General features: G+C 46.8%; 1 long non-coding RNA gene across 4 annotated transcripts; it reads left to right on the top strand.

The window, feature by feature from the left end:
• The first annotated feature begins 32303 nt into the window (after positions 1 to 32303).
• Positions 32304 to 70401, top strand: LOC144155237 (uncharacterized). 4 transcript variants are annotated; one of them, XR_013319542.1, is made up of 10 exons: positions 32304 to 32610; positions 34407 to 34491; positions 35686 to 35802; positions 40253 to 40371; positions 42082 to 42195; positions 42818 to 42917; positions 45563 to 45765; positions 47822 to 47969; positions 56330 to 56424; positions 68463 to 70401. It is a non-coding gene; the product is annotated as an uncharacterized LOC144155237 (long non-coding RNA). The 4 variants fall into 4 exon arrangements; XR_013319539.1 differs by lacking the exon at positions 47822 to 47969; XR_013319540.1 differs by lacking the exons at positions 42082 to 42195; positions 47822 to 47969.
• Positions 70402 to 72089: the final 1688 nt, after the last annotated feature.

Raw genomic sequence — 72089 nt, 5'->3', positions numbered from 1 at the left:
ATTGTAGTGGGGCCTCTAGTTCCGTTTGATCGTATCACTTTAATGCTGGCGGGCAGTTAGCAGATTGTTAACAATGTTTTAACTGCTGGCCTCTACTGCGTCACTGCAGTCGCCGTGTAGCGCTAAATTTAAGTTTCCCGATATTTCGTGCGGTTTTGTTAAAATACGTCTTTCGTGGCTGGAATAGATCTGAGTGAGTTACGGTAAACTGATTCTCAATGTTCTCAAGGCTTGACTGTGTCGGTCAATCAATCGTTCAAAAAAAAAAAAACTGCGCGTGCGCACGCAAGAAACTATACCCTTGATGATACAATTTTAACGCTATTAGCGAGAACTGTAGAACTGACGGTCACGGATATCGCCACGATACCAAACACGACTTTCAAGCAGACCCATAACGTGCTGCGGATCCATATTACAAGACAGCCATGCTAATTAGGCCATTGGTTATTCCACGTTCGTCAACACCATAGGCATTTGTCGTGCAAAGTGTTGACTGCCCGGAGTACTTGGAAACTGATTTTTTTTTTTTTTCGCTTTTTAGGGCAGCGCTGTTACCACTAGTCGCTGCGCTCTGATATGTGGTTTATAATAAATTCTCTTTATGTGTGTCTAGTTGTTGGTTCAGCTCGGCGAAGAGCGTCGTAGCGGCCGAACTCGGATCAGTGGGTGTTCACAAAGCACGTCAAGTTTAACCTTGCATGGCGTTCGGCCAATTGCGCGTGTTCCGCGGTTGACCGAGCTATACCCACATTCTATGGATGGAGGCGTTCGCGCTCTGCTCTGCCCGTGTTGCTTCACGTATTTCCACGTGTACCAACCGGCGTTTGAAATCTTATATACATATCCATCAAAAGGCATTGCAAATGCGTTTGTTTACTACTTCTACAATTCTCAGCACAAATAAAATAACAGTAAAATGCGCTCTTAAAAATTGTGTTGAAATTTGTCAAAATAAAGGAACCAATACACGGTATACGAAGGTTGTCCTATTTAAGCCTACCATTGTCGCTTAGTGATGGCCTGGTAAGAGGGACGGACAAAATTCATAACACATTTTCTCATACACTCACGTGGTGATTACATTCACGATATATATATATTCACGTGGTGATGGATTGACCATACCTATTACCCGCCGCGGTGGCTCAGTGGCTAAGGCGTTGCGCTACTGAGCACGAGGTCGCGGGTTCGATTCCCGGCCGCGGCGGCCGCTTTTCTGATGGAGGCGAAAAGCAAAAACGCCCGTGTGTACGAGATTTCGGCGCACGATAAAGATCCCCAGGTGGTCAAAATTAATCCGGAGCCCTCCACTACGGCGCGCCTCATCGCCTGCGTTGCGTCGGCGCGTTAAACCCCGCAATCAATCAAATCAATCAATCATCAATCATCGACCATACCTATTGAAATGCTAAAATCAGATTCGCACTATTATTGGGGTTGCAACGTGTTACGTGCCCCCCACTACCGATGATTCAGACTTTAGAGAATGAGTTTGGTCGGAATGAGGTTGTGCAAGTCGGCCACTATAGAATAAAGTCGCCTTCAATTAGCTGTTGTGCCTGAGTTAACCGTAAAGTTCAACCTCTCAGTCTTCTCCAATCCGTTGACAGAGGATACAGAGAAAAGGAGAGTGCGTGGCTGCAGTGGGAGACGCCGAATGGAAGCGGGGCTCGCTTCTGCCGACGCGCTCATGGCACGCCGTCTCGACGGGCCCCATGACTCCCGTTTGCTTTTCTGCGCGTTGTAGCATGGAGTGTACAGCCAGTGCATAGCGGCAAAAGGGGAAGTAAGGGGAACGCCAGCGACAAAATGGCGATACTGGTGGACAACAAAAGGGGCCAGAGGCAGCCATTGCGCTGCTAAAGCGAGCAAACGTGACAACGGAGACAATTAGAGCGCAAAGCACGGGTACGAGGGGCGCTCGAGTGTTGCTGGCGTATGAAGCCGGAGCAGGGCGTGCGCATCGGTCATCGTTCCTATCCGCGAGGGATAGGGGCGAGACGCTCACGCATTTTTATATATACTGCCACCAGTGGATCTTTCCTTAATTTTTTTCGTTATGCTTTGCACACACACAAAAAAATTGGCTTCAATCCACGCTGTGAAGGTGGTTGGAAAGCAAACCTTTAAACGACACCCACGACATTGCCCATGCGACGTCACTTGAATTCACACACGTGGCTCTACAAAGAGTGAAATCATAGATTCTGTCAGCCGTTACCTGGAATTCGCGGGGCGGCGTCCCGAACGCAGCAGCGTCGGCCACGGTCGGGCTACAGCGGCGGACGCCACCGCTGTAGCCCGGCCGTGAATCGGGAGAGAGAAAACGGAGTGGAGCGTCTTTCGAAGGGTGAGACAGCGGAACCTAGTCATCCTGATGGGCTAGCTTGGGACTACACCACCGCGCGACACAAGCGCAGACACCAAAACAAATCGGCACGTGAGCTTAGTGATTCCCATTTATACAGATTTAAACTAGTTAGTTTCGTAAGTTCGAGAATTGCGAGGAAGCTGAGGGAACTTTTACAATCGCTATTTATCAGAACCAGTTGCTTCTTTCGCCTTTTGTAATACCTGTTAAAACACAACCGAATTGGTATTCACCAATTTAGAAACCGGAGTCCCATTCGTGGCAAGCAGTGCACAAAAAGGTAGCGTTTCTCTAGCAGCCAGATGTCTGTCTGTGGTCTCTACATTTTGTTTTCCCGTCCTGCAAATCAATCCGTAACGTATCTTTACCGTACGACCACTTAATTCAGTCGGGTCCGGGTTACCCAGGAGGTGCTGTCGAACAAGATAATTAAGCCGTGCGAAGGAAACGCGCAATGGATGAGAAGCTGCGCCAAAACAGGCCTAAAACAGCCGTCGCTAAAGCAGACGACAAAGCCAACGGAACGGTCCCTCCGACGTCCCCGCCGGAGTGAGCAGGCTCCGGCGCGCGGGGAACGCCGGGTTATAGCACCCATTCGCCGCGCCATCTACACTGTCCTCCGTGAGTTAAAAACGCTCTCCCTCTCCTCAGCCGCGTTGGGAGTTTCTTGTTAGCTGGTAGAGGTAGAAATCTCAGCTTTAAAAGGTCCGCCGAGATGGACAGTCCGGTGAGGGGCTGACATAGAGGATTTAATATATCAATTAACAGCTTGGACCCGCTGTAGTTAGTCACTACATGAATCGACAGGATACTGGATATAAGTAACGTGCTCTTGAAGAAAAAAAATCAACCCCGCACAAGTTCATGAAAAACAAGGACCGACGCACCAAAGGCTCTTCACACCGATGTGCGCGATAATTAAGCCGTCCGTCTCGGCGGCGTTTTTTTATGTAGCACGCTCAGCAAAACCACAGCGCCATTTCACCCGACAGCTCGCCACGAAATTTGGATCGTTCTTTTGGGCGGGAAAGGAAGAAACAGTGTTGCGAGCGCTGCTGAGGCTGCCCAAATCAATGGGTGGTTTTAGTCTGCCTTGCTTGCAAACCATGTGTAGCGTGCTGGCGGTACGCGCAGTGATCGACCTTGTAGAGTCGGACGAGTACCCAGGTAAGGCGCTGCTAAAGTACTTTCTGGGAACTTTCCGCGCAATATTTTATGACGTACACATCGCCGGTCCTTCTGCTGAGCTGCAGCCACAGCCATTTTATGCGTACGTCATAAAAACATTGCGAAATCTCCAGTCTTCCTCCAAGCCCAAGTTTCAGGGAAAATACGGCAGGCAAAGTGTGCGAAAAATTGGCAATAACCCAATCAGACAATCAACAGGTAGGAAGATCACGCGGTGTCCGTTGGCATCAGCTTACTTCGGCGGCACTTCCGGCTGATGTTCGGGATTTCGAATGGTTACGTGGCCGGGAAGTTCTCCCGACGTGTGACCGCCTGTCGAGATTCGACGTTTTGCGTTCCGCACGGTGTTCGCACTGCGGCCACACTGAAACGTTAGAACATGCCTTGTTTCACTGTCGTATATAGCGGCAACGTTTTGGACTGTATTAAGCAGGTTGTTCGGACTAACCCTTCGAATGAACACACGTTCAAATGATGTGTTGGTCAACTTTCTGATGTGTGTTGGTGCTTTTCTTTTGTGGAGAAATCGTGGTGCCACATGTCTTCGAGCCCGGCCGCAACGGGTGATGTTCCCACTGCTGTGGCGTGTCCGGTCGATTCTGATGAGTCATTTGGAGTACGAGTTAGCCGCTATAGAAGATGAAGCCTTTCTTTTGCGTTGGTCTACGCGCTTTATAGTGGTCAGGCGCAACATCCTCAGCGTTTTGCTAGTGTCGTACTGAGTTCAGTATAGTTTATGAACTCTTTCTTTGAACGCTGGTGAACTTTGTGTGACTTGATGTGTCGTAGCTTGTTGCCCACCCCAAACATTTTTGTGCAGTGTGTAGAATGACCATGGTACATGAAAACTGTTTGCATAATTTTCCGTTCTTACGGCAGCGCTGTTATCAATAATCGCTGCACCCTGATATGTGGGTTATAATAAATTTTCTTTACCCCCTCCCCGACACAAGGTTCAGTGAGCGGAGTTCACGCGTGGAAATCAACGTTAAAGTCACGACAGTTCCTACAGGACTATCTAGGACTATATGTTCGGCCAAACCAGGAGCCGGACACTTCGGCTAGTTTTGGTATCGCAAAATAAAGTGCCGCCATGGCGCTGGTAGCCAAGCGAAAATTCAGCAACTTTTGCATATGTGGCTTTATCTTTTCAATATACACAGCAATAAAGTAAAGTGATTCCATTATGTGTATAAATAAAATGTGTTATTGGCTGTTTCCTTTTTTGGCACCCTATTTATTTATTTAGTCGCATCATCCGTTGCGCCGTTGCGCTTATTTCTTCTGCTGCCATCCTGTCCGTCTGCTCCTGCCGCTTTCACTGTGAGCACGTGTAGAAGTTTTGTAGTATGCCTTGAAGGTGAAAATTTTAGTGTCTGCGAGTACGAACGTGCTCTAAATGCCAGAGAAACTGAGAAAATGACACAACGCGTGCTTCGATGCTGTGCGGTGCGACAACTCGGGAAGGAATGGCACATTATTTCCGCTTCCCAGCGGACGGCAGGTCAGCACACTTTTTATTCAGTCAAAGCTATGAAGAAGCAAGCGCTATCCTTATCAAAAAATCTGCCAGGAGAACCGCAAAATCTTCTTCTGTTGCTTTACAGGAAATTTCTTTTTGTTGGGTACAACGCATTTGTCAGTAACGTTGTAAGCACGTGAAGCTACTTGTAGACAGTTTCTCGTGAGCCGATTGATGCCAGCGGACACGCAGGCGGAAATTTCGCTTCGGTATCGGTTTGGTGAGCGGTTTCTCTTGTTTTCATTCCACCAGAGAAAAGCTTGGAAATTTCGTTCGCCTAATGTGCTCGAATCCTTCTTCGACGAACTGGTTTGGCTTTAGAGCGTTTCGACGATCAGTTTCTTATAGTGACACTACCACATTCGAATGCTAATTAACACGAAAGTGGCCCCCAAAATCACTTAATTGGCAGATGACCGCTTGCATTCCGTGTTACGAGAAGTTGGAGTTTCCTGCGCGACGGCCGAGCTGAGCTTCGCTTGTCCACCTGCGGTAGGACACATTTTTTGTACCTTGTTTGTAGTCCTCTCAATATTTCCTTCGCTTTTGCGTGTTGTTTATTGATATCCATGGTGGTATTGCTTCCATTTACTAGTTGTGACATATGGTGAAATTGCGCAGAAAATTCGCTAGCTATAAAAGGTTTATTGGGCTGGCAAGTTTACGAGAATAAGGATATGTAGCGGTTGTTAATGGTGGCGAAATGAGCTGGTCACCTCACTCCATAATCATTTTATTATCACAAACGCGTGTTTTTATGAAAGATCGTTTCTGTAGAATTGTATTGTGTACCGCGAATGAACGTGGTGACCTCTTCAGCAATTTTCTGTATACGATGAATTGTACGAAGATGTCTCTTATGCCTGTGTAACCGACACAGAATGCGGACATTTGTACTTACTATGCGAGACACACCCGCTCTGTGCTATTGTGGCGTGTATTGTAATTCGCTTGCGATACCTTGCTAATAAAATCAGCGAATAAACCACATTTCCCGCCTACTACTTTTTCTGCTCCAAACAAAATTGTCACGCTTCAGGGCGTGCTGTCTCGCGCGTATTCAACTAAGGAAGATATCCAAACAAACGTTTTGTGCACGTGCTGAGAGTCCTAGAAAATTAGCGACTGAAAGCTGTCGAAAACAAGATGTGCAGCAGCAACACAATCTGAAAAGCAAAATGCAAGCGGTGTTTGTTCACGCTTCCGGCACACATAGACAGTCACGCTCGTTCAGCCCGGTAAGCGGCACGGCGTTTCCTCTTCGCGCATCAACGAAAGCGTTGCATAACAGCATCAGGGATTTTTCTGTTGTTTTTTGGTTCGACAGTTTGGCCTACCAAGCACCAGGGGACAAATTGGAGCTAGTGGAGCAATTATCGGTTACCTGGGGGTATGCCAGCTGACGCTGACCTTACCGTGGCCAAACTGCCTAGGCTACGCCGTGGCCTCTGTACACATGGTACTTTCCACCCAGGTAAACACGCACTTGTCATAGCATGGTTGCGCCACCAGCTCATGATGCAGGTGCTCTATTGCCATTTTACGAACGCGTCACAATAGGGGGGGGGTATCGCACACTGCGGTCTTGCCTGCACTCTATAGTGCCTGCACGGCGGCTACACCTCGCTGGCGTCGTACTACACCAGCTGCAAAGAATCGCGCTGTAGAATATAGCCGATTGTTCATATCATGCGTGCTTTTACGAGCAAAACATCCCAACTGCTCAATCAGATATGCAATCAAAGCACAAACCCAAAACGTCAAGCTGTGTAACCGCTACTTTCAAATGGACTGAAGGAAAGACACGAAGTCCACGCAGTTTATCTTTCAAACCGCGATTTTATTTAACGCTCATGGGCAGCAGTATTGCAGGCGGTTAACGTTTGCTGTTGTGTATAATTTTGTTATCACGCTGCAGTTCAATTATGAACACCTATTGGTTGTTAATGGATATGATTTTATTAAAAATTATTTGTTCCGTCATTTCCGCGCGTCGGCTTTTCGTAGACACTGCGTCGACAGCCGACATAGCAGACGATCCCACATTCCCACCCCGCGCTCGGCCGCCCGATGTCTGCTCGGACCGCAGACAATCATTCGTGTCCATTAGAAATATCACCTCGTTAGAATCATACTGGCACCATTCTTAACGTGAACATCACTCAAATAAGGTGTATAATTGGGAAAAAAAGGAATGGCCATGCGACCCACTAGCTCATTTCCCGCAACAGAACCTATGATAATATACGCGCCAGCTCTGCGATTGGCTGAGGCAGTCAAAAGCAAACGCTAATTAGGCAGAGCTTACAAGCTTGCCGAACGAGCCATTTGCGCTTAAATTTGGGTACATTCTTTTTCTAGCCGTAAGAATGGTGGGATAAACAGTGGAACTTACGAAAGCACGCGTAAACATGGGAGTACCGATGTGTTCTGCTGTTGGTACTGCGCACACTATGCTTGTTTTCGCTGTACATGTAGGACTGCAGCTCTTTGGGGCTCTCTCAGACGACACTGGCCGATTGACGTGAGCGACGGCATCTTACGAGACAATATTTGTCTAGCAAGCGCCATGTTTCACGAAATGATTATTTTCTCCCGGAACAAAAACAGGCCAGGTACAAATATGGTCAAAAACAAAGCAAAGGCCGAAAACGGCCCGCTGCGGTGTGGCGGCGCATGGGCGGCGCCATCTCGGTTGACTAACGGTAAACAGGTCACCGCTTCACACCAAGTTTAGCTTGAAGACCCGTTCTTATGACGTCATTGCAGACATCGTCAAAACAAGCGATTTGGCGGGAAAATCAACAATTTTAGCTTAAATTGATTAATTTCTCAGTGAGTAAAGCATCGTTTGCTTCCGGACAAGCGCTATAAGGGCACTATAAAACCCGAAATCTTTAGAATAATAGAAACTTGTATTTTGTCTGCGTGGCCCCTTCAAAACCTAAAATGTTATGTCTATGATGTCACACATACGCCAACAGCTGAACATATCCGTTCAATTGACCCATAAGACTGCTGGGTTAAGGGCGATCCAGAGGCTTAATTCAACGACGGCACTGCTCACATTCATGTTCAATGGCCACTGTCGCTTGCTCGAACGTCGCATATTGTAAAACAGGCATAAAAAAGAATACTTGAGAGCTGAGAATATGATTGAAAAAGCGATACTTGATGTTTTACTGGCGTAATTAAGTCTAAAAAATCAGACACAAATAATAAACGAAAGAGAAAGAACGATTAATCAAGAAATTAACATAAGGACTGTTCAGTACAACTATAGAAATTTTCTCATGTACAATGATATTATTCTAATTTTTCAGGAAGACGTCCCAACACTGCCAAATACACTTAGACACACTTGAAGAGCATTTTTAAAAGGTGATTGCAGCCAAAGTGATTTTTGATGGAAAGCGTGTTTTAGAGCCCGTCGGCAGAATGCGTAAGGAAATGCATCTGCGCAGTGATGTTTCGCCGTTGGCTTTTCAATATAAGCAAGATCTGCTAACAAAGGCATGTTCAATGCTTAAACGTTGCGTTGAAAGTAGACTTGGATTTGAGTGTTCCCCTGGAAACGAGGATGCGACTGCACATGTTTGAAAAAATCTGTTTGGAGAGCACCCAGAACGTAGCCTTAGAATCACTGTAAAAATTGTGGAAACAGCAGCAAACACCACCATCTCGACATTTTCCGTTCCAAAATTGTGCGTCTTGTGCCTGGGTATGAGCGTGCCATATAAGTGCTGCTAGCTATTGTTTTCCGGGAGTTGAATAAACTAGAGGGCTAGGTTGAACCCCACAGAGTTCCGAACAGTCAATGCTATGCCCGGTGACATAGACAACGGCCGAAACTGCAGTCGAAAGCGGATGGTGAGGCTAAACAGTGTTCATGTAGGCGCCGATTTTGAAAATATGCTTTTATAGACAATTAGGCACAAACACAAAATAGATATTTATGGGCACTATAAAAACACCATAAAGGCCCTTCTTATCATCTAATTTATGCTAATATATCAAAGTGCGGCGAGGGAGAGCAGTGAACAAACTAGGCATTTGACTAAAATCCGGTCTCTACAGGCCGCGAGAGCGAACGCACCATCCTGCTTTCGCTCTCAAGGACGGATGCCGCGAGGACACTTTGTTCCGTTGCACGTAGGATTACCATGAAGCAATGTAACACTTTGGATCGCCATCTCTATATCCAAGATCCTCTTCTCCAGCGCCGTCTCCCGTGTGGGCTGTTTCGAGTAGACTATGGGAGGCAATTGGGCCCTCCCAATTGCCATCCACAGTCTACTGACATAAATGTATTGAAAGTGTATTTCAAAGCACTTGTATCGCGTTATAGCCCCCAGGACATTTAGCTTTCCCTTCTATTTTTTTTTCAATCAGATGAGCTGTATCGATTTTTCCTTTTGCTATTTGCGATGTCAGTATTTTAGTGCTCTCGCGTGTCCGAAAAAAAAAATTGCCGGGGCGAATTCGCAAATGGTACAGTAAATTTTTTTCCGTCTCGAATGCATCCTGAATGGAATGCATCGTGAATGCACATATTTATGGATCCTCGAACAGGAAAGAGCCTCTCCGGGAAAACAGTTTGAAGAAACAATTGAACGTGTTATTCAGACCACCAAAGGCGATCGTAACATAGATCAACGAAACTTATAGTGCTACAGATTAGCTTCCCATAAAGCCTCACGCAGCAAAATGCCCAGCGTTTATGCTTCGGCTTAGAGCAAGTCAATACTCAAGAATCTACAGAAAAGACGCTTTGCTGTTGACGATTATGCGGAACTTTACAGCCCCGTCTGCTGAGCACTGAATATTTAGGGCTGGCGCATGTCTGTCATAACGTCCCATTCTATGAGCATAACCGTGTGGATGACGCGGCGGCCCGATATCTCGGTCGCTACAACGGGACGCCGCAAACGCCAAAGCGCCATGCAGCCCAGTAGAAGCGCTTCTAACTTTGGCTTTGATATGTAGTGGGAGCCCGAGAGCGATTAGGGACCATGGTTCCTTGGCCCCTAGCACTCTCGGTGCTCCCCGGCTTCTTCTCGCCTGTAACGCCGGCCGCGGGTCTATACCACGTTACTCACGGCCGACAAGTTCGATGGTGAGCGCGTTCATTGCTGTCACGTGACTCTCCGTCTGCTTGTTGACGTCGGTGAGGCGCGTGAAACGGGGAGAAGCGTCGCATGCTCGTGGAGCGAGAGAGGAAAAGAGCGTCCTCCCAGCGTTTGTATCTTCCGCTGGCAGAAGCACAGACTGAAAAAACACAAACAAAAAGAAAAAATGTCACCATCTTCCCGTAGGGGAACCCTGAGTAGTATGCAAAGCAGCCATGGGGTAGATTCAAGTGCCCATTAGTTTTCAGTTCGGCGTTTCCGTTAGGTTGAGGTACGTAGCTACCGTTATATTTACAGTTTGGTTTCCATGGTAACTACCAAACTTTTCACTTGCCAGAACTACGAAATGGAAAATTGCGTTGACCCCATAGCTGCTTCGCATACTAGTCAGGGTTACCCTACGGGAAGAATGTGTAATTTTATTGGAGGAGGGGTGTTAGAGTGGAGAGGCATTAAAGAGAGAGAGAGAGAGAGAGAGAGAGAGAGAGAGAGAGAGAGAGAGAGAGAGAGAGAGAGAGAGAGAGAGAGAGAGAGAGACGTACGTGGTATGAGTTTGTCTTTATTTAGGCATTATTGTTCAACGTAGGTAACGTCAAGCTGGAGTTGGCGTTCCGCTTTGATTATGACCGCCTTATGGTCTGTGAAATGTAAAGTCAAGGGCTGTTGTAGTGGATGAACCCTAAAGTTGCTGAAGATGGGGTCGATGCAGGTTCCCCGGATGGTTGTGGGCTGCTTGTAATAACGGCCCGCCGAGACTCGCCGAAGGAAGGAAGGAAGGAATACTTTTTTTCGTCCATCGGGATCAGGTGTTGGGGGTGGAGGAGGCCCACAGGGCCGCCGCGACCGCCAGGGCCCGGGAGGTGGTCAGGACTTGGCCTGACTCCCCCGGGTCACGCAACATCTGCTCCCAGTGGTGAGGGGAGGGAACGGGGGGGTACGGGTCTGCGGGGCATTCGCAGAGGGAATGGTAGTGAGTGTCGAGTGCCCCGCAGGATGGACAGGTAGGGTCAGTAAACAGGTGTGGATGACTGTGTATTAATTGTGTTCTGTGTGGGAAGGTGTGTGTTTGTAGGATGCGTAGCATGTGGCCCGCCTTCGGGGAGAGGTGTGGGTGCGGGGGTGGGTATCGGCGGCGGAGAAGGCGGTAGTGCAGGGCAATATCCCTGTATTGCAGGAGGGAGGCTGGCTTGCCTGCAGGGGCATCGCGTGTAGGCGTAGTGAAAATGGCGACCCGGTCAATTAGTTCGCGAGCACGTACGTGCACCACTTCATTAGTGCTTACGCCTGTGTGGGCTGGTGTCCACAGCAGGGTCATGATGTCGGATGGAGGATTTTTGGAGAGAATTTTTAATGCCATGGGTCGGGGCTATGTCCCTCCCTATGTCCCTCCCCTCGGGGCTATGTCCCGCCGAAGCACGCCGCCGCCGACGACGATGAAACGTCGAAGGCGCGTGAAGCGTGCTCGTCTCGTGCCGGCCCAGGAAGACACCGGCAACACTGCCGCTCCAGGAGCCCTTAAAGGAGAAGCGTGCTCGTCTCGTGCCGGCCCAGGAAGACACCGGCAACACTGCCGCTCCAGGAGCCATTAAATGGTAAGACACCATCGGGCGCTCAAGAAGCCGAGCATGCGCAGTGGGGGTGTGGACGTCGCACAGCGGAGGGAGGGACATAGCCCCGACCATGAGATGCTTCGCATCTACAAACGAATTATCCACCGCAGGCGACCTTTCGCAAGGCTTCGGACCAGCTCTAGCTTCAATGTTTCGTATGTGCCTGCTAAGAGATTATCTTTTAAAGAATGCAGTTTTTCAACCTTGGGTCAACGAACGACTCGCTCAACCTCAACCTGCATGTCAGTCGTCACACCTGCACCCACTCATTGATGTCACCAGAGAGGAATGAGAGAGGTCCGCCCAGCGTTTATACCACTTGCTTGTTAAAGCATAGTCTAAAAAAACAAATAAAAATAAAAACCAATGAAAAAGTCACCGACAGTAAGCGCCCTTGTTTCAGGCCTAAGGAGGCATGAAGACAAAATACAAGTTTGGTTCATTTGACAGATTTATTTATTTATTTATTTATTTATTTATTTATTTATTTATTTATTTATTAAAATTTCGGGCCCTTTTCAGGCTTAAGAGGGTGAAGGTTTAATGCATATAAGACGTTTTCAGTGAGAAAACATGTTGCCGCAACGTAGCGCAACCAATATTCACTCACAATATCGGCAGTGATTCACTGCCAGCAGATAATTATTCTGAGCTATTAGATTAAACATTGTATGAAATTTCGTTAGCTAATATACTTCGTAGCTTTTTTCGATGGCAACGCTGATGCGGCATATGAAGGGCGGCAGGGGGTGGGAGGGGTCGACCATGATTTATTTGTAATAGCTAATATGTCCAATGTGTCTATTTGAGGACTCCATTGAAAATTATTTTTGTTCATCGTCACCGCATGTATGTTTTCAATGCTGTTTGGTAGGGTCAGAATTATTGTTTTTCGCACATTTTTTGCTGCTAATTGTGTATATTGTGTTTGCAACTATTTTTGCCATACCACTACCTACTGTAACGCTCTCTGGGCATTCAGGGCATTGAAAGAAAAATGAATAGATTCCAAGTTCATGCCACGTTACATAATGAGCAGATGTGTGCAGATGACCTAAGCAGCCTCAACCTCACCTGAACCTCAAGTCATGTTTTTCAACCTCACTTAAACGCCGCCCTAACTGTTGAGGTTCAGATTTGGGTAAGCAGTTAAGCACCGCAAACATCACCCCAACGACACCTCCCCCCTAACCTCACCTCTACCTCGATCTTACCTAAGCCCCAAGCACTTCACTGATTTATTTCTTTAATAACTTACCCAAATTGCATTTCCTTTTCAGGTCATAGCGGGTGTAGTTAGAATGCAGATAAAACGTCGCTGATAAAACACGTTCACGCAGAATATTTCAGACAAGCTGGGTGGTTAACGAAAAAAATGGTCGCCATCCCACCCTGCTATAGCGGATGTCCAGCAGAGCTGTTGCAAACCACTACAAATGCTGATGGGGGAAGGTAGGAAATGTTGATTGATTGTAGGGTTTAACGCGCCGACGCAACGCAGGCGATGAGGCGCGCCGTAGTGGAGGGCTCCGGATTAATTTTGACCACCTGGGGATCTTTAACGTGCGCCGAAATCTCGTACACACGGGCGTTTTTGCTTTTCGCCTCCATCAGAAAAGCGGCCGCCGCGGCCGGGAATCGAACCCGCGACCTCGTGCTCAGCAGCGCAACGCCTTAGCCACTGAGGTACGAAATGTTTCTCGTCGTCTCGGCGGGCTTGTCGCTTGCGCTCGTCTTCTCCGGGTCCTGATAAAATGGGACGTGGCGGTGGCGTGAACTTATTTTTGACCTCGCTTCAACTTCGGGCAATCCCTGCCCCAATCTCACTCAACCTCAAGCTCCTCAACTGAGGTTGAGGTCGAAAAACTCACTCACTCACTCACTCAGCAGCTTAAAGCCAATGACGTCACCTCAACCTTACCTTCCATGGTGAGCTTTCAATCCATTTGAGGTCGAGGTCAATATCACGAGGTACAAACCTCATGCTGTTGCCCACCCCTGATTATAAATGTGTCCACATAATCCGTATTGCAAATTTAGACCTTCCGCAGATATATACTAGAGCAGGTATCTTTCTAATCTTGCGCCCCTTTCACACCTCCGCCCCGCGGCTATTGTACTCACCAGAAATATCACACGGCCGCTCCATGGCATCCCGACTCGGATCATATAGCTTTGGAAGACCAAACTCAGAAGCCAGGGGAGCGGCAAATATCTCGGGAAAACTTTTCCTTCAACAACTAATGTTATAGGGAAGCCTTTCAACACACCCTTCACTTTGATCATGGAGGAGACGTTGATGATCATGTAAATGCCGTGACGTTCGCACGCAGCTCGGTACGCATTATTATCCACACGGCTAAATTTTCGCATGGAGTTTACCTCCTGATATCCAATTCTAAGAGATTATCTTTTAAAGATTGGGGTTGTTCGACCTTGGGTCGACTGACACGGCCGTTTCAGTCGTCACACCTGCACTCACTCATTGATCTCACCAGGCTGCGCCACTCGCCGGCCTGTACGTATTTATTGATAGTGCTAAAAAACTAAATATTGGCAAAATCATGGCGCTGTCGTGTTCCGTGACAAAGTGACACTGGGCCTCCTCGATTATTAGTCCCGGATCGACCGCGGATTGCCCGAGACGCGATCCGGTGCTCGATTTTCTCATGTATTCCTATGGGACTTTCGGTCTGAACGCAGTCCGAGGACTGCCCGCGGATCGCCCAGGTCTGCTAAATCGAGGAGGCCCACTAAAACGCCGTTCACCCCCTTCAGGAAATATATTGGACTCGAATCGCCCATTTTCTCGTTGGAACATCGACAATTGGCTTTTGCGGTCGCTTCTGCTCTTCTCGCCCATCCACGCAGCGGTCACCAGCAATCCGCGCGGAAGAAACGAGTCATCCATCCACGTGTCACACCCATGGGCACTAAGGCCCCTAATGGGCATCACTGAACTTCGGAATGAATTAAAGGGGCCACGAAGACAAAATACATGTTTGATTTCTTAAAGAGGCTGCTTTGTCTCGATAAAAATCACACCAGTTTTATCGCGAAATTCAAACAAGTAATCTAGATATTATTGAAAATTGATTAAGCGGTGGGGTCTCCACAGCCATAGTCTCGATGACGTCACAGGATCTTGTTTGTTGGAGTGGCGGCCTCCGACCAAAGTCACTGCCAAGAAACATCACGGGGCGATTGCGGTGGGGCCTCTTGCTCACTTTGATCGCATCACTTCAATGCTAACGTGCATTTAACACACTAATATCGGCTATTTTAGTTACGGCCTCTATTGTGTCCACGATGGCCATATTGCGTTACTGCAACACCAAATTTGAAAGTTGTTAAATATTTATTTCGTTTTTTTGTTTTTGAAAACTTAATTTTTCGTGACTGGAATAGAACTGAGTAGTTACCAAGGGCTAGTCGTTTCAAATTGAACCAGGTTGTATTTCGTCTGCATGGCCCCTTTAAAGGCAAAGCTCGCGGTATGGTTCGAAAGGCTCAGGTTTGTGGCGAAGCGCGCAGGAGCACTCAACAAGACATAAACGCTTTCACATTCACGCCATCATAAAGTGTGCTTAGGTGCAGTGTTGCTGTTTGTTAGTTGAACAGCAGAATGTCCTTGCTCTATTTTTGGTACTTGTGCTTTACTTTTTAAGTGTTTTATTATTTTAACTATACAGTCGCTATTGTCGCCAACGCTGCCTAATTATTTGGAATTCCGCATTCGAAACTTGAAATATTCGTTTTCCGCCGGCTACAGGAGCTACGAGACGGAGAGGCGGGAGAGAGAGAAGCTTTTATTAATTATCACACCTGTCTGCTTTGTCACAACGGTCCCAAAGGAGCTCTGGTGACGATTTGAAGTTTTTGCCTGATGTGCGGTACCAGTTGCTGTTGCTCTTCGCCGGTGCTTCCTGTGGTTAAACATCCTTTGTGGGGTGTGTTTGTAGTCTTGGGTATGGTTTTTCAGTTCCATAGGATGGAATCTTCGTCCAGTATGGTGTTATATGTTGGGCATATGGGGGTGGCGTGCCCTGATCCCCCCATATTTTGTGTAGTCTGTCTCCGGTATTCAAAACACTAAGCCACCTTATTAACGTGGCTTAGCGTATTATGAGTATGTCGGAGGGAGTTCCCTCCTTGCCTCGAAATAGTCTTTGAGTCTACACCAACTTCGTTTAAGAGACTGTTTTGTCTGCAGGCTGTGTTACGAATCGGCTGTGTGTGTGTGTGTGTGTGTGTGTGTGTGTGTGTGTGTGTGTGTGTGTGTGTGTGTGTGTGCGTGCGTGTGCGTGTCTGTGTGCGTGTGTGTGTATGCATGCATGCGTGCGTGTGTGCGTGTGCGTGTGTGCGCGTGTGTGTATGCATGCATGCGTGCGTGTGTGCGTGTATGCATGCATGCGTTCGTGTGCGCGTGTATGCATGCGTGTGTGTGTGTGTGTGTGCGTGTATGTGTGTGCGTATGTGGGTGCGTGTGTGGGTGCGTGTGTGGGTGCGTGTGTGGATGTATGCATGCGTGGGTGTGTGTGCGTGCGTGTGTGCGTGTATGCATGCGTGCGTGTGTGTTTGTGTGCGTGATTGCATGTGTGCGTGAGTGTGCGTGCGTGTGTTCGTGCGCGCGTGCGCGTGCACTCTTAAAAAAAGGTCGGGGCATTCACTAATGGAACCCCAACAAGTTACTTGTCCCAGTATACACTAGGTACTTAGTAACCGGAGGTAGTAAATTTAGTACTATAGTCAGGGTTGCTAACTGAAGCAGGCAGTAAGTACCTTTAATTGCCTCCCCTAGTAAAGTTCTAGCGTTAACACTCTTCTCAGCTATATGCGTTTACTAACTGGCCATGCATAACCTAGTCACAAGCACGACCTTAATCTAGTGCATACTACTTCCTACACTCAGTTAATATCCTAACCATGCAGTTGTTAGTGACAGAGCCTACGTACAAAACCGCCGGGTAGTAAGGTTCGTAAGGAGTTAGTAAATACGGCCATTGCAACCTTTTTACGACCTTTTTTATTAAGAGTGTGTGCGTGTGTGCGTGTGCGTGCGTGTGTGCGTGTGTGCGCGTGCGCGTGTGCGTCCGAGCGTGCGTGCGTGCTTGCTTGTTTGCGCGCATGCGTGCGTGCGTGTAGGTGAGTGCGTGCGTGCGTGCGTGTCGTGTGTGTATGCATGTGTGCGTGTATGCATGCGTGCGTGTAGCGTGTGTGTGTTCGCGCGCACGTGCACGTGCTCGTGCGTGCGTGCGTGCGTGTGCGTGTGCGGGTATGTACGTGTGTGCGTGTGCGTATGCGCGTGCGTGTGTGTGTATGCATGTGTGCGTGCATGCATGCGTGTGTGCGTGTATGCATGCGTGCGTGTGCGCGTGTGCGTGTGCGGGCGAGCGTACGCGTGCGCGTGTGTGTGTGCGTGTTTGTGTGCGGGTATGTGTGTTGACGCGACGAACAGCCTTCGACAGCGCACAGCGCGACGGCGCGCCTTTATACTTTCCGGCATAGCATTTATGATGAGCGAGGAAAACCCCTTGCGACGCTCATGCGACTTCGAGAATACGGCGCGGCCAGCATACCCTCGAGCATGCAGGAGCCTGCCCGAGCGGCCGTTGACGGCGGCTGCGTCTGACTACGACTACGGGAGAGCTTTTGTTTGTGTGTTTGCACGTTTGGTGCCATGCGCAACACGCCGAACGACCTTAGCCGAACGCCTGTTTTGACCGTTGCATATAAATAGGCTCTCACCCCGATGAGAGCGTCGTGGGCCACCGCTGTCGTCGTTTCTCTGACCGTTCGAGCTGTCATGTTGTAAGCACGCCAGTGTGTCGCTACCTGTATCATCACTATTCTGTACTCGTCATGCTATTCTGTACGTCATGCTATTCTTGATTGATTGTAGGGTTTAACGCGCCGACGCAACGCGGGCGATGAGGCGCGCCGTAGTGGAGGGCTCCGGATTAATTTTGACCACCTGGGGATCTTTAACGTGCGCCGAAATCTCGTACACACGGGCGTTTTTGCTTTTCGCCTCCATCAGAAAAGCGGCCGCCGCGGCCGGGAATCGAACCCGCGACCTTGTGCTCAGCAGCGCAAGTCATGCTATTCTGTACTCATCATCACTATTCTGTACTCCTCGCTCTGCATCGTCGAAACGGAGGCAACTCTCCTGCAAGCGGCTCGTTCAACACGTACGCTACCACGACATAGGAAGGTCGGTTCACAGACCCCTTCGCCAATGTGAGAGCTGGGACTACCGGTCCGGCATGTTTAACTGTTCAACTCCACAGCAGAATTTTATGCGCCGGAAGAACACTTTGACTAGAAGGTGCGCCGTTAGGAGAAAGCTACCGATCTAGACCTCCAGGGAATGTTTAATGTGGACTGAAATGTTGTACACACGGGGGTTCTCATTTTTTCCCTCCCCCAGAGAGAGAGAGAATCAACTTTTATTGAGCCCAATGAGGTATTGGCTAGTGCACGCAGGCACCGAATGGGGTGGAACCCTCTTCTCGGGTCCCATATGCGTCTAGCAGCTCCTGGCCCCTGGCTGCCAGCGCGAGCTGGATCGTCAGGTCGGGGCTAGACAACAAGGTCTCCCATCGCTCTCGGGGGTCGGGTGTGGGAATAGGGGTGGGGGGCGGGCGGATTTTAAGAGACTCGCACTCGGCTAGGACGTGTGCCAGAGTTCCTTGCCTCTCCTTGCAGAACGGGCAAGTACTCTCGTACCTGTCCGGGTACATCTTGTTTAGAAGTGTGGGATGCGCTAGCGACCCCGCCTGTATTCTTCGGATTACGGTCTGCTATTTTCGGCTCAATTGCGGGTGAGGCCTGGGAAATCTGCATCTACGCTCTCTGTACATTTCAGTAATTTCTCTATAGCTCGTGACGGGGCGCAGCTGCGCCGGCTCGTCCTCGGCCCGGACGGATAACTCTCGGGCGTGGTGGTCGGCGAGTTCGTTTCCTTCCACCTTCGAGTGAGCCGGTACCCACACGAGCTCTAAGGCTCGCCTCGGGGGCCTTTGCTTGGACAATATCGCATGTGCCGCGGGGGACACCCTCCCTTTTCGGAAGCTGGCGTACGCCTTCTTAGAGTTCGTTACTATAGTGGCGGCCCTCGGATGTGTTAGCGTGAGGGCCACGGCAACTTTCTCTGCTTCGATCGATTGGGTCGTGCGGACCGATGCGCAGGTCACCAGGGTGTCTATGGTGGTGACCACCGCCGTAGCCTTGGTTCCGTACTTGGGAAGCGCCGCGTCCGCGTAGAGGACGTCGTGGTCCTCTTCGAGCTGGCGGGCCAGCGCCCTGGCCCTTGCGGGTCGCCTCCCTTCGTTTTTTTCGGGCTGTATGTTCCTGGGAAGGGGCTTGGTCTTTACGACGTTCCTCCACTCGGTAGGTAATGTCTCGGTGTCTGGTTGTGGTTCGATGCTCCATCCCACCTTGCGCAGGACGGCCCGTCCGTGTTCGGTCTGATTTAGTCTGATCCTTTGGTTAGAAAGGTGGGCCTCCACCATTTCGTCCACCGTGTTGTGCCTGCCCATGCCCAGAAGTTTCTGCGTGGACGAATGGACGGGCACTCCCAGGGCGAGCTTGGTCGCCTTTCTGACCACCGTGCCCAGGGCCTCACGGTCCGCCCTCGTCAGCTGGAGGGACGGAGCAGAGCAAGTGATGCGGGACACGATGAACGCCTGCCCCCAGAAAATACAGCCTCCGGCCGGGATAGTACCCGCTTCCTCGTGCTCAGCAGCACGACGCCTTAGCCACTGAGCCACCGCTGCGGGAGTGCCAAACTGGCCTAGCATGCATGTTAGCACGAGCCCTTGAACCCAGGTGCCCCATATCGTTTTTTTTTTCTTTAGCGTGTCCTTTACCGAGATGCGGAAGTAACTGATCCTGAAGCTAATCTACTCGGTTATGGTACAAAGCATGGTTGCTTGCGCAAGCACAACATTCGAAAGGACGAGCGCCCTACCGTGTCTTCTTCCTTGTGCATGTTGTCTTGCGCAAATAACCACGTTTTTTTTTACCCTTTGAGACTCCCGGACCTAGAAAACTATAGTTATTAAAAAAAAAAACATCATATTCAAACGCTACCTTTGCAGCACATAGTTGCTCTCCACAGTCCACTCAGAATTAACCGCTACATAGTGCGTCAAGTGAAAGCAGTCTACGACATGACCACCTTTAATACCAAATTGCACAGGCCCATAAACACATATCGGCGCACTGAAAAGTCTGCACCCTGCAGATAAAGGTTCGGTGTATATAGCTGCAGGGCAGTAGGAGAATAAAATAAAAGCCACTGTTAGCTAAGAAAAAATCTAATAAAAACAAATTATAAAAGATAAAGGGGAAGGACCACCATTCTTCCAAACTTGGTTCTACCCACCTCTTTTTTAAAGTTGAAAAGTAAACATGGGGTGAGACGGAGACTTCGAACAATGAGCACCGACGTTAGGAAAAGAAGCTGCAGGACGAGTCACGGCGCTAAAGATTTCAATTAAGTCTGCTAAGAGTTTTTTCTTAATCAGCGTGAAAGTAATTACGCTGGCCCACCTTTTTAATCCGGTTATCTGATATAAAAAATGCTCCTGAAGGTGCCTTTTTTTCTAAAGACAAATGCATGCCAGATTCTTTTTATGCACGAAACTTTTGCAGCTGGCTTCGAGTAGAGCGCTTTTGATCTCAGAATCAATTTATTAGGGAATTCAAGCTCTTCAAAAAACAATACCAGCTTTCCTGTGGTATGTGGCGAAATTTGATCTTTGTTATTGCTTTCGATAATTTAATTCACACGCAAGGCAAGAGTTCCCTAGAAATCATGTGCTGCATATTAGATTTCATCCCCTTGCCATCCTAATTCATGACGAAGGGCGCAATTTTCACAACGCTCTTGTAATTTGGGGGACTGGCGAAATCCTTATGCAGTTATTCCACGTTTATATTTAGATTTTTTTATGTACCTTAGCATCAACTTATGAAAGGTTATTTAAAAATTTGGAAAACCAAAACGGAATTAAAAAAAAACGTTTGGAATAAGATCACAGAAGAAAAGAAAATTAAGCGGAACAGAAAAGCAATATAAATTGAAAACAACTGAAATATAATGCGCGCATATTAACCGCAATCGAACCCGGTTAGTCCACTTATTTTTGCTGTTCAGACGCAAGCACCGGAAGTTCAAAATAGAACTGTTGCAAAGTAAATACTGACGCAAGCTTCTAAGGGTTTATGAAGCTTATTAGGGCGGACTTGGGCTCCAAACCAGTCAAACAGAGAGGCTAAAAAACAACAACCTGGCACAAAGACAAGCGCTGTTGACCGTCGGTGAATTGAATTGTGCAGCATTTGATTTTCGAGTAATAATGTCACAGAGCAGTTCGATCTAGAATCGGGCAAGAGGTTAGGGGACAGCAGCTAACAAACCAGAACTAAGCGAGAGAGTGAGAATGCCTTACTCTTAAACACTATAAGATAGCCGCGGGCCTACCGACTCTGATGGAAAAACGATCTAAACACGGGTCGTGGCGGCATGAAATGACCGCGATTTAAATGGGTACCATCGGCATCGTACAGGTATAGAAGTCGAAGTTTTGAGCACTGTGCATTTTTTACAGGACAGAAGGGCGTACACGACGAACAGGACGGACGGACGGACAGACAGACGGACCGACCGACGGACGGACAGACGGACGGACGGACGGACGGGCGGAAGTATTATTGAAAGCAGAGAGATTCACCGGCGTATGCCATTGCGTACGCTACCCCGCCGGGGAAACGGATGGGGAGAAAAGCGCTGAAATCATATACGCAGAAAAGACAATAATAAAAATGATGTTTTTATGTGAAGGGTAAGGCTTAAAATGATTTCATGACTTCATTCCGGAGAAAATTCAGCCACAGTTTAAAACAAACTATTTAATCGAAGCAAAGCAACGAGAAACTGAGGATTTGGTGCTCATTTACCAAACTCTCAGGTGTAAGGTGTATACGATCCTTACACTAACTAATGCAGACCATGATTCCCGCTGGGGGAACAAACTTGGGGTTTTAGTAAGCGCATTTAAAGAAAACTTAGGGCAACGATGACACCCTTCAAGGACAAAAAAGCGGCTTTATTGAGCCTCTCGGAGACCACCGTCAGTCAGAGTCCATGACCGATCATGAAGAAGCTGAAGGCGAAGTGCATAAGCTGGGCGCATACGTCAAGCTTGCGGGCTGCAGGCCCAGCGCCACCATTCGGTTCCACCTCTTTTTCCTCTATTAAAGGTCCAACAACTTTCTCCCACGAAATTAACAAGGGGGGAATCGCTAGTTCGCCGCAGACCACATTTCTAACGGGTACAGCATCCGAGATTACAATGATAGGGGTTACGCATAAGTATAAGAAAACAGCGTCGTTGATTAGAGAACAAATTGGAGTGGAAGACACCCTTAGTCCAAATCAAGCGAAATAAGTGGGGTTGGGCCGTTCATGCAATGTGGATGGCGAACAGCAGCATGGACCATCTGTTCTACAGGATGGTTTCCAAGGCATTGTAAACGAGGCAGGGGAAAGAAGTGCTCGGTGGAGGGACGTAAGAACGTTCGGCGGCAAGAGGGGCGTCTCGGAAAACTCATGATGAAGGTTCATGAAACCTTCGTCTTTCCGTGGCCACAAATGCGATTGTGACGACGATGACGATAATAATGATGATGATTATGATGCGATGGTGATGGTGATGATTAACCATATAGGCGGGCAATTTTTTTCGGTTAGCCACCCTTCTATATAATCGCATAATCACCCCAGTTTCGACTCCCGGAGTCTTGAACACACGTCACTAATAATTTTTGCAAATAACATGAAATTACCATGAGGCAAACATAAAATTACAAGCAATTTAGCAAGCACAGTAATAGCATAAATGTTTATTGGTCACAAGTGCGTAGGAAAGCAGGGAGAAAAATCTTCTGCATTGGCCTTGAAGGGATCATCTTGGGTGGTTGACGTCCCCACAGTCTGGGATATTATGGCCTGCCGCAGCACGAACGGTCGGGGTCACCAGGCCACCCTGCTTCTCCAGGTCCGCGCTGCAAGCACACAAAAATTACCGTGTATCAAGCCGGCTTGTTGTAAACATTCAGGTGGAATCAGCTTAGCAGGTAATGGGCACCAAGTACATGCGTATACGAATGTCTCATAGACAGCTGAAGTATACTTTGACAACGGCCTCAACTCACACGTTCCTCAGAAACCAGCGTCTTAATGAAGCATTAAGACCAGGTTACGAAACTACCCGTTTCACAATCCCTGAAGTTATAAATTTTGGAAAGTCGTTGTTAAATTTTATTGTTAGGTACTTGCAGATTATTTCTACCGAAATAGTCAGGCAACCCTCCCCCCCCCCCCCCCCCCCCTCTCCTTCCCTGACGATACAAAAACAGCGCTAAAAGAGGACAAGACGGTGTGGAAGACTGGGCGCCGAGACTCGTCACACTTTTCTTGACCTGTTCCAGCGCGATTTTTGCAACACCAGTATGTACCAACGAGCCCGCACTTCTCTATCTCTCGGTGCATTGAAATTCACAAGCGCACCGAAAGAGGCGTGACAGTTATATCCGCTTGTCGCTCCTGTGAACCGCCCCATTAGCGTGCAGTCTAAGAACGTGAAAGGCGCAGTCAACGCTGTGAGAATTTTCTGGGAACAGGTTCTGCACTTGTAGGGAGTATCAGGCTTGGTGAAAATTTTGGGCTGCCATTACTTCAGGCCACCTTGAGTTTGTTACATGTACATGCGAAGTAAGCAAAAAACTACTGTAATTAAATGAGGGCCTGCAATTATCGCTGCTCTCAATTCTACATTTCTACGCGATAGGCATCGGTTAAGCTCATCCAAGGAGGATTTCAAGATGGTAGGCATCATTTAGTTATTTTCTATTGTGTTCGGATGATTTCGGGGCCAGGTGTTTATTTCCGTGTAATCGCAAGGACCTGTTGCTTAACAAGTCTGTTTTTTTTTTTTTTGTGTGTGTGTGTGTATGGTCAAAACCACGAGAAGTGAAGGGGGTTAATCGTGCTTCCTTGCAGGAGACACTGTGCACGTAAAGCACGCCGAACAAACCCGAGCCATTTACGGGAAATGTGTGCACGGGTGGGGGTTGGGGGCATAGCTGTCGCCGATTGCCTGTTTTGCAGGAGACGGTGGCCAGGCAGTGACAAATACCAAAGACCTGTGAACGAAATGTCGGGCGTTCCGGGCGCTCGGCGTCGACGTCTCTGACGGCGGCCACGCGTGCCCGCTTCCCGAAAACTCAGCGCGTCCGCCGTGGATGGCGGCCGCGCATAGCCCACGGCTATTTGGGGTCCCCGGTGAGCATTCCCATCTCCCGGTGCAAGCAGCGTGGACGCAGTCATAAATCACCAAAGCCAAATATTGATAGCCAGGATTTGTAGCTCGCCTCCTCAACGCCAATAAAAACAGCCCGCTGCAACGAACCGCATCTCCCTGCGGCTTTCAGCTGACGGCCGTTGAGCTCAGTCGCATGTCACCTGGCGGGTCCTGCCGACCACTTTTTCTCACTTGTGAGCAAAAGGCGAACAAGGAAAGGAGCAACCTGTTTTTCTTCCCGTAACTCTCCGAACTTCTGTTTCGTTTGGCGGAAATCCTTGTTTATACGGAAAGCGCCGCTTGCTAAAATTTTATTTAGCACGACAGTAAGTAAAAGTGTTATATATATATATATATATATATATATATATATATATATATATATATATATATATATAATGTGCGCGTGTGTAGCTCACGGCAAAAACGAAGTTCAAGGAACTGTGATTACAAGACGAAGAAAACGGAGGAGAAAACTTGGTTGGACGCTTAGACCAGCAGTGCAGCTGAATTGTGGGCGCGAGCTCACCCCGTTACTAAATAGTGTTTGTCCAACTGCTACGGGGATCAACCGTGACAGAGTGGTTAGGTGCCGGGGTACATGACACACTGTCGTACTAAGATGCCGACCACAAGGCCCCCGAGTGGATCAGCCGCTGCCTATTCGGACTGCCGGCGGCGTGCGGGTCCTTTTATGATCGGGCGCCAAAATTGACGGGACGAGGCGCTGGCGCCGTGAACATGTCTCCTCCAGCTACCACACTTTTGAAATGCAGGATTCATCAGCCACGCGAGGCGAATTCTTTAATGGCGATGCTTTCGAAGGCGTGGAGGGGTGGCGCGACGAGATAGAGCACATCACCCCATCCGATGAATGGAACGAGGAGCGCGAACTACTTGATGCGTACTTCGCTCTGGAGAACGGCGCGCGAACAAACCATGAAGACCTGATTTCTGTCGTACGAACAGTATTGCCGAGAGCTACTCACGACTTATGAGAACGGCTATCGTCAAGAAAGGGCGGACGCTGTGCTACAAGTCAGGAATCAGCACCTCAAATGGGGCGTCACCATTGACGCCAATGATATGTGGGTGGATGGAAAGTTTTGTCGGTGACAGCTTTACAACTTTCTTATGGGAACCAATGCGGAAATATTTTACCTCGCGCGGGTTCATGGAGTCCGCTGTGAGAGAGCGTTTAATGGCAGGGTACCATTTCTATGGCACAATATTTTGTGGTCGATGGATAAAACCGCACCACGTACACTTGCGCAACTGGCATCATATCTGTTTACAAGGTGGCCAACTCTTTATCATTTAATCCCCAGAATGGTTCCTGTTCACGACAGCCGCTATTTAAGAGACTTGAGAGAAACATTAATAGGTGCTTGATAGCTTCATAGGCTTGGTCACAATTTCTGTTCGCAAAATTTGTATACATCAACTTGGGGCCTTGGGAACAGCGAAAATTTTTACAGCAAATAGTATTACTTCCTCTGTGATTTCTCGTAACCATTGTCAAAAAAGACAAAAACAATAAAAACAAGCGATCGTATACCCCGTTATCTCCAGAACTGCGAATGCAGGAAAGGCGCGTTCACCATGCACAGCATAAAACTTAATTAGCATAGTCTGCGAAGAATGCGAAGAGGGTGAGTTGCTTGTACTGCGAAAAATACGTTCTTGGACAAACGATGCTCTCGAAAATAAGGGACTAAATCAAAGGTTTAAATTAGCGTTTTACGAGCTAATGCCACATCTCGGCTACGAGCTCGTGCACCGTATTGGAGCGTTAACTTTAATTCAATACACCACGAGCTGAAATAACCACGCATGGGTGTCTTTTTTTCAAAGGCGAAAGCCTTAAGTGCCCCATTCTGAAAAAAAAAAAAAGAATGCTGCTGCTATCCGATCGAGAAAAGCCACCAGAGAAAATAGAAAACACGTGTAGTCCGAGGGGAATTGAACCCAGGTCTCCCTAGGAACAGTCCAATGCGATACTACTGCGCTATCTCCACCCATTTATTCATTTTACCGCCGCACAAGGCGTAACAAAAACAGTACACAGCAACTGTACAGACACAGCGCACTGAGCTGCAGGTGCATGCTCCGACGAACCACTGCACTTTCATATTCATCAAGGCACTAAACAAAGTCAACAGATCTTTATCCCTGATTTCCTTTTCCACCACATCACGGATCCCCGAAACACCAAACAAATTACGTTGTCAGCGCTGGAACAAACGTTGTCGCTGTTGATGTTCCTTTCTTCGTGGCACATACATCGATATGGCTGGCCAGGGATCAGGAGCTTTGAGGGGAAATGTGCCCACTTCACAACATTCACAAAACGATGAATTGTAATTGTAAAACCTGTAGAATAAATAGTGCGTGCTGCGTGACACCTTGGAGTGATGTGGCACGTGAGTAGAACAGGCTCACACCAGCCGCGCAGAGCCCTGATCCTAAGGAAGTTGTGGCATGTGCCAGTCTGCTTGCTGACGTGATTCGTGCCGTAAGACGAAGAAACGAAAGCGAGGAAAGGGACGCATACATGGTGAAGCAGAAAAGGAGCCGGTAGATGTAATTCGTGTCGAAAGACCAAGAAACGAAAGCGAAGGAAAAGGCGCAAATACTATGTAGCAGTAAAGAAGTTGTCGCCTTCAAAGCACGTAAACAGACCTAACTACCCAGGGGAATTGCTTTCGGTGTTTCTTTATATAGGGGCGAAGCCCCTTAGGGGCTGGGGCTGTTGGCACCTCCTGTCGTCGCCGTCGTCGTAATCGTCTTTTCTTTTCTTTTACCAATAAAAATAAAGAATGTGTACTTGCCTGAACACCTGTCTTGTGCATTGTATTCATTTTAGAAAACAAGCTCTTTTAAATCGAAGCTTTGTACAGCTAGGCGAAAGGAAGATCCGGCGGTCCCGTGTACGCAGGAAACTCCTCCTGCGCAACCCTCTGCTCATGCGCGAAAAAAAAAAACAGTTTACTCCAATGCATATCCAACTGATGAGGCATATACGCTTGAGCTCCACGTCATGCTTTGAACGGTGTACGATTTTGGTGGAGACTGCGTTCTGATAGCGCCCGCACCGGGACGTTCGTTTTTCAACGGCGCACCCTTGGTCGCTTTATCAGGCGCACCCTACGCCACGCGCTACGTCATACATTCACTGCGACAACACAGCGCCGACGCGGGCGGCGATATGTTTTTTGGGGGCGTCGGGGCGATATGCGTTTGCTTGTGTTGTTGACCATTCTTTGATTGATTGTAGGGTTTAAAGCGCCGACGCTACCCAGGCGATGGGGCACGCCCTAGTGGATGGCTCCGGATTAATTTTGACCTCCTGAAGATCTTTAACGCTTGCCGAAATCAAACACACGCGCATTTTTGCTTTTCGCCTCCATCAGAAAGCGCCCGCCACGGACGAGAATCGAACCCGGGTCCTTGGGCTCAGCAGCACAACGACATAGCCACTGAGCCACCGCGGCGGGTGGCTCTTTCATTCTTACTTGGCTTTTTCACTCCTACTTTTTAGGTGAAAGTTTCCGCTCCAACGCGAGCGGCGATATGCGTTCGCTTTTGCAATAAGCTTTGTCTTTGTATACGCTGGCTTTCCCATATTGCATTTTCCCTCGCGTGCGCGGGCGCTATAAAATCCAGGATCACAGACATAGAAGTTTCACCTAAAAACTCAAGCTAGAGGTTGTCGGTACTTTCAGATAATCACAATCCTACAACGAGACGCCTGCGCATAACCTGCCTATGCGAAAAGTTCAATGGCAACATGAGCATCAAATACACCTGGCCACTTCTACGCAACCTTATACAACCAAACCAGTCCGTGACATACCAAACCACAGACATCAATCACATGCATGGAGCAAACGAAAATCCGGGCAGACATTGCAGGAACTGGCCAACTGGTGCCTACCTCCTAAAGGTGACCCGGAACATCCAGACTGCGCCGGTGAATGAGCACTCATACCTAAATTAATCACCATAACCACGGGCACAGAGGGAATACGGGCTGCTCTTGAGAGCACAAAACGCAACACGGCACGGGGACCGGCTAGAGCTCGTAAAGGTTCGTCAAAAATCTCTTGGATCAGGACTACGCCCGCTTTGGGACCATTACGAACGAATTCTGGTGGAAAGGAGAGATCCAGGTAGCGCAGAGGACGGCGCCCGTCGTCCTCTACGAGACTTACAAAATCTAAGGCTCGCAAAATCTACGAGATCTACAAAACCTAAAGCTCGCATCTTTAGCATTCTGTCTGGAAAACTCATGGAAAGGTTATCCTAATCAGACTCACCAAGTACCTCGAGGACGCGTACGTGCTCCCACACACCCTCATGGCTACGGAGGATATCGGCACAGGACTGCCTTCTACAACCCCAGCATTGCTCAGTCCTGGGCCTGGACCTCTCGAAGGCATATTTGGCATTATTTCACACGACCTGATACTTGGAAACCTGCAAGAAACAAACTGAGGCCCAAAAATATACAACTGCAGGCGCACGCGATCAGCTGACCACACTCATGCTGGGACGGCTCGATTCTCACCCTCCAATAGGGCACGCCTCAGGGTTATAAACTATCGTCACTTCTAACATCGCGATGAAAAACCGACCAGCCAAGCTATCCAGCATCGGTGATATCAATCATGTCCAAGGCAGCAATGCATATCCTAGCCCTGAATCGATCCCCCAAAAGAAGCTAGCCTGTCAATAATCTGTACGCCTGCGCATTTGTTACCTGCGGCAACCCAGTTGCCGACGCGTACGCCCAAGATCTTGAAACCGGATACCGCTGGAGGTTGGTTGACCAAGCAGGCCACCCTGCCAATACTTTGAAAGATCTCATTCAACACTGCTGCCCCAACACGCATACCCGCCGGGAGCTGACCGCTGTCGAAATAACAAGAACTCACACCCCGTCAACCCTAAACACGCTCCCACACCCAATTAGGCTACAAATCACCCATCTTTGTCTACATTCTTCTGAACAGGCACTGTGAGCAATCAGAAAACACAAAAAGTCTTGAAGACATCCTCAAATAGTCACAACGTCCCCCATTCATCAGATTATTCCCCACGACTTGTTAAATTATAGGACCATTTCTTGGTGGAATGTTAATGAGTGAGGTCAACAGTAAGCCCACATTTGCGCTCACATACGTGTTGCCGTGTTCGGTAGTCAATACATCCTCCCTGGCACCGTTGAGCCTCAGTGATTTCCGCAGCTACAGATTGGCTTGCACCACAAACTTCAAGGCTAAAACGCATTCGGGGTAAATTACGCTCCTGATAGTTCTGCGGAATTCCTCGGGAGAGTGATGTATGCAGCCAACGTTTTTAAACGTTGTATGTAGCGTACAGGGGTGCAGAGTTCTTGTGTCAGACTGAGTAAGTACTAGGACATGTACCAGGATGTTTGTTTAAGGCTGTAAAAATATTTTAAAATTTGTGCGAATTATAGTGTAAATGTTTCCTGGCGTATTTTATTTAAGATGATGATGATGATGAGGATGAAAACTTAACAACAACAACAATAATAATAATAATAATCTTTATTTGCGGAAAACTTGGCCCTGGGTGGCACGCAAGGCTAGACAGAAAGGCTGATACGCTAGTGCGTCTGCTAGCCTGCCACACAGGGCAGGTGATGCCGAAGCAAATTTCTCTCTCTCTCTCTGTCGCACGCACACACGCAACACAACAATGGCACGGGGAAGATAACAGGGTTGTGGTGTCCATCCATGGGCAGCACTAATGGGACCAGTGGCGCGATATGGCACGCGCAAGGAGTATGGACTCAGACTTGTCTTTAGGAAGTGAAGTCTGGAGGGTCAGGGGTGCAGACAGAAAACTCTCAATGCCGGATATGAGCTCTGAGTGTCGGTGACGAATGGTACGGGCGCGTAGAAGCTCTGGCTGCCCAGTCCGCTTGCTCAGCCGGACAGAGGATGAGAGGCAGCTGGTGTCACCGAGGGAGCCATCAAGCACCCTGCAGAGTAGGCGGACACGAGATACGTCACGTCGTTGTTGCAGGGTGTGCCACTTGAGGGTCTTCAGGTGATCCTCATAGCCAGGCAGGGGTTTGCGGCGACCGAGGGTGAGGGCAAAGAGGGTACGCGTTGCGCGGTGCTGAATACCCTCAAGTTTGTCGATGAGGTGGCTTTGGCGTGGGGACCACACGGAGGCGCAATACTCGAGCCGCGGCAGCACAAGGGCTGTGTACAGGGCCCTAAAAACCTCAGGGCCATAAGGACGGGAGATGCGGGACACAAATCCCAGATTGCGGCGGGCCTTGGACACTGTACTGTTGATATGAGCAAAAAAATTCCAGAGAGGGACTAAACGTTTCACCCAGGATGGGAAGGGTCATGGCGGTCTTCAAGGGGACGTCTGCGAGGAAGTATTCTGGGCATGCAGCAGCTTTGTTATGGCTGATGCGCATAGCAGCGCTCTTCTCGCTGCTGATGTGGAGTAAGTTCGTGCGGGCCCAGTTGTGCACCGCCTGGAGGTGTTGCTGTAGGTTGGCAGATGATGTTGGAGATGAGACTGGCATCACGATCGTGGTGTCAGCGTACTGCACCAGCAAGCTATCAGCATGAACCGGCATGTCATTGACGTAGATAAGGAAGAGTGTGGGTCCCAGCACAGAGCCCTGGGGGGCCCCTGAGGGCACTGAAAAATCAAGAGATGCACTTCCATGGAAGAGTACATGGGAGGAGCGGACAGTGAGGAAGCGACTCAGCCACAGAAGCAGGGACCCCCGAATACCCAATTGGGAAACTTTCTGTAGGAGCATAGTGTGGTCTAATGCGTCGAAAGCATTGGAAAAATCGAGCTGAATGATATCAGTACGAACGCGGCTGTCAAGGTTGGCACTTGCGAAGTGGGCAACAGAGGCCAGAGCAGTTTCGCAGCTGCGGTTAGGCCTAAATACGTGCTGAGAGGAAGGGAGCAAGTTGTTTTCTTCTAAATAGTGCAGGATGTGCCTGTTTATGACCCGTTCCATTGTACCGCACAGAATAGATGTAACTGAAATGGGCCTGTAGCTTGAAAATTCGTTGGGAGACTTTCCCTTGCCCTGGGGTATTGGTGTGATGGCTGCTTTTTTCCAGCATTGTGGTACGTAGGAGTGGTCGAGGAAAGACTGGGAGATTCGAAGCAGGGAGAAGGATACGTGGCGGTAGAGCTCCTTGATGAAGACGGGAGCCAAGTGGTCGGGTCCAATGCTGTGTGATGCCTTGATGAGGTGAACAGCGGAAGCCAAAGGGAGGACTCCTTAGTTTAGGAATCCTTGCGCTCTACCTGCCAGACGCGCCCTGGCTCTTTTCGTCTTCAAGGATCTGGCTGGTCAGTAGGCTTTCCCACTGCCCTGAAGTTGGGAATGAGGACGGCGGGATGGCTGGGGTGCTGCCGCATACCCAGACCATAAGGTATAAGCTGCAGGAAATAGGACAGAAACGGCAGTCGTGAGGGTATGGGGTGGGATAGAGTTTAGTAGGCGACGCCAGGTTACTTTTCTTCCTTGCTCAGTTCACGATTGGGGGTCGTGTAGAAGCGGCGTGCTAGGCGGTAGCGTAGAAATTTACGTCTGCGTCGCTTTTGGGTACAGGGGAGTTTCGTCTGGAGGTGGTTGGGGAGGCCCGGAGTGAGAGCGTGGGCGGCAGCGTGAGCCCTCATTCACACAGCCGTCACCTCCGTCACGGCACCGCCACGTCAAGAAACAGCGACGGAGACGTAAACGAGTAGCGTTCGTACTGGAGCTCTCCATCATATTACAGGGTCGTCTGCCTAGTGATCAGTTTAGCCTAGAATTGAGAGTTTTTAATCTGAAAAGTAAAGAAAATGGATTGTGCTCACTTTTCGCTAAATTTAGCCGTAAAAAAATGTTTTCTGATTAGCTGGTTTAGCGCGGGGCTTGGTCCCGTCACGTTGATGTGACGGAAACGTAGAGCTCGGCCTCCCGTCACCGTCGCACCGTTTTCGGCGAGAAATCGACCGAAAAACGGTACCCATGACGGAAGACGGTGACGTGACGGGGTGAAAAACGGCTGTGGGAATGAGGGCTGAGTCGTTTGACTCCCGGATGCGTGTGTCGTGGAATGGGAGTGACACAGATGTTTCGTCTGATTGAGGTTGGTATGCAAGAAATAATTGTAAAATCTCTTCAGCGATTTATCGCTCTTTGTCCCCACCGAAGCCGCCCAAGCCACCTCAGCAACCTCAGCGCCTGAGCCAGCAGCCAATCCAAGTCTTCTTTCTGTTGGCGGTTTTTTTGTGCCACGATTGTGCCAGGTAGCGCTTTCGAAATTTTGCCTTTCTTGATAGTTGTTGCAAGCTAGAATATATTCGCCTTTGAATAGTTACAAAACGGTTTCAACACTGTCTGTTCAAAGTAAGTACATACCTCTGATATATTCAGTGACTTCTGATATCATTTGTTTTGTTTTGACGTAAACCCTGTCTTTGTTGTGCCAACACAGGCGTGCGCTCATTGAGCTTAGGTTGTCAAAATAAGGTTTATTTAGCTACCGTATACTCCATGTATACTTTCTAATTTTTTCTTTCGTCAGGTTTTGGCGTTGTGGCTTGCTCTGCCGGCGCTCGTAAGCTAGCCCAGATGCGACGTTAGTTGCCCATGCCGATCGTTTTCGGCGATCGTGCGTGCCGTTAGCGGGGAGGGAAGAAAGAGCTCTTTTCTTCCATGGTCGTTAGCTTACCTCTCCCCCTTCGCATGATTTCTGCCTTCGCCTTCAGCCTTGTGCAGCAGGTTGCGATGCGTTTAGCATCTGCCGTCTAAGCTTGGTGGCTTTAGGTCACCATTGCGTTATTTTCAAAGCTTTTGACGCTGTTGCCTTTCTTTTGCCGCAGGTGAGCTACCTATACGCTTTTCAGCTTCCCTCATAGATTGAACCTGTTTGTGTTTGAATGTAAAACGCCAGCTCTAAATCGTTGTTATGAACGTATCTGTCTCGCTTCTCTCTTACTTTATTGTCATACTTGTAAGCGATTGTAACCTGAGACTTCGTCTAGCTGCGTTGGGCGGTCGGGCAGTAATTGTGTAATGGCAGGTGCCAATCGAGGCACTACGTTGACGTGATGTCTGGATATAACATACATAAAAGAAGTGCTGGCTATTCGGCAGCCCGGTTGCCCTTATGGGTTCCATGGCATCGCCTCTGTGGCAATATCAACACACACCACAGTGCTTAGATTTACAGAGGGAAAAATCAGGATGTCCCAGAATGATTGTGCTGAACATATTTGATTGCCCACAAAACATAACGTGCAATGCTGCACTAGCTGCCAGTGGCTTACCTGGCATCTGTTTCTAGTGCCTCGACCATGCAGCCTTGCTGGGCATATTGCTGGGCATGCAAGGCTATATTGTCGATCAAACCATGCATAAGCGTGAATGTGGTTCTTTATTTTCCCTTTTCTCATTCCCCCCCCCTTGAGTATCTGACATAGGTTTGCATGACTAGTCCAAGCCGGCCAACTTCCTGTCAGCAGTAAAAAAGAACCCTTTCAGTGCAAATAAGGGGTGCATATCACAATGACTTCCGCAAGCTATTGCTGCTAACTGAAACTTCACAGGCCGTAGCGAGTTTCAAATTTACAATGTCAGGTAAAATGTTCGCCTTGACAATTTGGTTTGAAGGTGAACTATTTCCTTACGTTCTCTTGTTCTGTGTTCTCTTAATGCATTCTGTAGCCCTTTATTAGTGCTTGTCGTTACCAAACAAATGCTCTTGGCTCTGACGCACAGAAACAATTGTAAGCAAACTGGTTTTCTGGTAAACTATTTTTTCACTGTTAGCAAGACGGTATCCTCAAGTGGTAGATCAAAATGTCAGATGGGCATGCAGCAAAAAAAAAAAAAAAAAAAAAATCTGCCATCATATCAAAGCAGGACATGCAAAACAGCATGGGCTAGTTGGCATTGCACTAATAGTGCCACAAGCTGGCTAGCATGCAAGTGAGAAGACAGCTGTGATGCTGCATTTGGTTGCACATGCAGTGTTAAAGAGGCAACATGCCAAAAAAAACTGAGGTTTTGCCGTGTGGATGTGGCCAGCCTTGTGTGCACATTGGTCTAAACATAACCGTGAATTAGGAGAACAAAAATTGTAGTCTCCTTTTAGTGTGTGCGCATAGTCACATGCCTCTTTGTATGTGCTTTTTCCTCAGGCACATGGGACCAGCAGGGCCTTGATGAAAAAAAACGTGGACAGCTGTTCCAGGCCTGAGCCATCCATGGAACAAAGCAACAAAGGTACTAAAGCATCATGATCTACAGCAGATATTTTTTAAAATAAGGCTGCTCAGAATTTGTATTGACTCTAGGGATAATTTTAATTGTATTCTTAAGAAAAAAAGCCCACATTTAATGACCAGTGTCACGACGTGCAGGTTTGCTGCCAGCTGAAGTAGTTTCAGCATAGTAAGCAGGCTCAGAGCGTATCGATGTCATGCATAAACCACAACATCCTCACCCAAACTGGCTTTCGTGACAGCAATCCTAGCATTTTAACAGTTGTTCAATTTTGCCGTTTTAAGCCTCATTGAAATGTTATGAATTTTTTTCTAAGCTTGGAAATTTTTAAGTTGTCTTTTATGTTAGTGCAGTGGTTAAGGTGATGAAAATAAATGAGATGGCAAAATTGTTTGTAAAGACTTATAGTTCCTTACATGTATTAGAGAGGAATCTGGTGCTTGCGTCAGCATGACTCTCTCGACGCCATGTGTGCTAATGGGAAAATTACAGAAGAGTACAGATTTGCGTTAGCTTCATAATTAGCTTGCCTTATAAAGTTTTCACGGGTTTGAAAATACATAAAAAGTGGCAAAAATTAAGACAGAAATGTTTGCCTACATAGGTAGAAAATAAAAACACTAGCAATAAAAAAACAAAATAATGCACATTCCTTTTCCTCCATTTTTTATTACGAGGACTATGTGAACATTTTTCACACTACATGTGTGGTGTCAACATGCTTAAAAGGACACAAAGGTGTCAAACAAGTTGGTCTGTATCTGCAGATTAGTGCCGTGAATAGAAATGTACCAATTACGGTAGCAGCAGCAACTTAACGCAGAAAATGCCAAAGCCGTAAACCGGTATTGCCACCCCATGCATTTTTCCACACTATGGTTCTTGACACCACAAATCATGAATATTGAATGGGATTGGTGAAGCCTGTTAAGGCATTTTTCTTTAAAGAATAGTAAGGTATACAAAAAAAAACTATGTGGCAGCTCTAATTAAATGCATGTTTTGAAAAAGGTGCAAACTCTGGCTTAGTATTTTATTAGCATTATCAAGCAGGCAGCCTCACTACTTCATGTGGCAGGAGTTGTTTCAGTGCCAAACTCAGTGAACTGCCTTGCTTTGCCCAACAAGGAAGCCATGTTACACTGATGAATGTTTTTTATATACTGAGTTAATGCTCGATGATTCTAAATGCAGGAGTCGAGTTGCAGCGGAAATAGGCCACCACCACCTTATACAGGGTCCCACGCACCATCTGGGTACAGAAGCTGACGTCAGTCTTGCTGGCGGGAACAGCTGGACGGCGCAGCCCCAGTAAGTGTGACATCTGAAGCACCACAGGAACAGTTTTGAGAACCCATGCTTGGCCCACGTAACCAGCTTGCTCCAGTGAAAGAAGACTCACGCAGGCCCACTCCCAGTGGGCCTGCGTGACATTAGAAAGCCTGGTCACTTTCTCTCAGGCCTTTGCTCCTTGTGGCTCACTTGGGAACATTCGGGAAGATGGCAGGCTGCATTGCAGGGATGCGCTGCTGGTCAATGCATATAGATGCAGCAACAGCGGGCTGTTGAGGGGTCCACTTTTCCCTCTGCACAGCTGATTTTGTCTAGATTGCTGACCTGGTACAAAGGGTGGGCTGTGGATGTGGCCCCCTCTGGAACGCTCTTGGGGGCATATCGTGGAGAGAGAGACAAAACATGTTTATTAAGAGCACTGTGAATGTTCTGGTGGGAGCGGTTCCCTCTTCGCAGGAAACCGTGAGCCTTCCTTCTTAGCATCGACCGCTCTGCCGGTAAGCAGGAGCTGACCCGAGAGGCAGGGGCTGGACAGCAGTGTCTCCCACTGCTCTTGGGGGTTGGGGGTGCAGGGAAGGGGTGTTAGGTGCGTGTTCCGCTGGAAATTGGGTTGGGGATATCTGGTGTAGCCTAAGTGGGTGCAGGAAGGTGTTGATTTGTAGTAGTCTAAGTGTTGTTTCTTTGGACTTCGTGAGGTTTGGGTGAGGTAGCAGTAGTGTCAGCTGACTGAGCTTGTAATTTTGTGTTACTTCTTGGTGTGTGACAAGTGGTGTAGGCTTTTCCATTCCCTCCGAGGCCTTAACGGCAAGTTCTTGGGCCTTCTTGTGAGCAAATTGGTTGCCCTCTACGAAGTCATGCGCAAGCATGCACACAATCCTTACTTTTCTATCAGATAGTTTAAGTGACAGCCCGAGGTGCGTTGCTGGTGCCACCCAACCCGACCAGAAGCTCCTGCACACTTCCTGGGAGTCTGTTACAGTCGCCATGGCTTTCGTATGCATGAGGGCCAGCGCCACAGTTAGCTCCTCTGCTTCTTCGGTCGATGTGGTTGTTAGGGTGGCACTGACAAGGTGTTCTTTCACTGTGGTGACTACCACTGTTTTCGCTCTTCTACCATGGATTGCGGCTGCATCCATGTAGACTGTTTCCTGGAGGAAGCCGTATGTCCTGTTCAATGCTTTGGATCTGGCTTGACGCCATCCATAGTGGTGGACTGGGTGCATGTTCTTAGGCAAGGAGTGGTGTTTGATATGGCGCTTATCGCTGAGGAAGTTCCTGAGTTGGTTTGACGTCCAGGGAGCTGCAATTGATTTGGTTCTACAGTTTTTGACCGGCTTCGTCACTGCAAGAAGTGCTCTCTGGCTTGACAGGTGACCCTGTATGACTTCACCCACCATGTTGTGCAGATCCATACAGAGGATCCTGTCGGTTGACACACTTATGGGGATCCCGAGGTCTTGCTTTGTGGCTTTACGGTTGACGGTGTAGAGTTTGTCTGTATTGGTCTTGGTTAGTATCATGTAAGGCGCTGTGTATGTCAGCCTTGAGAGTACAAAGGCCTGGATAAGACGAAAGATACACACGGCTTCAGGCTGCTTCGAAGTGATCACTCGTTTAGGCCTCAGCCGTAACACCATCTTACGTAATGTCTTGGGGCGCTAAGGCCTCAATAAATGAAAGAAAAAAAAAATGTACCACTTCGAACGTTTATGAAATTTCCAGAGCACGCAGCCGTAGTTTTCATGGTCAAGAGTAGTTTGTGAACTGATGTGGGTGGACGAGTAGGCTTGCTACTTATAAAGAAGCTCACATGTTCATTCCAAAAAATGTGACGCTCAGGTAACGCTCCCTTTTCACCCCCTCTTCTTCTCCCAAAAATTTCACTGTTAGTTTGGGATGTGTTATCTTGATGGCTTTTCAAAACGTAGTGTGTGGAGTAGATCTACTTTTGGGTTTCAGAAACTGTGGACTTGTTGAAATCTCAAGGTTAGTTCATTCACATAGCGCTTCTAACACACACTGCCTTGTCTAAATGTAGACAAACATTTCCAATTAACAAACATTAGTTAGACAAACATTTAGACAAACAACAAACAAACCAGTTAGACAAACATTTCCAGTTAACATGTCCAGTTTTTAGGCTGTTTTTCTATCCTTTTAAAAATGGCAAAACATTTCCCACTGGTGTAACTCACTACCCCATGGCCATTAACCCTGGTGGAAAGGGGCAGAGCTGCGAAAGGAATGTGCCACCCTTGATACCGTCACCATTAACACAGGCTATACTCGGTGAGAATCGCACCGTTGCAGCAGGACGCTGGTATGCCGTCTTAGATCAGGAATTGGCAAGCTTTCAGAGAGCATCGGCCCACTATGGCCAAAAGTGGATTGTGAGCGGGGTTTGTTAGTATTGCAAGGTAGAGCTGTGCACAGGCCCAGCCCGGCCCGAGACCTTTACACCATGGCCCGGGCCGGCCCGGCTGCATATTCAAGATCCATATCCCGTAAAGGTCTGCACCTGATTGGGGCACGTTTGGCAGCAGAAACCTACCTAAAGCAGATAAAAAGCATCTTAATAACAGGCAACACAACCCCAATTAAAAATAATAATAGTGCACATATGCCTACCACAGCTCACCTTCTCTCAGCTGGCCATGGGACGGTTGAAACCGACCTAAAGGGGACAGAACTACCCAAATTAAAAGAAATGTGAACCAAACCCGCCTAACCACGAATAAAATCATGCTAATATTAAAAATATTCAAGAAAAGTAGCTGAAACCGACATAGATGGGACCAAACCAGTGGCAAGTACAAAACTAGAGCTAGAACTGACGGGAGAGACCAAAACCACCTGAAATTTTATTTAGATTGTTATAATGTGCCATAAATAGATTATACTTATGATAAAACGAAATGGGTTTCAAATAAAACTAATTAACAAAAGAGAGACTGGCGCTTGTGGCATTTGAACCTGATTCATGCGATTCCTACCCAGAAACGGAGCCTCTGTACCACCAGACCAGCCAGCCCGTGTTTGTTTAACGCCTGTGGGACCTGAACCTGGTTCATGCGACTCTGAAGAACTGTGTTCCAAAGAACAGTGTTTAGAAAATGTGACTGCAGTTGAGGCTGTACAGCTGATATAATATTTGCGCTCTGGTCAATCACAAAAGTTGCTTTCAGTGAAGAGTTAGTGTCAATGCTGAGTTTCACAAAATGATGCTGGAACTCTTTCCGGATGTTCTCACCAGTCTTGCATTTGTTGGGGAAATTGCAAGTACGAAGTACATGTGAGTGCAGTGATCACTCGTCGCCAATATAGTGCACAGTAGCCATCGTGTAAGCGGTTTTCTGAAAATCACCGGTCTACATGTCTGTTGTAACAGTACAGTGGCTTTCATTAATGGTTTTCACTATATCGGGCATGAGGCTGTTCCTTATCTGCAATGCTGTCTCCGCTACCTTCCTGTCAGTTGCAGTGCGATGAGGTAATACATCTGGTTTAAGGTTGCCATAGAATGCGCGGATACTAATTAGCTACTCAGCTACTTTTGTGAACCCGGTGCCACTAACAATGTCATAAGGTCACTTATCCTTAGCGCAAAGGTGCACCATAGAAAGAGTCACCTTTTCTTTCACAGGTTCAAGAAGTTTGACTCTTGTTGGCTTCAAGAAGCATTTTATGCTTGCGTTTCCAGAATTAGGCTTGCATCAATGTCTCTGCAGGTGTGATGAGCTGGTCTTTGAAGATTCGTACGTGATGAACGACTTGCACGGTTTGCACTGCACATGTTCCACAGGTTTCAAAGTCGCACTTTCCGCTACAACAGTAAACTTTTCCCACGCTGAACTTTTTCCATCGACTTTCTTTAGTATCTTATAGCGGCCGGTTAAAATACCTGCCTTCAACACTTCGGAGCTTTGCGTTTTCATTTCTGCCATCAAAAGTTCAATTTGCAGACGTCGATGGCAAAGCTCAGACTGACAAATCGCTCTCAACAGACGAGCTAACGGAAAGATTACTGGGTGTGCAATGTACTGCTGACGTGCGACGAAAAAAAAAAAAAACTGACTTTCTGCGACCACTTATCACCAGGCTGAACGACGGGCACGTGTGGCTTCAAGGCGACCATCATATTGTTAACAAATACCCCGCCATAAACCATGCTGCTGTTAGCGCCGAAAGGCCATCGATTAGATACCCCATCAAGCCTTTTTTTTTTCCCCCCGCTGAAATGGAAATTGCTCTGAGTAGTTCTTTTGTAGATGTGTACTTGCTTTGTTGTTTTGTCCTTGCGTTTCCTTTTCTAGAGAATAGTGGTTTGTCGAACTCAGCCCCTCCTTTTCGAAAAATCGGTACTGAACGCACGCGGGTGAACATTTCTTCGTTACCACTTCAATATGTTCTATCTGAACTCATGTCGCTTATCTTTAATATTTTAATCATATTGAGCATTCCTTTTCAGGTGGCTCCTGGAACATTTAAACCACCCTACCCCCCTTTTGCACTTCGTGTTCCGTCTTGATCCGCAATGCAACGCAAGAGGGCACCGGCCACCTGCAACCACCAGCTATGCTCCCAAAGGTGTTTTTCCACCGAAACAAGACGCAAACATTAAGTTGAATCGTTACTGTAGCCTTTGACAGCTTCGCTTTTGTTGGCTCAGGGCATGGCACATAACTCTGAATAGGGCACAGCTACAGAAAACAGATGAAGAGGCAGGTTTCTGTAGTAGTGCTAGCATTCGAAGTGTTTCCTTGGGACATTTTTTTGCGCTCTCTTAGAGCCGGAAACTGGTCATGCTGAGTTGGTGTTCATTGCACTTCCCTAGGCGCTGTGTCGCCCACTCCCATGTGTTGCTCAGTTCGTCCCAAGACACGCAGTTTCAGATCTCGCGATAGTTTTCTTTCTAGACATGCTGGAGAGTTACCGATCTGCCATATGCCCATTTATGCCTCAGGACCTAGCGATGGGCCTGTGAAATGTAAAAAACAACCTGATCTGTGCTTAGGCCATGCTGCCAACTTGTAGGTTCTGTGCTATTATAGAAAACCTAAGTATTGCTTCACTGTACCGGGCTGAACGTCCGAGCTTGATTGAAACCTTAACATTTTGGCCCGAGTTGGGCCAAAATGTTAGTCGAAAAAGTTAATCTGGGCTCGGCCCACGGGCTGGGCTCAGGCTTTCGGGTGGGCACACCTCTAATGTAAGGTATCTGCATTACGCATAACATAACATTTGAAAAATTTCTAAAATCTTGTACACAAAATACTAAGAGCACCTTACCACTTCAATATGTTATGTGTGGTAATGTGCATGGGACATTTCAGTGAAATTTTGTTAAACATAGCCTGAACAAGTCATTAAAGTCTCTATCAGGAATTTCTTTAAATGAAAGTGCTATATGCTGCGAGAAGTTTAATTAAAATAAAGACTAACCAAGCTTTAAAGAGCTATTTTGAAATTTTCATTTAGCAAGGTTTTACTGTACAAGCCACCAAGCTTCAAACAGTCACATCAAAGCTGCTAACTGAGGGTCACAAAATGGTTTTCTGGTGTTTAATTTGTTCCAACCATGAGGCAGTCTGTTGTTGTGGCAGCAACAATGATAACGTTGTTGTCAGGGTTGCTGCCCATTCATAGAGATTCAAAAAGTAGCAGCAACAGTGCAGAACTGTACAACATCTGTAACAGAGTGTGGCCCTCACCTCAACATCATGTTTCAAAGTCAGCACCACTGTGTTGCAGTGTCAGCAAAGATGTTGTGTAATGTGTTGGGGTGCCAAATGTTGCCAAGTAACCACCACAGTGGCTAAGTCTGGCTAAGTCATAGTGGCTAATTCTGTGATTATGACTTCCAGTTGCTGTGGCTATATTACTGATGGAGGCAAAATACAAACGCCAGAACATAGAATATTTTGGCACCCATTGAGAGAACCGAGCTGGTCCGAATTCAGCACCCTTTACTGCAATGTGCATACTTTTATACCCCTTGTATAGCTGCAGTGTAGCCTTGCCTTTAGACTGCTCTAAGAGGACGCAGGCATTCCCATAAAAAATTTGAGCTGGAATATGTTGTGAAGTCTTCATCACTATGCAAGAAATTGCGTTTTTTATAAAACTGCGTGGCATGTGCACACCTCTATTTCTCCTTTTGTGCCCTCCATATTTGAAGAAAACATGACACGGTGTGACATAAACTTGAGGGAACAATTTTATGGAGTGTCTATGAAGTGTTGCATGATTAGCTGCAAAACATGGCATATTGACCGACTGATGGGTATAAACATGCAGGCTCAGCGACAAGCACAGGAATAGGTAAAGGCGGCGTACATGACTGCTCAAGCAACTGGCACTGCAGATGTGCATGCATTTGCTTCTTTCCAGTTCACTTCAGGGATGACATTGGTGAGAGGGGGGGGATCTGCTATTCAAAAATAAAAAAATAAAAAAAATAAACATGGCCTGTGAGGAGGGAGTCTTTGTTTCGTCTTAGGGGGCCTAGGTGACATTTTCTTTTGTGCCAGGTACAGCCTGCGGGCCATCATTTCCCACTTCGTGCTTGTTAGACTTGGTCGTAGCTGGCCTGGAAAGGTAACCCTCTTTTCTAACTTGCACAGGGCAGAGATTTCCTCCGATGATCAGAAGCAGTTTGTATTCTATGGTCCCTAGCTGGTGATAAGTCGTGACATTGAGGTCAGGCCAGCAAATTCTAAAAAGCACTATGAACGTTGCAGAAATATTATGTTCGGTAATATCTTCTGCCACATACACTAGCGGGAGTTATTATTTTCATGTTTCTTCCTTCATTGGTGAATAAGTAAATATAGTGACATCAATCATAACATGGTATTTCTGAAAATGTTATGGTTAGGCCTGAACTTTTTTTTTGTCTGGCTTTTTCTACAGTCTCCATGATAAAAAAAAAAGTGGTAGCGTGTTCGTTGATCATATACTACTTTCAGCGTGGCTGTGTAGCGAGTGTTTGCTCACAGTTGTTTATTTTCTTTCCCCCTTCTCTTTCTATAAGGCTGAATTGAGCTAATTTTGGACTGGACTGGGCTTGATGTGCAGAATTTGGATCAGGCATGCATGGCAGCTCTGCAGCAGCAAGGCTGGCCCTCATATTGGTAACGAACAATACCCTTACTGTACTGTTTTCTTTTGAAACCTACAAGACAGTACAATAAGGGGTTTACGGAGCTCCAAGCTGCTTCTGCAGGCCTCCATTTGAGGCGTGAAGAGAAGCACCACTACATAAAGCCTAAGGATAAGAAGGAGGCACGTGTACAGATCATGAGAACCACTGCCCTTTAGGAACAGAAGGAGTTAGTCTATGTGTAGTGACTAAGCGAATTTCAAAATCGCATTATTCCCTGGCATCAAAAAGTAATAATGTTTGCACAACTTTATGCCTATTGAACTCATTGAACGAAAAAAAAATTCTGCGATCTCAACATAGCGAAGCCTGTGGAAGCAAAGTCAAAACAATCTGAATCAAAAAGGGGGTGTTGCATTCGAGGGAAAGTATTGCTAGTGAGAAGGACTTGGGCAAGTAACCCATGAAGCCCGGTCTCCCGACAAGGTACTGTGGCATAGAGTTTCATAATATAACAACTAGAGAGGAATCTGGCGCCGCGATCGTCCACCGCAATGGGTGTGATGGGTAGTTCTGGATTCGGATTGGCACTCGATGGCTTGGGGAAGTTACTATGGATTCGATTGTGCAGACAGTTTCGTTTTCGTTTTGGACTTTCATGAACGCATTTACCTACGCGGTGTGTTGAAAGAAGTGTTCAAAAATACGTTTCTCCTTGAACTGAATGCCACACGCGGACTGACGCCGCCCTGAGTAGAAATGTTTTATAACCCAGAGTTGCGAATCGGATGAGTTATCAATTCATTGCTGCACAGTGAGCGCGAAAATACAAATGATGGCGCTCTGTACGGCGAAGTTGTCTGCGAATTAGAAGTTGTGACGCTGCTTATTCGGCAGAGCAATGTATTGTCGAAGCTGATGACGGTTGCGAATCGCTTGGAACAGCCTCACCTTTCGTGCGAACGCCCGCTCCTATGGCATAGACCAGCAGTACCGGCGGCTGATAGGAACGCAGCTTGATGAATGTCACTAATTCAGGCAAGAATAACTTCTCCAAAGGTAATCGGTTTCTTTCTTTCTTTTTTTTTTTATGGGCACAAAACTTTTCTTAGTATTACAAACTACAAGTGCCGGAACTTTTACAAATAGTTTTTGAAGAAGTCCGCGTCCTGCTGTAGTTGGCGGCAAATGGCAAACCTGCACCACAAACCTCCTCGACTCCACGCCTGCTTTTTATTTAAACCCGCTGTTTTATTTTGCACAAAATCAGTTTTTGGTCACTAACGTTCTTGATTGCCATGTAATTTCTAAACGAAGAACCGGGCAATAAGAGTTTTTTTGTCATAAAATAGAATTTGCGCAGCCATAGGCCTGTTTCGATCCTACGCTTGTCTGTGCTTCTTTCTTAGTCCTTGTCTTTTGCGCTGTTGTTTAAGATCAGAATGAACCGACTGGCCCCAGTCGAGACGCTGGTTCCAGAACTACCCATCATTCCCATTGAAGCGTAAGCGCCTCTGCCGTGTTCACGTTGACACTAGTGCCAGTTTCCCCTCCAGTTATTATTGTATGAAACTCTATGTACTGTGGGGCCTGCAGCAAAGTGTGGGGAGGCCACCAACAACAACACAGGCAGCTGTAGGACGTACCAGCAAACGTCCATGGACATGCAGCATACTCTGTTGCGTTTCAATCCCCCCTCCACCTATGAGCTTTTTTTTTATGTGTGCAATCACTCCTCGAGATGCCTGCATTGCCCTATCTTTCCCCCCGAGTCTTGGCTCCCTCACGGCCTTCACTCAAGCCAGTCTTCTCTCTTCCCTGCCTGTTGTCCCCCCCAGTTCAGGTGCCAGTGTGCACCAGGGTTGCTACCAGGGTTACCTGTGTACTGCCAAATGGTTCTAGTGGTTATGGCAGATCGTGAGAACGCCTGATGATTGGCTACTTAGCGATTGTCAGGTTCCCTCCTTGCTTGCTTGTTTCTCCTCCATGGAGTTCTTGCATGGTAGTTGATGAACCTCGATGGTCATGACACAAGATTCAAATTCACAAATTACATTTATTCAGAGTGGCTCTGCGGCACATGGCAGACGTGCGGAGCCTGCTTTTCCCTTCTCTCTCTCTTCCGTTCACAAAGTACAAGCTCTTCTAAGGGAGGTAGGAACAGCTACATTACAGTTCGAATCAATCATGGCATGCACACTATTTCCGAAATCACTGGTTGGTTACTCTCTGCGAACATACCCTCGCACACAAGGGGTACACATTCACCAATGCCATTGTGTTATTAGTCTTTCCAGTGCCCGCCAATCAGTCTCAGTTTCTCTCCCCCTTCAAAAGGCAATGCATCACCCGCACACCATGCAAAGTGTCCTTTGTGGCAAGGCACTGATTCTGCAAGTGCCGAAAAGTGGTCGACAAGCCTAGAAGACCAAAAAGATGCCAAATGCTTTGCAATGCCAGAATGGGATAATTCTCAATGTATGCTCGGGAGTACAGCAAAGTGTAGGAAAGGAGCACTTTATTCATAGGTGTGACCACTCTTAGCTTGCATTATTTTCCTTTTAGTTGTAAAATTGTGGCACTGTTTCTGTTGCCATTTCTGCACTGGGCCAGAATCCAATTTGTACGTACATGTATTCACAAAGTTTCAAAAAGTGTACTTTCCTTTTATTGCAGGTTGACTTGCACTCTTGTGTCAAGAACTGGCTCACTGCAGTGTCTGAATGAAAGGAGACATATGTGCACAGTCCCTGAAGGCTCATCTAAAAACAGCGGAACATCGAAACAACATTCTTTCCTTACGATGGCTCATGAAGCAAGCAAATGGGACACTTATGACACCTCACAAAGAAGAATCACCGGCAGCAGAAAACAAAAAGGTAAAGTTGATTGAGCTGGGTTTGACTGTGCTTATATCAGCCCTTGTATTGCTAATCATTTCTGATTGTGTGAGGCTGCTATCACTAGCTGCTTCGGCACTATGCATGGGCAGCAGCATGTTCACAGTGCTCCTGCTTGGGCTAACTTTCGACCAGATTTTCTTAGATACCATAAGGTGCAGGAAGTTTTCTGTGATCCTACGTGACAGCAAATTTGCATCAGCCAGAAAAAAAAGAAAAAAAAAAAGAAAAAGAAAACTGCTTGCTCTTTTTAGTAGCTTTTTCTCCTAGGAGCACAGTGACTGGGTAACTACATTTCTGGGTTAACTTAATTCAAATTCTAGATACTTCGCACACTTATTAACCTCCTAAAAGCCTTCAGCAAGTGCAGCTTACCCATGAGTGACTCTGTTGACGTTGGAATCAGCGGGGGCTAGTGCGGTTGCAAGCAATGCAGTCGTCTGTACTCAAGTGGGAGGGAAAGTTGCTGTAACCTGGTGTTAGTTTGATGTGTCAGCCACACTCCCTACAACCTGCATGCAATGTTCTTATCAGTGGGGGGCACTGCCCACAAAGAATGATCATTTTGCGTTTGGAAACATTTTTTTTTTTTTTTTTATGCGGTTTATGATCGAGGTGAAAAACAAAAATGCCCGCACGTTGAGATTTTGGCTCACATTAAAGGTCCCCTGGGGGTCCAGAATAATCCGTAAGCTTTCACTACAGTATGCTTCAAGCTTTGGTGCGTAAAACCCCAATTTTGTTTATTTTTAATGGTTCGGTTTTGCCATGCTGCATGAGTGTGCTAAGGGAAATTTTGGGGGGGCATGCGAATACTGTTTTTTGATTTCAAAGCAAATAATGATTTTATTCGAAACTAGCGTGTAGTAAAATAAAAGGCTCGTCTAAAGATGTTTGTGAAATTATCCTGTGACTCCTCGCAAATGTACTAATCATTCTGACGGAAGCTTGGTGGCAAGCGAAAATTGATAGTGGGGAAATTTAGCGGTAAAAAAACTACTATTTTCACCGGTGGGACAGTGGACACCGTTCGGGTGGTTTGGTTAAAACAAGCATACGGAAGCTATCCTGCTGCTTTTAGCTTTATTAATATTATATCTATGCGGGGGCAACTTTGATCTCGTACGGTGACCTCAACCACAAGTGGTTCTGTATTAGTGTAATGAGGGTATATATTCTGACAGTCTGGAATTGACACATTTCTCCTGAAAGGAAAACATAAACAGTAGCTATATGAACAGTCATCTCGGTTCTAGGAAGAAAACAGGGAGTATAAGGCAATGCAAGGCATGCAAAATTAGCCTAATTTTTAAACCCTCGCAGGCATGCCCTCATGGTGTGGTGGTTCATCCCCACTTAGCTCTTTCTTGCAGGCTCCTTTCCGGATACTAACGACGCATGAATTTTATTTTTAACACTTGCATTGCAAATATCCCCACACATATACACAAGAATCTTAAATGTAGGTTTCACGAAGGGCCATTTCATGCCCCAGCCTAATATAAACGTACAAAAAGAGTTCAGACCAAAATTGGCGCAAGCGAATGATAACTAACCTGCACGATCGGCAAACTACAGTCTAGTCCACTTATAACAATATCCAAGTGCCAAGGAAATCCCATCGTTATAACTGATAATTGTTATAAGTGGGTTGCGAAATGAAAAAAGGAAACAGAGTGCGAAATCATCTTATTCGCATGCAAGCAAGGTCGTACTAGTACTTCATTGCAGAAAAGAAGCCATAGTCCGTCAACTTTGTTTGGTGCACGCGAAGCTGGCGCACATCTTCTTCAAGAGCATCCATAGATGCTTCACCTAGCTGAGTGAAGGGTCCTTGGCATAAACGAAGACCCTAAGGAACTGTATCATGCGTTGGGCCTCCTGCGACGACATTACCTGAGTAGGCTGCGCAACCGCGTCGTCAAAGTCGTCACTGTCACCGCTGTCCGCAGCATGTATTCACGCAACGATCGCCTCTTCAGTGAGGCACTCGGGACGTTTCCAAAACCTGTCGGCCCTGACTCCCCTTCCGCAGAAAAACGGAGGCAGTTGAAGAGGCACCCAGTGAAATTCAAGCGGCGTGCACGTGACCCAACAAGCGAGCGGTCACGGGGATGATGCCAAAGTGGCGGTGCCAGGAGGGGGTTTCGGAAGGAAGACCGCTCTCCTCCTCTCGCTTTCTCGTAAGCGGTGCAGTCGTCCCGTTTTCCGAGGGGTGGAAGGGGTTCGAGGTGCATTGCTGCTTGTGGCGCCTGCTGCTAGCACGGTCGACGCGGAGAGCCAGCAGTAGCTTGCATTTCTGGCGCACGCTGTGACTGAATTCAATCGTTATAGCCGATATCGCGGCACTAAACCATTTTAATAAGTGGCTTATGATACCATAGAAAGCATACAAAAGTGGGTGGTGCCATAGTTGTTCATCGTTATATCCGACATATTGTTATAAGCAGTATTGTTATAAGTGGACTCGACTGTATAGTTTTGTGAGTGCCATGGCGTCAGTGCCTTCTGGTGAAGAGAGCTTTATCTAGCTGTCTAGGAGCGCAAAGCTAGACAGGTTTATCAATTTTTTGATGTCCTGTGTAGAAAAAAAGGAGGGGTTAAATAAGATTAACTTTGCGCTCATAAACTGGGGACTTGGGGACTATGTCAGTATGTCATGACGCTTTCTTATCCAGAGAGTGTTGACCGGGGCTGCTTGAGCTTGGTCACGTCATCAGGATGCGAAAAGAAAAGCACGAGGATGGAGTTGGACATGAGGCATAAGAGGCGCCCTCCCAAAGCACTGTGCCGCATGTCACTGGTACATTGGGGGAAAACCTGACGTTGGTAGTTGAGGAAGCCAGTGCATACTTAAAGGAGTACTGACACCAATTTTCGGCATTAATATTATTGCACAGTTCGCTTCCTTTACTCAACAGAATACCCTGGCTGAAATACGAGCGGATTGCAACGCGAAGAACATATTTTAAGTGGATCTCATTTATCGCGCCGACGGAACAGCGCGTGGAGCGGCACTCAGCAAATGGGCATCAGCATGACATCTTCCCGTGATAGCCAAAATAAATGATGCGACAGCACTCGTCAAAAACCCGTGATGTCACTTCACGCGCGTGGCCCCACGAGCGGCGAGCGGGCGCCGGCGCATTCACAAACGGGTGCACGTAGCCAGAGCTACAGGCATAACCGCTGCCCAAAAAGGTGCTGTTGGCAAAAATCAAGTTTCACACACGGGAAAGGAAGCGATAATATAGCCCGTAATCGCAGTAGAAGTCGCCATCAGGACTTTTATTGAAAAGTAGTCATCGAATTTCTGCCGCAGTGGTAGGCCTATCACCTTCAGGCAGCTCAGCCGTTCAGCTCTGGCGGCGGCGCGGTCGAAACAACGCCCCCACCAGTCTCGGCAGTGTTTTGACGTCCGCAGAAAGCGGTGAGGTCATGCCGGGATTCTGTCATGTGCGCCTTTCGGGATGAAAGCGCGGGAATTTGAAACAAACGATTTTCAGGCCATTCAATGTAAGTAATTACTGAGCGCTGAAGTATTTAAAGTGGTGTTTCGGGTTCGCCAGACCATTAAGCATCGATAAAAGCAATAAAAGTGGGACATAAAATTTTCATATCAGTACTCCTTTAAGGTCTCTTTCGTGACCGCGCCTATTCAAAATCGTTCAATTGAACAATACCTTGGGAGCCCCTTTTCATAGCGTTCCAGGCGTTGCTGGAACAAGTAAAGCTATTCGGAGTTAGCTCAGAAAATTTCCTTTCAAAATCAGTTTTGTTTTCATTTTTGCAACAAAAATGTGATTTTTGACACGCGTTTGCATCACCTGAGTGTGGAAAAGGGGCGTGGTCATTGTGCGTCACTGCTACCAACGAAGAATGCATGCCACTCATAATTACTCTGCATCAGTGTTTTTTGCTTTTGTTATCAGGCCAGGAATGGTGAATCAGCAAATGATTTTCAATCGTCAGGTTTGCACTCTGACAGTAATAATCCATGAAATCGGCTGAAAATGTCAAGCAGTGCCTGTTTGCAAAGCTACAATAAGTTTTGTACTGTTTCATTCCAACAATGTTAGGTGGCGCTGCACTGGAGGAGGCTCCTAGTACTGATCTTTTTCATCGCGCAACAGCTACTCGGCCAAAGTTTGCAGGGCACGATTCTAGCGCATCGCACCTCATTCCTGCAGCAAGGCTACAATAGCAAGTCAGAAGATGATAATAAAGCGCAACTTTATGTTTTGAGAGATAACTGACAGTGAACGTCAACAAGCATCAACCACGGTGTTCCGTTTTCAACTTCATGCATGTTTTTCCGCATCGCGTGCTTGTCCCAAATACTGTGCTGGCCGTAAATCCAGTCAGTCAATGACAAGATGTTTTTACGTTACGTGAGGGCAAATTGGGGCCTCTGATAATGTCAAACCGCTAGATTTCTCCCAGGGAACCACCCGAAATTGCACATTTTGAAATGGAGGTTGGGCTTCACCACATGGCACAAGCACCACGCGTGCTAATATTTTTTTTTATATCTGACAGACTGCTCCGCGCAAGTCGACATTTTTTCTAGGGCGTGTTTTTGAAATGTTTCCCTACGAAATGTATATTCTAATTTTTTCTCCTACCGGTGGTTTTCTCCTACCAGTGGTTTGTTCCTCCTTTCTTGTCATTTTCTTCGACAACTTGACAAAAATTTTGTTTTCGATATTTTTTTTTCGCAACTATGATGTATGAAAACATTTAAAAAACTGATGTTGTTGGAAAGGCCGTTAAATAATCTGCATTTTGTGCTCCTGTAATTAGTGCCTAACTAATTTTTTTAGCAGAAAAAAATGTTTTCTTGGACCCCTAGAAATCGGTCAATTTTCCCACGGTCACAAAAGAGTTAGGGTGGTCGAATGCACATGCTCAAAGTGCAATACATCCAGTGCCCAACTAATTTAAACTCCTTGTACAGAATATATTTTTATGTTTTTAGCATGGAGTTTCTCGTTTTCAACAAGGCATAATTTTACGTGTTATGTACGTCACTGAAACATCTGCCCTCTGCGTTTCTGAAGTTCGAAACATACTTAAAAAATATTCGAAGTTTTCAAATGGTGCTATTCAATTAAAATTCGTGTTATTCACTTTTGTATTGTAAAGTTTCGGGTATTCGCATAAAATTGTCTGCGAAAAAACCTTGTAGAATCATTCTCAAAGTGCATCGGGACTCCAAACTGCTACTATTATATGAAAATTCTGACCTAATTCTAACCCCCAAAGAGGGAGATATCAAAGAGCTGAAGAATTAAACCCATTGACCTGCTCTTTGTTGTATACAAGCTGTTTATCAAATTTGTAGTGGCCTCTAAGTACCAGTTAACTACATAAATGACCCCATACATTTCTGTCAATAAAAAACAGGCTAGTGCATGTTTGCGTTATTTTATAGAGAACGAAATATAGTTTATAATCAACAGATTGAGTTATGAATGAGCTCGTTTAAAAACGTTTAAGGTGGAATACTTGTGAGTGGGCTTGGTGCTTGGCTACTATGTTCTTTGGGTGCCAGTTGCTTGTCGTATATATTGAATTTTAACCAGCGTATTAGTTCCATTCTAACGCGCAGGTAAGTTTACTTCGGAAAAATCGAAAAACTAATTTGACGCCGATTCTACCGCGCAAATGTACGATACGTAACACCATGTACCTGGCAGAAGACATTTTATTTTACGCATACAACTGTGGCAGCAAAAATTCCTTGCTTATTCAGCTCCTTGTGGCATAAAAATTCGAGTGGTGAACATTGAAAGCACTTTCCATTTCAAGCACCTTGACCTTCATAATTTCAGACGTGGCAGGCCATCGGTTCATTCGTTGCTAGTTTGTGGATTCCACCGAGGAGTCTTCAAGTTCTCGAAAACACCCATGGTCGAGGCTGAAGAAGCCTCGCATGAAAATATGACTCTGCTTTGTTTACGCCAATTGTGCACTCATGTCTCTGGGGACGCGCAGTGTGCGTGAATCCGCTCAGATACTTTGATGTCGACAAATAAAATTACCTTGTGCTTGAAGGACGCTTAATTAATAGTGGTTCCTCTTGGGGGGCACAACCATTGAAACAAGGTGCTAATTGCAGCCACAGCAATATGTGCAACAGCTGAATAAGGTATGCCCATCTAGGAATGGGTATGCAAATATACTCATGGGATGGATTGAGTTGGACTTAGGGAGAAGTCAGTGTTCATGGAAATGCACCTGGCCACTTTGAAGGTGATTCCACGGTGTAGAAGCTTCCAGTGTATGGTGAGCTCCATCGTGCTTGTTAAGGATTCGTGGCCAGCCTGTCTTTACCCACTGGAGCACTTGGTTCCTGTTCGCTGCACGTGTGGTCTTGTAGTCATGCGATTGCACTTTCAGCTTTTCCAGGCTTTAAATGCAGTTGATCAGCTCCGGCGGATCTGCATTAACAGTGTGTAAACAGCCCTCAAGCATAGCCTGCTCATGGCCACAGCGTTCCCATTCAGCCGACCTGGCTGGTGCTCGATGATGTACCAGTGGAGCTCCAGAGGTGGTGTGGTGTTTACCGGATGAACCAAATGGTAAGAAAATGCCACGAAAGCATACATTCACATCTGTCACGAGCTCACAGTGACCGACAACGTCAATCTTCGAGGCACAAGACTTGTACTCCAAGATAAGCTTCAGAGAAGGGCAATAGAAATTGCCTGCAGAGGACATCAGGGTGTTGCAAAGACAAACAACTGATAAGGGAGAAAAACTGGTTTCCTGGTCTGGACAAAAAGGTGGAAGACCTGATCAAGAACTGCTGTGCTTGTCAGAGCACGGCAGTTAAGCAAACCACCACCTCTCCAAATGACAGAACTACCTCCAGGGCCATGGCACGCTCTGGCAGCAGACTTTTCAGGTCCTCTTCCCGGTCGAAAATACCTCTTGGTTATAGTAGATGAATACTCAAGATTTCCCGTGGTCGCGACCCCGCCTTCACTAAATACGCACACAGTGGCAGCAAAAATGCTGGAAATGTTTGCCATTCATGGAATGCCACTGAAAGTCAAAACGGACAAGGGTCCCCCATTTTTCAGCACCGGCTTTGCGAGCTGCATAGGTGCAAACGGTATAAAACATCACAGAGTGACACCTTTGTGGCCGCAAGCCAATAAAGAGGCTAAGAGATTTATCAAAAACATAAAGAAGACTGTCAAAGAAGCGACAATAGAAAAAAAAAGGAGAGAATTAGAGCTGCAAGAATACCTGCTCAGCTACAGGGAAACCCCGCAAGGAACCTCAAATCTCTCTCCAGTGGAGCCACTCTTTGGGAGAAAAATCAAAACAAAACTCCCAGAAGCAGAAACCTAAGATGAAGACAAGCAACTATGAGAGAGGGACAAGCTAAAGAAGGAAAAAAAAAAAAACATACGCAGACAAGAGACGTGCAGCTCCACACTCTCTTCAGGTGGGAGATTAAGTACTGCTAAAGTGCCCAATAAGGTTGACTCACGAGTCGCACTATGACCCAGACTCATACATAGTAACCCGCATACAAGGGGCTGCGATCACTGCAAAAGGAGCAGGGAAGAGGACGATCAGAAATTCATCGTTCTTCAAAAAAATCGAAAGGCCCTCCGAACACACATCTGCCGAAGAGGACACAATGGTAGGTTTGAGGACTGCAGCTGCAACGAAATTGACCACGAGCGCTGGGGCTGACGACACGCCGGTTTTAAAAGAAGACGCCGCCAGACTTCCCGCCGAAGCTGAGGATCCAGATTATGCTGAGGAGTTATCCCAGCCTCAACTTCAACAACCTCAAGCCACAGCAGTACCTCAGTCAAAGCGTTCAACAAGAAACAAAGAGCCGAGCCGGTTCGCAGATTACGTCGTCAAGCTACACTAATTCCAAAAGTGCAAGAGGAAATGTTTTTACCACAGAAACCAGGTGACGCCACCCTCCCGTCACGTGCACTGTGAAAACCGAAACCCAATGTAAACGCGGGCGGCAGGGGTGACGGGGTGCGATGTGCGGAGAAAGGGCAGGAGAGAGAGGAGCGTGCCTCCTCTAGGTTGTAAATATACTGCTTGCTTCCAATAAACCCAGTATTAGTATAATTCTGTGTCCTTAATAAGAAGCAAGAACACTACAGGTGGGAGCCCATCATTGTTATCTTGAGGCCATTGTACCTGACATTGTTTGGTTCTTGTGAAAGATTCCTACCAGGGGTTCGTTGTCTATAATCAGGACGGAGTTCTTACAAAGTAGATAGTCTTCAAAGCGTTAGCCTAAAAAATAATGGCAAGTGCTTCCTTTTCCAGCTGTGGGTAGTTTTTCTTAGGTGGTGTGAAAATTCGGGAAGGAAATGTCACAGGCGATTCGGCACTAGTATTTCCTTGGGGTGACAGCTTCGCCCATACTCCATGTGGTGATGCATTGCAAGCCAGCACAAGCTCATTTGAAGGGTCATAATGAACTAGCACCTCAGCTTGCACAATGGCTTCTTTGCTTCTAATGAAGGCATTTTGCTCTCCTGCCCTTCTTCACTGGCTGGTCTTGTGTAGCAAGGTGTATAGGGGTGCCACTTACTTGGAAGGAACATCTCATAGTAGGACATGAGTCCGATGTAGTATCCAAGTTCGCCAATGTCGTTGTGTGCGGGCGCTGAATGATCGCGTCAGTCGCTGTTTGAAGGTTGAAGTCTAGTGGCAGTGATCTCATGTCCCAGGTATACAAGTGAGGTCTTGAAAAATTCGTACCTGTTGTATTTCACAGAGTCCTTAATTCTTTAAAGGACCTTTTGCACGTTCTGCAGATGCTCTGCTTTGGTCTTTCCACTCACTAAGATTTCATCCAGGTAGATGGATGCACCAGGAATTAAGCATTTCTTGCGTTCCTCTCAGAAGATTGCTGAAACTGATGGCGTGCTAAGATCTAAAATTGCAAATACTAGTCTTCTTTGTGTAGTAATGACCGGGAGCTTGCTGGTTTTTTCATCCACTGGCACTTGACTGTAGGCATCGGGAAAGTGCAGTTTGGAGACCCTTACACCACCTTGAGAGGATGCAAAGGTGTCCTCCTCCTTGGGCAGTGAGTACTGCACTGTCAATACTGCAGGATTCACAACCAATTTGTAGTCTTCACAAATCCTGATACCCTTATTATCCTCTCTCAAGGCAAAAACAAGGAGGAATGCCCACCCTGCATTGTCAGTGGGTGTGATCATGTCCTTCTAATTCCACTAGTTTCTGGTCCACCTTACTTTTAAGAGTGCAAGGCTTCAACTGAGCCTTGTACTAGTACCGCACTGGAGTTACAGGTAGAATGTCAATGTGTGCTGGTGATTCCTTGGGTCTACCCAGCCTTGACACATTTCGGCGGCTTTGGCTAGTTTTGTTATCAAATGTGGCACCACTGTGGGTCGTGGAGCCGCAATGGGTTGTTAGTTTCACTTTCCCTCAATATTTCTCTCTCCAATGTGCTGCCCATGTCACCCATGCCTCGGCGCCTCCTCAGCCTCCTGGTGCATGCGAAACAGCTTGCCGGCGCTCGTTTTTGTAACCTCCAGCTCATCGGGTCAGTGGGGTCAATGCGTGGGCATACGTGGACTTGCTTAGGGTGAGTAACTGTCATGGACCTGCATAGTTATGATATCTTTGAAGATAGTTTTGAACACCTTCGAAATGTGAAGCCACGGAGGAAAGATCACCACCAGTACTGCGCTGCTTTGTGGTGCCAAAACACTGGAAGAAACAGCCGTACCTGCATTTTACTTGCCCTTTTTTTTACTGGTCCCAGAAACAGCTGGTCAGCAAAGCTGTGCGAAAGTTATCATGAATTTATAGAGGGCAGATCAAAGACACCTACCATTTTTTTCCAATCATGTTTGTAACCGCGGATATGCGCTCAATACTGATAAAGTATTTAATGTCAGTTTTAACTGTATTTAGTACTTTGTTTCATTATTCAATACACAGTTCTTCATTCAAGTGAAAACATGCCTGGAGTGTTGTTTGTAACAAAATGAAGCACTGCACATACTGCCGTTTGCCATTACTATTTAACTCGCAACTTGGGGTCAGGATTTAACACCATATTCAATGACAGTTTGCTTTGCTTGCGATGGGGCTTTAGCACTGACCGTCACTCCAAAAATTCCTTTGTGATCGCAACTGTATGTCTATATATCTTTTAGCACAGGTAAATAGAGGGTAATGAAAAAAATCTTCATTGGCTTAAAGTGTCTCTCCGGAAACTGCTGTTTGCAGTACGTCCTAGTTATTACAGATATATGTATGCGCATAGTTTGAATGTAAGTGAACAAGCCCTCAAGCCACATTTGTGTTATCCTCTTGCTCATAAGGCAATTTTATGGCTGCATACTTGTGTTATGCAAAAAAACCTATATTTAGGCAATATTTATTTATTAATCTGATTTTTTTTGTTTGCTAATTCAGCATCGCAAGTGTTTCAACAAACTTTTAGTAGAAAGAAATAATTGACCTTTGTTTCATAAAAACCACATCATTATCTTGTTTTTTATTCAAGTCACATGGGAAGCAACTGCCAGGACTTTGAGCCAAGGACGGGTGGCAACCCCTCCAAGGTCTTCATGCCTTATTTGCTCACATGCACAGAAAATGGTAAGTGCAGCTGATTATGTGCTTCTTGCTGTTCATTGCACTTTACTTCAGTGTCTATTTTTCTTTTTCACTGCTGCCGCCTTATGGGTAATTAATTTTGGTAATAGAGCAAGGGGGAGAACATGGTTACTGCTGCAAAAACACATGCATCGTGGGGCACATTGTGGCAAAGCTGCATTTTGGGCAGTTCTCAGTGGAAAGCTTGCCCTCCATCTACAGAAAGTGATGAGAGCGTGGGACGGCCCCGATATACATACCGCTGGAGGACACCTCGGGACGCCTACGGGACGCTGCGCTGCTCGCATCGATATTGACAGCGAGGCCTGCCCTGTGCGATTTGTCGTCCCCAACAACTGCTCCAGAGACATAAATGTTAGCATGGACTTCCTGTACACGTATGGTGCGGTCATTGACCTGGCCTCGAACAGCCTCACACTTCGGAAGCCAGAAGCACCACAGAGCCACCTCACACCAAATTCCACCTCTACGAGAGTCTTTGATGATCACTTGAAGCTGCCTCCGTGGGCCAGTGTTTTCTTGTTGGTCCAAGTAAATAGGTTTTCTGATGATGAAGCACTGCTAGAAGGTAGCATGCAGCTCTTTCTGGAAAAAGGAATCAAGGTCGCCACAGGTATACTGCAACGTCAAGAGAGACGTGCGCAAGTCCTAGTTGCAAATTTTCGCAATGAGCCACAGCATCTGACCAGGGGTAAGGCTGTAGCGCATGTGGGAAGCATCGCCGCATTCCCAGCTGTGGGTGCTATGTCCGATGCCGGCAAACCCCTTCGACCGGAAAAGACGGCTATTTTGGACCTCGACATTGACCAAAAACTTTCAGAACAGCAAAGGTGCGAGTTGCTTGCGTTACTCGATGAATTTCACCACTGTTTTGCCACGCCGGCTGGAGTTAGCTGCACCACCGCTGCTAAACACAGCATTTTCACTGATGACGCCACGCATCCAACTCACCAACCGCCGTACAGTTTCTCCCAAAGAAAGAGAAGTAATACAAAGCCAGGTGCAAGACATGCTCAAGGATGATGTCATTGAGCCGTCTGACAGCCCCTGGGCTGCTCCGGTGGTGCTTGTCAAAAAGAAGGATAGAACATTGCAGTTTTGCGTGGATTATAGGCGGTTAAACCAGATAACAAAGAAAGACCTGTACCCGCTTCCCCCCATTGATGACGCCCTGGATCGACTCCACCATACCTGCTACTTCTTCTCAATAGACCTCAAGAGTGGGTACTGGCCGATTGAGGTAAATGAGCGGGACAGGGAAAAGGCAGCTTGTATTACCCCGGATGGACTTTATGAATTTAAAGTGATGCCTTTCGGACTCTGTACAGCACCAGCGACATTCCAGCGTATCATGCACATCGTTCTTGCTGCCAGCCTCAAATGGTAGACTTGTTTCGTTTACCTGGACAACGTCGTCATCTTTGCCAGCACATTTGACGTGCACTTAAAACGGCTTAGAGCAGTACTCGATGCCCTCAAAACCACGGGGCTTACACTCAACCCAAAGGAATGCCGATTCGGGTATGGTAAGCTAAAGTTTCTAGGACACATTGTCAGCAATGAAGGTGTCAGTGCTGACTTTGAGAAAACAGCCACCGTTTGTGCCTTCCAAACACCAACGCACAAGTTGGCTGTCAGAAGGTTTCTGGGCCTGTGCACTTACTACTGACGCTTTGTCCAGAACTTCTCTCAGATAACCGTTTACTGTTAAAGATCCCCAGGTGGTCAAAATTAATCCGGAGCCCTCCACTACGGCGTGCATCATCGCCTGCGTTGCGTCGGCGCGTTAAACCCTGCAGTCAACCAATCAATTAATAACTGCCACCCACCGCGGTGGCTCAGGGGCTAAGGCGTTGTGCGGCTGAGCACGAGGTCGCGGGTTCGATTCCCTGCCGCGGCGGCCGCTTTTCTGATGGAGGCGAAATGCAAAAACGCCCGTGTGTACGAGATTTCAGCGCACGTTAAAAATCCCCAAGGGGTCAAAGTTAATCCCGAGCCCTCCACTATGGCGCGCCTCATCACCTGCGTTGCGTCAGCGCATTAAACCTTACAATCAATAAATGAATCAATCGATCAATCAATCAATAACTGCCCCACTGACTTATCTTGCAAAAGAAAACATATCATTCCAATGGAACGACGAACAGCAGGCATTCGAGAGACTGAAAACAGCTATGCAGACAACGCCCATCCAACAGCACTTTGACCAAGATGCTGAAACGGAAATTCATACTGACGCCAGTAACACAGGGCTTGGCGCTGTGCTTGTTCAAATGCAGGATGGCACTGAACGCGTCATAGCCTACACAAGTCGCAGACTTACCAAGGCGGAACAGAACTATTCGACTACAGAAAAGGAATGCCTTGCAGTCATCTGGGCAATCACCAAGTTTCGGCCTTATTTGTATAGATGGGAATTTCGTGTGGTAACTGATCACCATTCACTATGTTGGCTAGCTAACCTCAGGGACCCATGCAGCTGACTTGTTAGGTGGGGCCTTTGCTTCCAAGAATTTGACTTTTAAATCACATAGAGGTCAGGCTGCAAACACAATGATGCAGACTGCCTGTCCCGGGCCCCTGTGGAAAGCACCCAAACTGATGTGGATGATGACGACTTCTTTCTTTGGGCACTGTACGGTTCGGATATATCAACGCGACAGCAACGGGATCCTGAGTTGCTCAAGGTGATTGCGTGCCTCGAGGGTCAAAAAGTTGTCCTTCCCAAAGCTTTCTCACGCAACTTCTCATTGTTCTGTCTCTGGCACAACGTGCTCTACAAAAAGAGTTTCAACGCAAGCGGCCGGTCGTGGCTTCTCGTCGTGCCAGACAGCCTTTGCAATGAGGTATTGAGGCTTGTCCTGACCACCCCACTCCTGGACACCTCGAGTACAGCCGGACACTGGAGTGTATAAGGGAAAACTATTACTGGCCTTGCCTTCCAAAGACAGTGCGTCACTACACAACAACATGCCGGGAATGCCCACCATGAAAAAAACCGCCTACATGGCCCGCTTCTCCAACCTATCGAAAGACCTAAAACTCTGTTCGAACAAGTAGGCATGGATCTTCTTGACCCATTTCCTATTTCTAACTCAAAGAATCTCATCCACGGACTATTTCACATGATAAGCAGAATTTTTAGCACTTCCGTTTGGAACAAGCACTGAAATTGGAAAATTTTTCTTTGAATCTATTGTTTTGCGGCATGGGGTTTCAAAAGTGCTTATCACTGACCGCAGCTCTGCGTTCATGTCCCAGCTTACACAGGACATACTCCGACTAATACCTTGGCTACACTAGGGTCCGAATGTCATTTGAACCAAATGTCATTTGACTCAAATGGGGTGCTTCGAATGCCATTCAGACTCCGCCGTGCTACACTACAATTTCGATGGCATTTGAAAGCTTTCACGATTGCTCGCCGTGCTATAGTGGCACTGTTTTCGCCCCGTTTCGTTTTCGTATAATAATACAACAATCAAATTTAGGAGCAGTCTAATGCAGTAAAATAATATCAAATTAGAAGAGACACCAGTTTTGACTAATGTGGTGGCTGTCTTGCGTAGTTTTATTATTTTTTTTTTGCACCTGACCCACTGGTTTTGAGAGTATGAAAAATTAAATATGTTGATTTCATATTTTAAGTAAATGAACAGTGAACAAAGTTCCACAAACAAAAATATTTTGTTTGTTTTACGTACGGAAGTATATTTTTTTATTGCTGATCGAAGACTCTGCATGCGAGAGTGCTAGAAATGGCATTTGAAATCCCAAATGTCTCTCTCGGTGCTCATTTGGCTCGAATGTCATTTGAGCCAAATGGCATTTCAAAACCTAGTGTAGCAGCACAACTTGGCATTTGAGTCAAGTGACATTTGGTTCAAATGACATTCGGACGCTAGTGTAGCAGGGGTATAAGTAATACCAGCCACCGCCGATTAACACCATACCATCCTCAAACCATTGGGCTAGCAGAGCACCTCAACAGGACCATTACTGATATGATCGCCATGTACATAGACGTCGAGCACCGAACGTGGTGCAAAGTGCTTCCTTTCATGATGTTCGCCTACATTGCCGCAATTCAAGAAACAACAGGATTCACTCCATTTTACCTGGTGCTTGACTGACACTTAATTACCATGCTCGACGCAATGTTGCCTCACCTACAGAGTGATCTCACCCACGTAGATGCAAAAGCCATATCCCAGCTCGCTGAGGAAGCACGGCAACTCGGAAGAATCATGATCCAAAATCAGCAAGCTTGACGCTCGTCGCTACAACCTCCATCGGCGTGACATACATTCTGCTCCAGGCGACAGAGTTTGGATCGGGCACCTGTACGGCATCGGGGTCTTAGCAAGAAGCTAATGAAGCGCTATTTCGGGCAGTACAAGGTACTTCGTAGCATCAGACCACTTAACTATGAAGTCATCCCTGATACAGTCCATCCACCATCTTGCCGAATGCTGAAGACTGAAGTAGTCCATGTCGTCCTCCTTAAGCATTACCACAAACAATGATTCACGAAGTGCCGTACCTCCATAGCATATTGCCTTATCATCCACAGCGTCGAGTCGATGCCTCCTAAGGACGGAGTAATGACACTGCGATCATCATCAGAGAAAAAGAAAAGAAGACAACAACCCTTTTTGGTTTTGCGCTTGGCGTCAGGAACTCTCTCGGCTGCTGCCATTAATTCCCAGCCATTAATCTAGTTTACTTTACCGTTTGCGAGGGCCCAAGTGTCATTCATGACAATGTGCCTGTGTGTTTCTTTAAGATGTCATTTTAGGTGTCTTAAGAATTGATTTCCCTGTAAACAACGTCATTTTTTAAAGGGATCATGAAAAGAAAATGCATTTGCCTTTGCTTTATTTCATCTGCTTAAATGACCTTTTGAGAACATAAATCCCGAATATTCTCACAATTTATTGCTTCTAGAATTTAGGAGATGGCTTTGAAATTCTTGTTTTAAGGCGCATCGCTAGCAACTATGCGTGCATCATCGGGCGGCAGCGCAACTAGCAGTGACGTCACAGAGAGCATTCGAAAGTTAAACCAGTTAAACGCTCTTTGGGTATATTGTTCTGTACAGCTGCAAACCCGATGTTTTAAAAATAATGCATCCTTTATTCGTTGCCATAAAAAGTTGTCTATCGATGTGACTGGTGTCGCGACCGCTTCAAAATGTCTGGCAACCATTGTAGCAGAACTCAGACTTACTAGCTGTTTGTTCAGTTTGTAGCCAGCTTCCTCGCTGAAGTTCACGTTTTTTTGCTGAATTCTCTTAGGAATCTTAACTTTTTTGTATCAAATGGCACAACACCGCTCAAGCAAAAAAGAAAGGTACCCCGTGTGCAATTTGAACTTGCGGCCGCCAGGCCAGCCTGCATTGAAGTCGGACACTTTATCCACTACACTTGGGGATCTCTAACGTGCGCCAAAATCTCAGCACACGGGCATTTTCGGTTTTCGCTTCCACCTCATAAGCAGTCACCGTGGCTGGGATCAAACCTGCATCTTTGACCTCAGCAGCACAATGCCCTAGCCACTGATCCACCACGGAGGGTTCATTTCACTTCTCCCACTGACCTTGACCTTTGACCGTTTCTTACTTCCTTTCTTGTGAAAGGTCACACTGAAGAACACACTTCAAAGCATCGCTGACCGGTCCCTTGGGCCACTTTAATTGCTAACGTGGACACAGTTTCGCCTTACCTAGGGTTAACGTGACAGCTACGGTGTTTTCAGGTTTGTTTTTCTGGCTTGCTTTCTCATGAATTCTTGGCCCTTGATCTTTCCCCTTCACACCTTTTTTTCTTCCTTGTCTTTAATTTTAATTAAAGTGTATTCTTTCCCACCTTAAGACAATTCGCTACTTGACACACGAAATATTTGTACTTCTGCAGGTTCGCTTTCCCACTCTGGGCTCCCCTTTGACCTTAACAACTGGCTTACAAAAGTCACAGACCTTACAAAGTTTGTGTCTTTTTGCCCTTTAACTCAACATCATGTAGCTAAGCTTTTTCCTTTCTGTCAAAACTACGTTTGTCTTTCAGCTAGCTGACACACAACTCCTATCATTCGGATTCGTTCCTTAAAGGGACCCTGCAACACTTACCAACGACTACTCGGAATGTATTTTGGGGTAAAGTCCATTGCCCCAGCAATCTCCTCCCGCAAGAACTATGAAAATCCGTTCACTATCACTGAAACTACACGCGATGAAAAATCACGCATAAATGTTCCCTCTCAACTCAACCGCGGACAACGCAACGAAAGCTGCGCGCTCTCTCCCGGAGAGGGGGGCGGCGTGCGGCATTCTGTTTGGCGGTCTTCGATATGTCACAGGCCGGGGAGTTTCGTCCTTTTCCCCGCAACATGGACGGGTCTATTTCCGGTCTGGTGCAACAAAAAAGCAGGCACGGTGGCCTGCTCGCAAGCAAGCACTCAGGCTAGTAGGGCGTTTTTGGAGCAATAAACGTTTCTTGTCGAGTGGGCTCGTTGAAAGTGGAATATTTAGTTCATCACTCAAACTCCGCGCGCACTCAAAACAAAAGAAACACCAAAAGCATGCGGACAGGTTCAGACATAGAAGAGGTTGATACACAGTGGTGACGGCGGCGGATCGTCACAGGAAATGCCAGAATTTAGCCGCGAAGTTGACCAGTGACAGCCAATAGGGCAGCAAGGACAGCCATGGCCTGATTGACGTCGCAGAGGCCATGCCAGGAGTGCATAATGAGGAGAATTGAAGAGAGCGCGGTTGGTTTTTCCGCGTCTTTCACGGCGATTTGCGCGCTTAGCGCTTCACATGCACGTGCAATATTTGGCTCGGGTGTTCCTGGCAGTGCAATCTAAACGTCGCGCAGGTTTACTTGCACTGCACGAAGAGTGTTGCAGGGTCCCTTTAAATCTGCTTTTGGCCTTACTTACCTTGACCTCTGACCCTTTCCTCCACTCCCTTGACCTCTTGTGCTCCTTGCCCTTTGATTCGCATGTACTACCTTTGCCTGCGTGGTTTCTTTATAATCGGGCTACCATGAACTCTTACAACGCAACTCTGCTCCATTCCCTTTGACGAGGCTTGTCGCACTTCACCACACCGCACAGCTGTGTGCAGAGAAGCTGAACCAAGGGAGGCAAACGACCAAGCCGATCTTGGTGCACAAAACAAAAATACCTGTAAAATAAATACGGATAAATCTCAAAGCACCATATCCACAAAAGAAGCGCGCATGGCAGAAAACTGCGGCATAAAAGCTGCTTTGCATTTGTAACCCAACGCTCTGAAGTTTTTTCATAAAAAAAATCAACCCAGAGCTTTAACCGCCAACTTACCGTTGAACGCTTCAACAGTAAGTCAAAGCGGAGCATACCCAATCAACGAAACAACATTAACAGTATTGTTTATTGGAGGAAACAGGAAAGCAATCGAACTGCGTGATGGTGGGACTTGGCGACTCGGTGCTGTATCACTGCTTCTCGCTAGTTATTTTTGCGCTTGATGAGTAAGCAACGGGTTGGTTTCATGTTCCGACTACTCGAAGTTCCTTCGATAAATGTGTTTATGTAGTGAATTCTCATCTTAAGCTTTCTGTCATTTATCACGTCAGGTCAGAAGTTTCACGTTCGTGCAACTCGCATTACGGACTACGTAAGACAGATGTCGGCAAGCTTGTTCAAGAATACTGGCAAGCAGAACAACAGTTTAGACTCGTGTGAAACAGCGTAAACAGTTTACAAATACCCAGTTTGCTTTAAACGTGGTTACTTCTGCCTGAGCCACTCGCCCGCATTGGTGACTGAAAGTTCAACCATGTTGATCAGTCGTGTCAGAGATCAGACATCTCCCGTTCAGTTGCAGGGTGAGTTTCATCATGGCGCCGACATTGTAGCTTTATCTGACCATTTGCGAGCCCGCTCTATGCCGACATGTTGTGCAGATGAGGGGGAACTGTGATTGGCTTCTTAGCAAGACGTCACGGCTCACTTCACGAGTTGAGGAGGAAAGCCTCAGTGAAACTGGGACTGCATTTTTTTCCCTATTTGCCGATATCGGGCAACGAAATGGGTATGCAGTGTTTGTTTATCAAGGTTCCACAGTTATAGGTACCCACACAACACAGTTTGTTTGAAAATCTCTTCACAGCCCCTTTAATTATTTCGGTTGCTATTCTATATTTGTAGCTGTTCATTTGTATAAACTAACAGTACCTTTTTTTTTTTGGAGTTAAGTTGGCAGAAAGACAATGGCATTGGGTTCTACCCAGGATCAGGACGAGCCCTCTGTAGCTTTTAAAGTTATAACGAAGGGGGAAAAAATTCTCCTTGAGCCTAAGGATCACACCCTTTAACTACCTTGGCTTCTATGTAATAACAGACAGTGCTTCGTTTGCTTAGAAATGAACAATGAAGCAGCCATCCTCCAGCTGAGAGTCATGGCACTGCAATCTTCCATCGTAAATTAACTTATGAGTTAGGTGGCTTTCTTTTGGCTTCTGAAAATAAAGAAATACAGCAATTCAAGGTATCAGTAATGGGCACTCGATATTCCTTAAGAATTTTTTCTGGATTCATCGTAGACCCCATGGCATGATTAATGTTTTTTTTTTATTAGTGCCACAGAGTAAAAAGTAAAAACCACCTCTTCACAGCTTTGTGCGAGGGCAGAACTTAATTGCTGTACAGTTGGGCCCACTTATAACGAACTTCATCGTCACGCTGAATTCATTCTTATATCTGCAGTTCGTAATAAGCGTTATCTGCACGCAAAAACGCAGCATGCATAAGGAGGGTGTACTGATGTGGACCCAGACGTCACAGCCGTGTTGGCTACAGCAGTGAAGCTACACGGGCAAGTTTACCACTCAGCCACCAGAATGGAACTAGTACTGGGCTAAATAAAGTAATGTGGATGAAAATTGTGGTATGAATCGTGATTTGCACTGCCTCTAACGGCGGCCATCAATACCGTATAAGTCAAGATTATTTACCAAAAATTTGCTGAAAAGTCACCCCTCAACCTATATGCTGGTCATTGGCATAATGTTAGTTGTAGTCTGGCAACCGGGCAGCCCACCCATTCATAGAGTTTCACACTGAAAGTTCAACCATGTTGAACCATACTAGAGGGAAATCTGTCACTGCAGTTGCGGGCTGCCGTGGGCGGCGCCATTGCCACTAGCGACGTTCCTGGCCTACTTGGCTTAGCTAGCCAAATGGCTTCTTTTTTGTCTCGAAGCCAAAATTAACAAATAAGGGTAACATCTTTTTCTTGTTCGTGGTTCCTGAAGCTTCTACACAATCACTGACAAATTATTCTTTTTGGAGCGTTAATTTTATAATAAAACAAATTTTATGAACCTTCTGCAGTAATATTGTGGCTTTTTTGCAGCCAGAGCCAACTTTTCAGCCTGTTCATAAGCCATGTCAAGGGCAAATGGTACATGCCTGCCCAGTACGTGACGAAACGCTCACCGAAGCACGGCTCCCGTAGACGGTGGCACCAGATTTCCCTCTAGTATATATTAGTATGAAACTCTATGCATCCATCCAAACTGCAAAGGCACCATCACCACCGATATTGATCGGACGCACCGCCATATTTTTTTTGCTGCTTCTGTCACTGTCAGTGAGTATTGTGTGCGTACTATTTTCTTCTTCCTCAAGATAAGTTCAGGCACTGCACCAGTTCACCACAGCATCTAAAAGAAACGTTATCTGGCATGACCCAGCCAACGGCAACATGTCCGACTAGCACCAGTTCCGTGTCACCGAAGAGTGTGTATGCTACTGGCGTAAGCTGAAGGGGAAGCTCTCAGTATTCAACACTCAGAAGACCTCGTTCCGTAGGCACTGTGCTGTGCACCTGGAACTGAACAAGGTGGCGACTGTTGACCGCGAGCATCGTGCGACGTCTCTACAAATGGCTGGGCGGCGACAACCCCAAGACTCCTGCTCACTGCCTGCACAGACCGGCTCTTGTGACGCTCTGCACATGGATGTCCCATGCTTGGTGCTTGCTTCCTGATGACATGGTCTAGTGAATGTTTAAGAAGTGCTGCATAAGCAATTCTCTGAACTGCACTGAGGACGACTTGCTGTGTGGAAGACAGCCAGACAGAAGCAGTCATTCGACAAGATTTCAGACGGCTCAAATGAGTAACATTAGACAAAAAAAATGCTTATGGCCTCAATAAAATGATGCTGTGCACTTAATTTTTTTTTTTTTTATTTCTCGGTTGTTGCAGGTTAAGGGGGGTCGACCTACGTATATTCCAGCTTGACCGATATTCCAACTTACACGGTATCAGCTGTGATGATGAGCTGGCTGCTCAAATACTTTGAAACCACTACCACTGGTGCAAGTAGTCGGGCCTTACCCGCCTATGTATGTACATGATTGGGGCACCACTCACGTCCGTGCATCATGCGTCATAATGTACTCGAGAAGAAGCTGCCGCTGGGATGCAGTTGCAGCTTTTCTTTTCTTAAGGGGGGACGCGGCTTTCAACTTCGGAAAAATGACCAAAACATTGTTCTTTTCAAAACATAGTTTTTTTTTTTTCACTTAGGGCTTCGCCTCGCGGTGGGCGCATTTCGCACTATCCCTGTACAAAGCCTACACGTTGTATGCTAAAGTTTCATCATTAACCACCATCCTTTTAAACCCGTCATCTGTGATTCAACCACGTGCCAGCTTATGTTAAATCGTCCGTCAATTTCTGCTCCATTCTTAGAGTGAGAGAGGAAGCGTCTGCACTAGCTGTAATGTTTTCAAACACCTGCAAATCATCTCTTTCTGATTTTTCACAGCCATGGCAGTTCCGCCCCGTGTTGTGTGACTTGTCGTTTGTAAAAATGGATAAAAAACGAGTGCCGACAACTGCAATTCTGCAGCACATCTTGTTCTGTGAGAGTAATACAAGTGTGCAGAATTTTATAGCTGCGCATCAAAAACTGACCTTACCATGTCGTATGCTGTGCAAAGACCTGATTTTTGTGTCTCTAAGACCCTAAACTCGAAAAGCAGCATTTTTATGGCGGCAGCCTATGGCATTTTGCTTGTTTTCAATCACGTAGTACAGCATGAAATCCCCAAGTCTATCATTTTCACATTCACTGAGTGTTGTACATGCATTATCATCCAAGAAGTCTTATAAAAACCATGTTCTTAATGCTGTGTATAAAACCATTATGTCAGCATAGGCGTTAAATCTCAAATTGACCGTGTGCTGGGTGCAGGTCACTCTGGGATCACTGGGAACAAGACCGCGGAAAAAATGACCGCTGCTGCTGCACTTACAAATACACTGCACGTAACAACAGTACCCTACACCGACTCAAGCTACGCGTCAGACAACACGTTCTGAAAACATGGCAAGCAGACTAGAGTACACAGACAGACAACAAGTTACACATAATAAAACCAGCTTAGAATCATACACTACCAACACATGCAACATTGAGCCACTAAATAAAGGTTATTTAGTGGCTCTAGTTGATGCCTAAGTGTCTGCTTGCGGCGCGGAGCTTTCAGCTTGAAAGCGGCTGTGTAGCTGGCGTACTGCCCCATGGCAGAGCGGCAACCAACACCGAACAAAGCGATGAAAAACTTCTCAAAATGGCTGAAAGCGAGTTTTCAACAACTGATGAGACTGACTGTTTGCTGCTCTAATGAAAGCACCGTGAACGATGGTGACACGATGAATGCAAGCTGCGTGAACGCCATCTAGTTGCGCACACGCGAAACAGGCTCAACGGCAGTGTGAGTGGCTTCTGAGAGATGGTGCTAGGCTGCCATGTGGATTAGGGCGCCTGGATACACAGTGCTGTCTGCTGAACGGAGCGGCAGCGGAGAGGGCGAGTGTTGCAGAGTGCGTGCATCATGCAGGTTTTGTGAGCAGACGACCTTCGCCGTTGCAATTTTGCGAGTGCGAGGAAACAAAAAATCCAAGTTTTGAGTGCGAGGATTACGTGAGTAAATACAGTATATGCTCTTTCTCTCGCAGGGTCGACCCCAGTGTGCAGGGGAAGAAAGCCAGTTTTTCACGCCAAGTACAACGAAGATGGTCACAGATTTGAAGGTTGAAAAACAACGATGCCGGGAGACACTGCTTAAGTCCAAAAAATGAAAGAGTCCCCAAGGGATAAAATAGAGGGCTGCACAGTAAATGTTGCAGCCACTTGTCAGCCCAGCCATTTACGAGCTGCTGGATAACCAAGTGCTAAATTTAACTCCCAAAATCCCATACTTCAAAGTTTGTAGGTGAAGGTCTATTTCCCTTTTGACACCCTGCATTCAAGTGCACGAGAAACAACCTGAGATACCCCCACAAGATTCTTAGTGGCAACGAAACAAGTGGATTGGACATACATTCAAGTTTTGCACAAAAGCTAATTTCAAGATCGACCCCTGAACTTACTGGTGATCACATGAACAAAGACCTTTCAAAAGCATGAAGGTAATGTTCGCCACAGAGGGGCTAAGCCATACTGTGTCCACGGCAGTAGCAGTCGTGATTGCTAGGTGTGTTTTGGATGGGACTGCTGAACCCCCAGCAAGATTCACTGAGAAGATCGACAATCTATTCGACTGCCTCAACAGTAAAACCTCAATAATAATCACAAACCCCAAAAACTACAACTACGCCATGAGCGCCAATTCGAAACATCTGGAATTTCTCTAAGGGGTAATCGGATCGATCAAGAGCTGGTGGTTTGACAACCCCAGGCAGCCCCACACCACTCGTGGCTGGCTTGTTTCGATTCAGTCTGTCCTCATACTGTGGGAAGACCTTTCCCATAATTCTGACTTCAAATGTCCCTTGACGCACCACCTGCAGCAAGACCCTCTGGAGAACTTCTTTGGCTCGGTGAGGCAAAAGCATGGCTGAAATGAACTTCTCAGTGTGTTTCAGTTTATCGTTGCGCTAAAACACATTTTTGTTATGAAGCTGTATAACTTTGTGTCTCAAGGGCACTGTGGAATTCAAGAAACCCCGATTCTTGCCCAGCTGGCGCAGTCTCTGTATGCAGAGTCGCCCCAAACATTGAGGCTGCTGAATTTCTCAGCTGCAGTGAGTCAACAGACGTAGGCCTTCCAGATATCCTTGAGCACATTCCTTAAGAGCCGTCCCGCGCAGTGTGTGTGCGGGTGACTCCTGAGGAATGAGCAAAACATCTTCACAGCTTCTCACCAGATTTTAGCCATGCTTCTAGCTCATGACAAGCCATGAGGGATACTGGCCAACTGACAGGACCTTCCTAAGAATTACTTGATGCCATAATGAACATGGAAAAGGTATTTCTGGATCCCGTTGGGGTTTCTGCTCATGTACATGTTTTAGTGGCAACCCTGGCAACTGTGATCGTGCACAAACTGCCAGCAGTGCTCTGCTGCTGTACAGCCTCTCACTCGTAGCTCACCTGTAAATTCTGCCAGCAAGAGGATGTTTACAGCTGCAGTTGTGCACTGAAATCTCTGCACAGGTTATTTTTCACTTCTTTTTTGAGGTTTGCAAATGATCAGATCTGTGCTTTTTTTGACATGTTTTAACTGCCTGAAAGGCTTTGCATGCCTTGTTCAGATTTATATGTAGGTGTCTTTAAATGTCCAATAAAATTTCTTTGTTGTTTTTCCTGAACGTTTATGAAACATTGGTGTTTCCTTGAGGCTTGCAATCCATCTTTCTAGAAACAAAAAATGTGTATATAATGCTTACAACTTCGAGATTGTTTTTATTTTTTGTCAGTGTTGTACTGTTTACGTAAATTTGTATGTAGCCTTTCTTTTTTGCTATAGTGCAATGTCACGTGTTTGAACTTGCATATGCCACGAGATTTTATTTTGTTAGCGTACAATAGTATGTACATAAATTGTAGCACGTATCTTTTCATGCCTTCTAATTAGTAACAGACCTCCTGATATGAAGCTTGAATAAAAAGAAAAACTACGAATTAATGTTTGTGTATTGCTTTGAATAATGATAGCGTGACAAAAGCAACATTTGGACACCAGTAAACGCATTATAATCTCCATGTACCTATTATCCCTTCAATTGTTGGAAACACGTGAGCAAATACAAAATGACGATCCAAGGTGCCAAACGCTGCAACCGCTGCTCGCTCAAGTATTGTGCCGCCCCATGAGGTGCGACAGTTGGCCGAGCTGCAGTAGTGGCGACTGGTGCTCTATTTGCTGGGGGAAAAGAGGACATCGGCAGCACCCACGACCTCAGTTAACCCCCGCTCCCCTCTTTCCAGTTGCTGCCATGAAAATAATGTAACGCTTTTTGAGACACTCCGTGCTGCAAGGGAAGGATTTGGTGCTGGGGGCGCGAATTACGTGGGACGACAGTGGATGCTACAGAAACTACGTCGTGGCCCCGGTTAAAAGTCTGCGTCGTACTCTTTCAATACTTCCTGTACTTTTATCTCGTAAGTACTTTGATCCAGCTGAGTAGAATCTCATGCCTCAGGCTTATAATTAGGCATGAGGTCAGCAGTTGCTAACCAGTACCTCTGCACAGGTTAAGGCTTGTGCAGGTAATGACTAGAGTGTCTGTTGACATTCTGTCTTGTTGAAGCCAGTGCTCACTTGCATAGTCCCCTTTATAGAAATGCGTCCCTGAATACACTTGAGTTCGATGTCTCCTTTTGCCAGGCCAGGCAAAGCATCTTGGAGGTGCTGGGAGGTATTCCTCAGAAATCAGTGAAACCAGAGATCCCGATCTAGTTCCAATTCCACATTTGGTTTGTTGACCATGAACCTCACTGGGATCGTGCTTGAAGCTGAAGTTGCTTGTAGTGAAGGCAGGTGGACTGTGAGCAAGCTCCAAAACATTCACTTGAGTCGTGTGTGGCTCATTTGGCTTGTCCACTTTTGACAAACAGCAACATGCCGAGAGCTCGACTTTGTTGCAACTGTAGCCCCTCGAGTGGATGACCTTGCAGTCTGGCGGCTTGTAATCGTACGTGCCCAACGAGCACAGGGTCAAAGCTTATCATGGTTTTTCACTTGGATTTTGATTTTGTCTTTTTTGTTTACAGTGTCCCTGATGGTTTTTCTTTCTTTTATATATCAGGTGGTCCCTCATGGTTTTTCTTTCTGTCATATATCAGGTGATCGGTAGAAACCTGACCTCCCGATAAGGTCACATGCGTGAATCCTTTCTGTAGCCCGATCGTGTTGGGTTCTACTGCCTCTGCTGCCATAGCAACATGGGGAGCATTGCCCAAGGTCAGGATACCACATACAAGGCAGTGACAGTGCTTTGGGATGGGGCCTCACATCACACTTTCACTGAAGTCACAGTGCTGTGTCATCTGCTGAAGCTACGCGATGAATTCCGGAACACTTTCGTGTCCAAGCTGGGCTCTGGAGTGAAAGCGAAAATCGTGCCTATCTCTGATTGGGATGGAATAAAGTGACCTTTCAAGCGGACCATTCACTCCTTGAACTTCTTTATTTTTGGTTTTACTGGCACCAGCAAACTGCATAACATCACTTAGGTGTTCTTTTTATTGTTGACAGGAAAATCCACTTCTGTTTTTCATTATGATCACTATGCATCGAAACTTACTGTGTAGAATGCCTTAGACTTTTTGCCATCGCATTCCTCCAGTCTTGTGAATGT

This window comes from Haemaphysalis longicornis, unplaced genomic scaffold (assembly GCF_048455015.1).
Source record: "Haemaphysalis longicornis isolate Haplotype H1 unplaced genomic scaffold, Haemaphysalis longicornis Haplotype H1 scaffold_1, whole genome shotgun sequence".
NCBI classification, from domain to species: Eukaryota; Metazoa; Arthropoda; class Arachnida; order Ixodida; family Ixodidae; genus Haemaphysalis; species Haemaphysalis longicornis.
This window is presented reverse-complemented; position numbering and strand designations above follow the sequence as displayed.